Source organism: Amblyomma americanum, chromosome 4 (assembly GCF_052857255.1).
Source record: "Amblyomma americanum isolate KBUSLIRL-KWMA chromosome 4, ASM5285725v1, whole genome shotgun sequence".
In the NCBI taxonomy this organism is placed as follows: domain Eukaryota; kingdom Metazoa; phylum Arthropoda; class Arachnida; order Ixodida; family Ixodidae; genus Amblyomma; species Amblyomma americanum.
In genome coordinates, this window is record NC_135500.1 from 145,482,025 (window position 1) to 145,553,747 (window position 71,723).

At 48.1% G+C, this 71,723-nt stretch overlaps 2 protein-coding genes across 2 annotated transcripts; one reads left to right on the top strand and one right to left on the bottom strand.

Moving 5' to 3' along the window:
• Positions 1-25,385: 25,385 nt before the first annotated feature.
• LOC144129869 (uncharacterized) lies at positions 25,386-46,569 on the bottom strand. The gene is made up of 9 exons (XM_077663930.1): positions 45,742-46,569; positions 41,578-41,699; positions 33,516-33,625; positions 32,550-32,690; positions 31,412-31,476; positions 29,491-29,713; positions 27,009-27,269; positions 26,278-26,617; positions 25,386-25,618 (listed from the first exon to the last, which is right to left on the bottom strand). Exons 1-9 carry the CDS (start codon positions 46,071-46,073, stop codon positions 25,386-25,388), a joined length of 1,827 nt encoding a protein of 608 aa, XP_077520056.1. The 5' UTR covers positions 46,074-46,569.
• Positions 46,570-63,990: 17,421 nt separating this feature from the next.
• Positions 63,991-69,481, top strand: LOC144130394 (uncharacterized). The gene is made up of 3 exons (XM_077664319.1): positions 63,991-64,047; positions 65,371-65,644; positions 69,050-69,481. The coding sequence occupies exons 1-3, from the start codon at positions 64,040-64,042 to the stop codon at positions 69,137-69,139; spliced, it is 372 nt and encodes a 123-aa protein (XP_077520445.1). The 5' UTR covers positions 63,991-64,039; the 3' UTR covers positions 69,140-69,481.
• The last annotated feature ends 2,242 nt before the right edge of the window (positions 69,482-71,723 follow it).

The following is a 71,723-nucleotide window of genomic DNA, read 5'->3' on the forward strand; positions in this document are numbered from 1 at the left end:
TAGGACCTAGCTCGCGGCAGGGATTCAAACGGCTACTTCTGTACCCAATTCCACGTCTTTGAGTACCTTCATATGAACATTGCGGCTAAACCGTTGGTCGAAGTGTGTTGGGGATGGTAGCATATGATCTCGCGTTTCGTGCAGCATAAACTGATACATGACAGATACATCGGCATTTCCTTTCCCCAAAGACCAATTTTGAATTTTCAATTGAAAATTTGTTTTCGGGGAAAGGAAATGGCGCAGTATCAGTCTCACATCTCGGCGGACACCTGAACCGCGCCGTAAGGGAAGGAATAAAAGAGGGACTGAGCGAAGAAGGGAAGAAAGAGGTGCCGTAGTGCAGGGCTCCGCTATAATTTCGACCACCCGAGGATTTTTAAAGTGCACTGACATTGCACAGCACATGGACGCCTCTTGCGTTCCGCTTCCATCGAAACGCGGCCGCCGTGGTCTATCTTTTCGATAAAGCAACCTCCGTAGATTAGCTTGAGGAATGTATAGCACTTAACCCCAGCTGTTAGTTTTTTGTAGATATATGTGTATGTAATAGTACCGCGCTCAATATGTGGGTCCGGAGTGAACCAGCTGAGAGTGAGCTAGAGAAACGGGACGGAAAGGTAGAGAGGCTAACAGGTGATGCCCAGTGGGCTATCCTACACGTGGGGAGGGGAACAAAGAAGAAAAAAAGAAAAATTTGGAGGACGCTTAAGCTTCGTCTTTAAGAGTCAGACGCGACAGCGTGTTGCAGCGTTGCCAAGGAGTGCACGGAACGCCATCGCCCGTTCGGCGACGCGTGGCCCGTTGGAAAATTTAAGGAAAGGACGCCTGTTTCACATATCTCGGTGGACACTCGAACCGGGCTGTAAGGGAAGAAAATTAAATTAAAATTGGTTTTAAGGAAAGAAAATTACGCCTGTCACACTTCTTGCTGGACACCCGTACCCCGCCATAAGGGAAGGAAATCTCTTCCCTTACGGCGCGGTTCAGGTGTCCACCGAGATGCACCATTTTTCGCTCACAGCCAACCACGCCGACGACACCAGCTCCTTAACGCTGTCGCGTTGAAATGAAAATTGGTTTTGTGGAAAGGAAGCGACGCAGTAATATATCGATGGACACCCGAACCGCGCTGTTATGGTATAATGAAGGGAGTGAAGGAAGAGACCTCCGGAATAATTTTGACCACCTTGGGATCTTTAACGTGCACTGACATTGCATAGCACACGGGCGCCTTTCACGTTTCACCTGCATCGAAACGCTGCCACCGCGGCGGGTGTGCATCATTGACATTTTAAAGCGAAAGCTTTATTGGTCGCAAACGCGCGATTTCGCCGTGGCGGTACTCCATGGAGGCACGTGACGTCACAACGCGCGCCTCGCCGCGGAAGGTTACTGTGCTCGCCGCGCCATCTGGCATGACGTCGCACCGCGCCGCTCTCTGCCGCCGCCGTTTGGTAGGACGTGACACAGCGTTCCTCGTCGTTGAGCTCGCCTCCGCTCGCTTCGACAGCTGCGTCGTGTGCGTGATAAGATGTCACAGGATTGAAAAGGAGAGCTGGCGTGCGTCGCAAACATAGTTGAGGTGACAGTATGGGGGGCGACAACTCTGATAAGCTGGAGGAGGCCTGGAATCGACAGCGGAACAAGATGAAGAGGAAAAGAATCGCCTAGGAAGCAGACGAACAGTGCGCCGGACGACTGGCTAACCTCGCCGTGAATATGTCGCCGCGACACAGGCACGTTTAACGTCAGGTGTCTCGACCGCTAGCAGCAGCGACAGCAGCCGGAGGAGAGACCTGAGTCCTGCTTCACTGAAGACGGCCCGTGATGAACGATGGAATGCGACCAAGAGACTTCAGCGTCGGGCTCAAGAAACCGAAGAACAACGTGCCGTTAGCCTAGAGAATAGTCGTAAGAGTGACGCGACCCCTTCAATCCTTGGATAGCCTCGGTGCTGAAATCAAACATGGACCTACAGGTCATACTGGACGTTTATGCCTGTGCTTCATACGTTGTGGAATATGTGAACAAGGCCAACCGGGGAGTTTCACACTTGCTTTCGCTACATATATCCTGGCAAAGCCGAGCTAAGCCACTGTCATTTTTTTAAGGCGAAAGCTTTACCACGCCATGTTCAGCGAGTTTCCCCGACCGCGTCGCTTTGACCTTCAGCTACCTTCAGAGCGTGGCGTGTGAAGCTGTGCTGAAACCGATAAAGAGCGGGAGCTTGCAAAAGAAAGGTGCATAACTGGGCCCTTGGTATAGATGGATGGAAACAACTTTATTAGACAAAAAAATGGCAGTGGCTTAGCTCGGCTATGCCAGGACTTGTTTTTCGAAAATTCGAATGGCGTGATCAGTCACACGACGGGCCTTCATAACCTCTTCTGTTGGTTCCTGTTGACTGACGCCTTCTATAGGCTCCAACTCGGCGGCTATGCGTCGTCAATTACGCTCGGCAGTCTGGCACCTCTGGCAAGGGGTTCCTGTCTCTGTTCTGGTGTCTCCGCTGCTCTCTTCGCCAGGCGCCAGGCGACAACCTCAGGATCGCAAAAATTAATCTTCTCTTGCCTATACCGCCGTTTAGCAGCGGCTGGACTCTCCTTCTCTGCATTCATGTCAGGCGTTGTGATACAGCCGCCGCTGCTGGTGCTGTTGCTGTCAGGAAGAAAAGGAAAGTGCACGGGCATACCTACTGGCTCAAGCCGAACCACGCTCGCTGCCGCGTGCTGAAAGTAGCAGTGTTACAGGATAGGAGAGCAAAGGTAGAAAGGCGCGCGCTATTATGCCCCGGGCCGATCCCGGAGGCAGAGTGCAATACCGGGCCGACCCGTGCCAGAGTGCTTCAAGCACTCCGCCGTATTCTAAAATTAAGTTTTAATATCTTGGGCCCAAGGACACGCAGCAGATATTAAATCAGGTATCAGGTACTGCCGCCCATTACATCTCCGCCTTTTATACGCAATGCTGCGCATGCGACGCGTGGTTCGGGTGATAGAGCGTCGTGCGGCAAGGCGGCGACGAAGAACGCGGCGCAGCTGTGGGGTCTCTCTGGTTACCGTGGTATCGGCGCACGCGCACAACTGCTCATACGCGTGACGTCACGCTCGGCCCTGCCGGTGGAGTGGGCCTCGCGGCGACGGCGAAGCGAACGCTGCACCTTGCTCCTCTCCGGTCGCCATGGTAATGCCTGTTTCACATGCAAGCGAACCGCTCGCGAACTCCGCCGCGGCGGCGAGTACACCCTCTCTCAAGCGGCGGAGAAAGCCCCAGCGGCTGGAGCGGCGAGGTTCGGGCAAGTTGGAAATTTTCGCGGCGGCGACGCGGCAGCACCGCATCTCAACCAATGACCGCCCGGCAAGGGTGGCTAGACTGGCCCGGCGTTGCCACGCGAGTTTGTACGCCGCACGTACGAACTTTTGTTTAGGAAATAAATTGTATAAAGCGCTGTTTAATGCTTAAAACGCAATAATGATATTTATTTAAATAAACTATGAAAAGAAATGACACAATAATGCTTTTATATTACGCTTTTTTTGTGTTTGCAGGCCACCGAAACCGGTTGCAGGCGCATATCTTTTGCCCGCGACATTGGTTTTCGCAGCGGTGGGAAACGCGGAGCGGCGATGCATGTGAAACGAAAGCTCGCGAACCGCTTCGCAGCGCCGCGCCGCTGTTCGCTCTGTTCGCCAGTTCGCTTGCATGTGAACCGCCCTTAACGGCGCATGCGCGCAACTTGACTCTCGCATGCGCCGCGAAATGCTCGACTAGTAGCCAGCGTAGCTCTCGCTCAAAATCTTCAAGGGTGGTCCCCTACTGGTCCAGGAGTCCACGGGCTTGAGCTTCACATAAAGCCCGATCCACCAGCCATTTCTGGCTGGTGGGCTGAGCGGTCCGTAAAGCAGTCTCCCAGGAAGAATGAGTGAAGTGCACCTCTCAGTCACGCTTTAAGCTTCGTGGCGGTAGTGACTGATGTGCGCTGCATCCGCTGGCATTGACAACTTGTGGCAGAAAGGCGTCACTGAACCTATAGGCTGTCGGCATTCATTGTGTTCCTTGGCGTTGGCGTTGACAACGTTCTGTAATGATTTTGAGGAAAGGAAGAGCGCGTAACTGGCTCTCTGAGTCAGTGGATGCCTCAATCTCACTTTGAGGTACGTGGCCATGGTGAGAGAGAGAGGTGGGCTGCATGCATTAGCGCTGACAACGTTGTGGCAGACACGCGGCACTGCAGCAATAGGCCCACTGGGTGACCAACCTGTCGCGATCAACCATTAATTTAACTGCCAGGGCGGCAGGGTGAGCACGTTGCCTATCTAGTGTGCGGAACGCAGTCACCGTTACATACGCCAAGCCGCCTCTAGTTGCCCGATAAACGTCAGCTTTCGCTCTCTAACCAGGTTCAGCAGTAGTTATACCACAGCTAATTTTTGAAGTGAACAGCTTCACTACGCTACGTAATGCAGACGTCGCGTAGGCCGGAGAATGATGTTGACTGATCTTCAGCCCAACCAAACACGTTAGCCCTGTATGACCATATGTGGTACAGTTATGGTGTCGTACCCTTGACCCCTTACCTTGACTCATTACCGTTAGTTGACCATTGACTTCTGACCATTGACATTGGGTGAACTTTGGCTTGACCTTCGTCCTTGAGAACATCCGATGGGGTGATGTGAAGCCAAGTGACTTCCGATGGGTGTGTCGTAAGACCACGTGATACCACGTCATAGCCACGTGGTCGTGTGGGTATATATAGAACGGCTGTCGTGAGCGTGTAGCGGAGCTGCCATGGACGAGCCTCAGATGCTTAGCAAGCGTCCTTGCTTTTCGCTGAATTCCAGGGTAGCTAAGTTAGGCCAATACCACTTTTTTTCAGCATTATTTCTTGAAAAGTGGTTTTTGAGGAAATGAAATGATGCGGTAACTGTCTTTGATATCTCGGTGGACACTTAAACCGCGCCGTAAGGAAAGTGATAATGGAGAGAGCGAGAGAAGACAGGGAGAAAGAGGTGCCGTAGTGGAGGGCTCCGAAATAATTTCGACCACCTGGAGATCTTAACGCGCACTGACATCGCACATTACAGATCATCATGTAAAAAAAAAATTGGAGACACCTTCGTTCTCGTCACTCCAAGTACAGGCTGTTGCTAACAAGGCGCGCCATATCGATTAAAAGCTGTGGCACGCGGTTTTCATTTACTAAAAATTTTTCATACATCAGAGGCAACGCTGTGTGTGTATAGAAGTAGCGAGTACGTTAAGAACACGTAGACACTACTTGAAGCACTGCACGATATCTCTCATGATAGACAAGCTAGCCTTTCACGGTGCTCAACTTGGCCAGCTTTATTATTGGCAGTGTATCATTACTATTCGTATACGTCGTACTCTAAGCATTGACGTTTTTTCTGTATTAACGTTACATGCTATACGTCAAACTCGCCACCGCGGTGACTCGACTGCTGACCCTAAAGACGCGGGTACGATCCCGGTCGGGGCAGTCGATCTTCGATGGAGGTGAAATTCTAGAGGCCCGTGTACTGTGCGATGTCAGTGTACGTTAAATAACCCCAGTTGGTCGAAATTTTCGTTGTTCTTGACTAATACGTCCCTCATAGCCTGAGTCGCTTTGGGACGATAAACCCCCATAAAACTTTACAGCAGATGTGGTGTCACTTGTTTTTACGGGGATCACAAAAAAAAAACAGGTCATGACCGAAGTGACAGAGAGGCAGGAACGTAAATTTCCGGCGTCATCACGCATCTAACACTCCTCTGGTTCTCGCCTGCATGGCGGCGGTTCTGGTGCCCAGCTGGTGCCCTCTCCATTAGTTAATGTCCGGATGAAGGTGCCAGCCATGCGAGATTGTACAGGGAACACGTCGCTATAACACTTTAGTAAACAAAATTCTTTTACGCTGTTTGGTTTGAACTTCACTATTAGAGTATTCATGAGCACACTATGAACCCACTGACCGTTGCTGGCGCATGAGTGATGGCGACCTTCATTCCCTTTAGGAAGGTTGTCGTGAGCATGCCCCCTTCGTTGACCCGCATGATGTTGACGCAGGCGGAAGAAGGCGCTCAAGGCGACTCTTCAAGGAAGAACAGCGGTGCCCCATGGAAAGCCGTCGCGCTGTGCGCTGTTCTGGTCGGCCTGTCCCTCGCCTCCTTGGCGGCGCTTCTGGCGCCCAGGTGGTACGGGGGAGCACGGAAGCTCGAGCGGAGCTCGGTCTGCAACACCGCTGGCTGCCAGTATTTGGCCTCCGAAATCCTCGGCCGTCTGGACCGGAACGTCGATCCGTGCAAAGACATCGAAGCGCACGTGTGTGGCTCCATCAGATGGAAGAGCGAGCTGATCACGGATACTGCCACGGACATGATACGACTGTGGCAGATGAGGGGAGCCTCTTACCTCAATGTGAAGAGGAGACTCGAAGGTGCGCATCTTGTACTTAATACTTAACAATAAGAATACTTTATGGTACACATTCGTCCTTGTTTACATGCACTGCCCGCCGGATTGTAAGGGGGGGGGGAGGAGGTGTAGATATTAGCGAGGGGACGTGCATATTCAAAATAACGACGAAACTCAGCGCAACGTATGCATGCACAATAAAATGAGAAAAATATGCAGTATGCGTTATATAAGACAAAATTACTGTAGGCATACATTTTAGGGGCCATCTCTAGAACTTTTGTGGCATGGGAAGGTTTAAGCACCGTTAAGTAAGCTGCGGCAGACGGTAGTTGTGGTTTTGCATAGGTGCGCGGTATGGTGAACGGTGGTTAACTTGCACGTTACATCTGTTTCCTCGTTTAGTACTCTTCTTGCAAGGACGGCCGAAACCACGGCTGAACCCGTCGTTTCGTGGCTACGATTACCCGGAGTTGCCTTGACCATGCAACAATGTATTATAGGTAACCTAGGCCGTGAGCGCAGTTATTCGCAAAGATGTCCGTAATTGAGAACTTTAGCATAGCGCGATCCGCTCCCGCGTGCTTCCAGTGCGCACGCGCTGATTGGTACCGACGCAACAGACACGAGCGCAGCATGCCGGAATTTGGCGTCATATGGCACACTCAAAACGATCTGCGCATGTGGATTGACCTCCAGCAGAAGATCATGAAAGCATAAGATTGGACAGCCGTCGCCGTAGCTCAGTTGGTAGAGCACCGGACGCGAAATTCGAAGGTCGTGGGTTCCGATCCCGCCAGCGGTGTGTGGTTGGTTTTTCCTCTGCTTTTATTAATCTCCCATTGATGAAAAACTGCAAATTGAAAAGAAGATAACCCCCATGCTCCTTGCTTTCGGTGATTGTTGGCTTCCGCCATTTGTGTCATAACGAGCACCTCTTTCCATTTTATTGTTTCCCCCATACTGTAATTCCATGGAGCCATCGCACTCGGTGCCACTGTCCTGAAATTCATGTAGCCTGTTTTCAATGTTGCATGCGTTTCTTTCATTTTCTTCTCGCAGCCAGAGATTGATTAATTGCAGCAGTATACGTTTTGGAAAGCGTTTCGTGCGACGTTCTCCCTTAATGTGGCCACCTGAACACTGCGATGCGTACTATTGTTTCACAGACCGCCGCTACACCTCCCCCGAGACAAGATAAATCTGCCTCTAGAGAACGTACTGATGTGTTTGCTTTCTTGATCGTAGACTGCGTTGACTTATCAAGCACGGGCAGCTGTCAGGCTTTGTCTCCTCAGGGAATGGGGGGAGGGAGTTGAGGAGAGATCAATAGCTGTAATGGGTAATGGGTCCCCATCTCTCCTTCATGTATGTCCTTTCACAAGCACTGCTGGACCTGAACAGCAGCCTTTCTCAAAAGAGGCCGAGCGGATTTCTTGTCAGCCGTGTAGAGCGGCTCTTGTATCATCCGTATATGCCCTTGCTTTCAGAGGGGTTAGGGTTACGGTTCATCTCACCGTCAATGGATTAAGAGCGCTGGTGAAGCACAAGGAGCTACACAGCAAGACATGGAAGGAAACCTCTCAGGCAACGAACTTTAGACAAAGGCTGCTGCACCTCAATAGCCCAGGCCCAGCTAGACAACATTCACGAAGACCAGCAAGTAATACTCGTTCACCTCATGCATCATCATTCGTTTTGTCTTCTTTTCTTTTTTGCTTATGGTATTGAAGGGTTTTGTATCAATTTTACACGTATTGCTATCTGGTGGCGCACTTGGCGGAGGTATGCTGACATGAACAGTACGTGTCTTTGGCTGCTAATCTTTTGATTGCCCAGCGCTGGTATAAATGTATCTGCTTTCTACAAAAATAAACTAGTTGGAAGTCGCGCTCTGCAAATGTCGTGTGTGTTTTGTTGTGCCCCGTCTTCTTCGCGCAAGTACGTACCGTTCAAAGACCAGCAGGGGAGGGCGGAAGTTTACGGTTGCGGTGCACAACACCGGCACATCGCGGCGATGTCGTTCGCCGAGGTCCTTCATAATATGTCAAGCCTCGTAGGAATGGTATACGCTCACCCGTCTTCCGCAGGTGCGTTCGCCCTGTACCGGGCGTGCATGGACCCGGGCCGAGATAGCCTGCGTCAGCTGGTGTCCTTCATGCGAGAGCGGGGCCTGCGCTGGCCCGAATACGGCTCTATGGGCAGACATGCGCTCAACGTGCTGCTGGACCTGCTGCTCAACTGGGGCGTCCCCTTCTGGTTCGAGATGAGCTTGCGCAAGCTGCCCAACCACACGAGGTGCGTATACACAACTGGCAGTTGCCAGTGGCCTATTAGATTATCACGTTGGATATGATGATGATGGTGATGATGATTATGAACTTTTATGGTGCAAGGGCATATATGGCCAAAGAGCGCCATGACACAAGGTATTTTTGACTTATCAAGGTGGGATCAAATACCCATTTTACAAGCATTTCAACCCTTACTAGCCGAGCACCAGACCAGGGGAAGGCTTGTACCCATTGTATCACCGGTGGTTACCCGGCGGCACTGGGGATCGAACGACGCACCTCCCGCATGCGAGGCGGGTGCTCAACCACTTGGTCACCACTGCCAATTGGTTGAGCAAGAGTAGGAAATGTACGCACTCGGGATTGGCCGCTAGTCACATGGCTTGAAGAGCTTGGGAAACTTGCCGGGTTACCAAGGCTCCAGCTTGCGCGAACAGTAATACTTCGCGATCATTTGAAGGGGATTTCATGGTGTTGTGGATTCTACTCGGCTGATGATGGTGATGCGGATGATTAGTATCGTGGCTGCGGTTCCCTGCAGGTACAGCCTATACATCAACCGCGTCAAGATGAACAAGTGGCGTCGCCAGCAGCAGATCTCGGCCCACCAGAACCGCCTGACGCAGTACGCGCTTGTCTTCTACCACGTGTTCGGCGCCAGCACGGACGCCCGCGCTCGCATCCCTAGGCTGCTGGACCTCGAGAAGGAGATGCACGCCATCATCGAACCACCGGACCTCGAGTTTGTACATTTCGAACTGAGAGGGCTGGGCTCTATTATTCTTAATTCTTTTTTACTCGCCCACCCTAATTTTTGTTGTCGAGGTTCACTCGGGTTGTGGTGCGTTTAACCATACACCCACACTTAACAAGGAGCACGAGCGTCAGCTAATTTTGCACCGACGCTAAGCAAAATGATCACGGTGGCTTTCAACCGCCGTAGCGTCGTCAAATGGTATGAAGGAAACGACCAATGCTCTCCCGCCTTATTGTCTCCAGTCATTAACGGAGCTACTAGCAATAACAATGAAATGTACGAATGGCCCGAAAGATGTGTATAGTGGGGAGTGCTTACCAACCTGACGCAACAGTGGCGTCCTGCTGCTGCTTTTGCTACTACTACGGGTAATAGGTCTTATATGAAGAGCAATGTAGACACGAACTGAGGAAAATACTCTCAGGATTTCAATTAGAAAAGAATAGCGACAGCTATGCCCCACGCACCCTATTCTTGTTCTCATTCACGGTATATTGCAACAGGCCACACCGGCCACACCGTAATTAAACCACGGAGAAAGTTCTTAATGAAGGCATCGCTTTTGTGATGCACGCTGCGAGCTACGGTTTTGGAAAGGGAGGAAACTGCAATTTTGTTTTTGGTTCTGAGTTAGCAGATGAGGTCATGGAATAGCGTTCAGCGCACTAGCCTGCCGTCAGCGGTGCGAGGATTAATCTGATTCTTCGTGATTGTGATAAGCTTTTGGTACTTAACGCCGATGAAATACACGCGTACAGCAGCGGCTGAGGTAGAAGGCAGGCTATAGCATGAGAACCTTATTTCTGTTATGTCTGCGCAGAGACAGCCAGACCCGACGCGGCGTGACCGTCGTCCAGATTAGGTTGCGTCTGGCGAGCTTTGCCACGCCAAACATCAGTTCCGATATGTGGCTCAGCTACCTGAACGAGCACATGAGCCCGCACCGGTTCCAGCCCGATGATTACATACTGGCCGATGACCTCAGCTTGGCAACGTCGATGAACGGCCTCTTCGGGCGATACAGGCAGGTACCTCTTGTCCTCTGCGTGCAGAGGAGCGGTCGCACATTCAGTGGTCGGGTGGCATTTCGTGTGGATGAGTAAAAAGGGCGACCAACTTGGTTTGCTAACGGGTACACTTTGCGGCAGGGCTTTGGTGCCGGTGCTCAGACGACACAGACACTGACGAGACTTCCATAAATAAAAAGTACTTATACGCGATGACAGCCTTTCTTTGCTGGGTTCAACCAAAACACTCACATTAGAAATATTAGGGATATTTGTTCGCACCACCTTAAAGGTCTTCACCCAGGACAGCTGGTTGCTGCCGTTTTGCGGTGAACGACGTGAGAGCACAGACATTGGATTCGTGCCGAAAATTCAGTGTCGATGAACGCAGTTTATATGCGAAATAGGGGGAGACGCCTATACTTCGGTTTTTGGACTTTCCTACGTTACAAAATCTTCGTTTTCAGTGAGAGCAGTCGCTTTGTCGTCAGAATGCCGTATTCTATCGAGTGTTCCATTAAGACAGCATTGCATAATGGGCTGCACAATAGAAGCGAATCGCGATGACGTCATTGTGTATCAGCACCGGCTTCCATATAGAAGCTAAGTAACCTAGAGTTCGGTGCTTCGGATCCTTGTAAGACCATAACCGGTAACAGAGAGAGGAATGAAATATTGTTGGATAGAAGAATATTGTGTTTAAGTATATATTGTTCCACATGCATTACATCGGTCAATATGTTACTTGCACGTTTCAGTAAAGTAGGATAAAAAGAAAACGAAAAGAGAAGATACAGAGACAGGCGCCGTTAGTGTAACATGCAAAAAGGCCCTGTGCAATGAAAATGCACTGAAGTAGGATGGAGAAGGCTTGTTTTGTCTTCTTTTGTCATTCGTATTTTCTCGCTGTTGCATCCACAATGCACTGCACGTTTCAGAATAAAGCGGTACCAGCTCCGAAGCACTGACTGTTCTCGATTATGAATTTTAGCTGTATTGTACTGTTAGGAAATGTTTAAGCGTGGACATTATCAGTGTTCTTCCAATGTTTACGGGTATCCTTCAAAGTGGAGTTTTTTCGTAATTTTATTATTATTCACTTATTGATCAATTCGCTCTCGCCCTGCCAAATACTAGCCGTCCCGGTTAGCTCAGTAGGTGAGCAACTGCCTCGAATTCTAGCCGAATTCGCCGAGCAGCCGAACTATAGGCCCACCTTGCCCCCCGAAACGAAGCGAATTCCGTTTGGGACGTATCTCGAGGGGGTGTAACTCGACAACGGGTAGACGTGCATCGTAATTTCTCTGATAGATGGCGCTAGGCGTCGGTCGCTCCGCTAGGCGGCGTGCGTGCACGCGTAGCCGAGCATGGTGGAAATCCACCCCGTTTCAAAGGGTATTAAATTACGTTTCTCGGGACGAGTGGCGCGTTCTTCTTCGCTTTCTTCGTCTAGTAAACCAAACAGCTAACGCTCGTTACTTACCGTCTTCCAGACGGTGGCGGCCTTTTTTCTTTTATGGAAGTTTTTACGGAAGCTGTACAGCTTTCCTTTGTAGCCAGATGGCTGCCTTTGAATGGATACTAATGGGTAATTACTCCCTTAGCACGTTATCGGTACGTAGCGATGACGCGCACAATGTTTTTTCGCAGTGAAATGTTCTACAAGGTTATGTTTGGTTATGTTTACAAGGTTATGTTTACTTCGTGGAGTTCCCGGGTTCGAACCCGACCGCGGCGGCTGCGTTTTTATGGAGGACAAACGCTAAGGCGCCCGTGTGCTGTGCGATGTCAATGCACGTTAAAGATCCCCAGGTGGTCGAAATTATTCCGGAGCCCTCCACTACGGCACGTCTTCCTTTCTTCTTTCACTCCCTCCTTTATCCCTTCCCTTACGGCGCGGTTCAGGTGGCCAACGATATATGAGACAGATACTGCACCATTTCCTTTCCCCAAAAAACCAATTAAAAAAAAATAAGTGGATCATGAGCAGTTTTTTGCAAGACCCCTGCTCGTGTTTCCCTCGTTGATAAATGTAATAACCATTAATAAAGGCAGATTGGTTTCTACCGATATCAAATTTTATAAACTAAGGGGGTGATCCCCTGATTCCGTATCGGTCATGCTTTGTAACTAACACGCTATGACGATTTTGATCAGATGCTTCACAAGGTAGTCAAATGAACCAGTTGTACTAGTAAAAAATGTATTTTCATTAGTTTTTAGCGCATATACGTCTTTAGCACATATGCACGCATGCGTGTATTGTATTTGGACAGCCCAATTGCAACTGGGTGCCTGAGCACGTTTCGCGTCATAGGGGCAAATATATGACTGACTCTGCTCCATTTGCATTGGACCCGCAGCAACGAAGACATGCTCTACGCCCTGGGCTGGTGGTTCGCGCAGCAGTTCTCCGTGATCGCCTCGCTGGACGGCGGCGTCGCGTCGTACGGCAGCGCGGTGCTGGCGCAGGCCAACCGGCCCATCGACTGCTACACTCTCGCGGAGAGCCGCTTCCGGCGAGAGCTGTTCCTCGAGAGGGCGCACGCGTCTCTGGGCACGGCAGGAATGCAGCAGGTCGAGGAGATTCTCGAGAAAGTCCGCAACACTACGATCGGACTGCTCGAGTACGCATGCGCTACCTGTCGTTGCTCTTATTGCTCGCGTGTCCGAGCTTTTTAGACCATGCCTGTTTCTACATAGGGACAGTTTTCGAGGAGTGATAATCATTGGGTTTTATGTATATCGCGAAGACGGTCCATAATAATAATGACTGGTTTTTTGGGCAAAGGAAATGGCGCAGTATCTGTCTCGTATACCGTTGGACACCTGAAACACGCCGTAAGGGAAGGGATAAAGGAGGGAGTGAAAGAAGAGAGGAAGAAAGAGGTGCCTTAGTGGAGGGCTCCGGAATAATTTCGACCACCTGGGGATCTTTAACGTGCACTGACATCGTACAGCACACGGGCGCCTTTGCGTTTCGCCTCCATTGAAACAGGCTCTACAATAATAATAACTGGTTTTTGGAGAAAAGAAATGGCGCAGTATCTGTCTCGTATATCGTTGGACACCTGAACCGCGCCCTAAGAGAAGGGATAAAGGGGAGTGTAAGAAGAAAGGAAGAAAGGGGTGCCGTAGTGGAGGGCTCCGGAATAATTTCGACCACCTGGGGATCTTTAACGTGCACTGACATCGTACAGCACACGGGCGCCTTAGCGTTTTTCCGCCATAAAAACGCAGCCGCCGCGGTCGGGTTCGAACCCGGGATGAAGACGGTCCACTGTATAACTTTAGCAGTGCTTGTTGGGTAAACTTTCAGGCGGGCATGAGAGAACGGTTACAGAGAGTACGGTGCGTGCTTTAAGTAACACCTTAAGAACAGTGACCATGTGGTGCGCAGAATGGAAGGTGACGATTATCGTTAGCAAATTGGTTCGTTTATCTGTAATTAGGAAGAAACAGTTTGGTCTTTCGGTATACCCTAAACATCAAAAGGTACCCTGAACATCATACCCTAAACATCAAAGAGATTCAAAAAGTACCCAGTTGCATCTTTCACGGGTGAGGATTGAGCGGTAAAACATCGAAAAAAAATACAGACTAGACAAAAAAGACGGGACGAGCGCTGATTGTCAGCAGAACTTTAGTAATGTCTGCTCGTTATGGACGACCAACTCGCTCGACTTTCAATACTTCTGCCCTAATGTTTTCAGATTTAGGAAACAGCGCAAAAACACGGCGAGAGACGAAGAGAACTGAGAACCGGTTCCGCGCCGTGTTTTCGGGCTGTTTCTCCTGTCTGAAGCAGCTGACTTATAGCTTCGCATACTGTACGTTTTTTTACTGCGAAATCAGAACTAATGTCACAATGCGAAAATGCCGGCGTCTGCCCGTGGCCTTGGGCAGTGAAGTCCTAAGCTTTCAGGTGCGTTGCCAACCAGCCACCACCTTACCACGCAGTCCTGGCTAATAGGCTGCCGCCTACCCTTTCTGCCTCCAGGAGCTCCAACCCCCACCAGGGTGGATAGAGCGTTACCATTAAGAGAGAGGTTTAGACAGCTTACACTGCATTTACTGTTGCCGTTGCCCTAACGCACGTGTCTATTCATAGAATGCACCTAAACGAAAGGCTTTGAAGTCACACCTTACCATGCGCGACAAGTGACATCATAGCTGCTAATGTATCCACTGAGAATTTTTTAACACCTATTCCAGGGCTTCCGACTTTACGCGTCCATAGGACACGCCAGAGCACAACCCTTATTCGCCTTAATTAGCGTCTGTCGATTTCCTAGAGGTAACTGTTGTGGTAGTCGTGAGTCCTAGAGATACCGTCGTACTGCTTAGCTGCCTCTAACCAATCTTGTGCCGTCGTAGGTCAACGCCCTGGTTGGACGACGGGGCTCGCAAGGAGGGTGCCGCCATAGTGGCCGCCACAACATTCGAGGCGTGGAAGCCGGATCTCGGAAGCGCTGAAAATGATCAAGTCGGCTTCGGCGGCCTTGTTGAACTGTAAGTTTCCGATTTTTTTTGAGCATAAAGATATGCGCCGAATTCATGTTTGCTCACTTACAACTTTTAAAGGCTACCTTTGAAGTGATATTTGGAGGGAGCCAGGGCTAACACATAGAGTAGAGGACGTGCTCAGATCAGCTTGTGTATTTATTCATTGCTTAGCAGTGCCAGCAGTGGCTTAGCTCGGCTGTGCCAGGATATACGTAGCGAAAGCTAAAGCGTAGCTTGGTTAGCCTCGGTTAATCTTGATTGCAAGTCCAGGTAAGTCTGGTTGTCTGGCTAGTTGTTGTCACGTGGTTCGTCACGTGGTTGGTCACGTGGTGCGGTGCGACCACGTTGAGAATGCGAGCACGGTGGGAATGCGAACACGGCGAAACTGCGGGTTCGTGGCCAGTGTAGCTTTCGCTACAAAATAGAAAACTTATGCGGGGCTATCGATTACGACTTATCTAAAATTCGGCTTATTTTTTTCCTTTAACACTTGTGGCAGAAATAGTAATTTGTGATGTTGCAAATTTAATTATTTCATTATATTTCTTCCTACAAAGAATTATAGAGACGAAATGGTTTCGAGGCGTTTTTCTGCATCGCTTGGTGTTCCGAATCAATCACCTTGGAAGAACGTGAGTGCATGACTGCGTGGAAAAGGGCGCTTACTTGACTGGGTCGCCGTCTTGGATGTCGTAGTTCTTGGCAGTGTTGTGAGACTGCCGAACCTGCCTCGTAAGGGCGTTGTACAGCACCTCTACCAAAAATTACACCGATGAAGTGTTTCTGAAACGATTGGATATTGAAGGGACATTGTTGGCTTGTGCCGTGAACTCAAGAAAAAGAAGCGGATGGGTGGCAGCCATATTCAGGCCAGGTCGGCGTCTGCGAAAGCTCTCAAGACACACGAGGGAGCCAGGGAAGGGCACGAGAGGAAGCTGTGCGTCAGTGTCTACCATTGGTGGGGAATATTTGACCGTGTGTTGCGTGGAAAGAAATGGTATTAGGTGCGACAGCACGTTAATATCGCACTGAACTTCTCCTATATTTCGCATAATTTCTTTAAGTCATTTAAATCTTACAACAGCACCCTGAAACCAATTTGTCCGTCCACGGCGGAACAGGAAAGAGAAGTCGCAGGTGTCAAAAAGGTTTACCAGTACCACTAGCATCTAAAATGTGTTGATATGAGGAGGCTCAAAAGCTGAATACACTAAATGCGGTACTGTAGTTAACTTCAGAAACTCGGCATGTAAACAATAGTTACTGCCTGCCTGAACATTATTAGTTGCCTGTACTACGTGGCAAATAGGAAAAACGAGAACTAACTGTCGCTTTGTTTCGGGGCAAGAGAATTGGGTTCGCAGCGCCCCCTCCCCGCATGTTCTGAAAGTGTCCTGTACCAGAACCACGTGGGCCAGACTCGCTTGAAACGCATGACCACGGAGGGTGGATTATTAAGAATGGTCATTTGCTAGCGCACGTAGACATGACTCAGCCAAAAAAAATTGCGAAATTTTTCTATGGTGACAAGACCAGAAGCATTTTCCCGACTGTCGAGCCCGATTCATTGTTGACAGTAGCGGCAATTACGCGTTTTTTTTTCCGCGAAAGCTGCTATACGAAATTTTCCGTTGCGTAGACCATCAACACTCAGTCGCGTAACCAGTGCCATTCACGTGACCGTGTGCCTCTGTGGTCGTTGTGCTATGTTTCCACAAAGGCCGAAGTCATTAGCAAAATATAAGTGGAAGCATGGTGATTGGATTCGTTAAGTTCAGCCAACCATGCAGCAGTGCGTAAACATTTGACAATGTTTTTTTTTTGTCGCCCTCAGGCCAAGTGCAGCTCACCACGAGCGTCGCTTCACAGAACCACTGCAGGCCACCGAAGAGCACGAGACACGTGGCATTGGAAACCAGGCGGCTCGCGGATTTCCCTTTGCCGCCCGGACCACGTTACCCGTTGCCCTTCGGGATCGAAGAGGCCTGGTGTCCGACCAAAGCGGCGACGAGAACAGGCAGGCGCAGCGCTTGCGGCCGTCCTACTCGACGGCCGTGCAGGGCTGGATCGAGACTGCCAAGGCGCACAAGGCCGGGCTGCCCAACTGGCCGCGGGATGAATCGCTGCAGCACCGGCACTTGTCCTACTCGCAGCTGGCCCAGTACGACTACTGGTGGAATTCGATGTTCCTCCAGATGGCCGCCTTCGCCGAGCCCCTCTTCGTCCCGGACACTTCGCTGTCAGCAGCCAACTACGGTGGCCTGGGGTTCGTGGTCGCCAAGCACTTGGTCAAGGCGTTCGACTTCAAGGTGCGCCATGTAATGCATCTAAGATGCGTCTTTGTGATTATTTCTAGAGGACGTTAGCTTAGGTCGATTTCATTTAGAATCGTATTACTGATTCTCTGACAATGTTGTCTCCAGAATATTGACCTGGTTGGCGCAAAAAAAGAAATTAAAAGCGCACTAACAATTAACTAACAACGTGGGACTCCCTCCGCGCGCCAGATCCCACGCCTACCAATTTTTTTTCCCGCCGACCTGCTGGTTTTCAGGTGCGTAGACCGGTGGGTCCGAGAGATATTTTTCCTATGCCGCACCTGAGAATAGTCGATGGGAGACGACAGCGTTCGGGCCGGAAGGACGCGTACTGCACCATGAAGCGGCTGCTGCTGTTGCTTCGCGAATGTGGCATGAGGTCACCTGTGCTGTTACTTTACTATTATCATCATCAGCTTAACTGCGTCCACTGCAGGATAAAGCTATGCCTCTCCCATGTCCCTCCATCTGAACCTCTCGTGTGCCAGCTGCGGCAACATTATCCGCACAGACTTCCTAATCTCATCCGCCGATCTGACTCGCTGCTTGCCCCTGCTGCGCTTGTCTCCTTTTAGAATGTTCTGTTACCCTTAATGACCATGAGTTTCTCTTCGAAATATATGCCCTGCCGTTGCCAGTATCATCTTGACTTCCTCTGGAATATCATTTAACCTATACGTGCCCAGCGTCCTACATGTAGGACCCCGCTTTCTTGCGCAGTAACTCTGAAAGCTCTAAAGGTTGTGGTGTGTGCGTTCATTTTTTTCGAGTTTTGTGCGTTCAGAATGATCGGCCAATCTTCTCTAGACGCCATTTTCAGATTCGACCCCACCAACCGTATTGCAGTTTTGCAGGAAAAAAAATTTGCGCATCATCAGAGTTCTGTGGGCAATTTTTTTTCTTGCGAACCTGTGCTAAGTTTGCAGTCTGGCCAAGTGTCTAAATTCAGAAACAGTAAGTGCATGAGTCAAAGTGAAAAAAAGAAAAAATCGCTGGAGGCACTCAGAAGGTACTACAGGAAGGCGAAAGCCGTTTGCGACTCATTGCACTGATTTGAATTTACCTCGCTTAAATTCATTTAACGACAGAGGAGAAGAGCAGCGTGCGCGAGCGTGGCGCCAAGTGACCTGGGTCACGTGCCTAGGTAGTTCACGTGACTTAGGTGGCGATGTAGCGGGCGGGCGGTCACCGCGAGGTCACGTGACGGGACGGACGGCCACCGCGAGTCTGAGCCATTGAAGGCTTTCACCTTAAAAGAGTGAAATAGATATGTGACCCTCCCTCCGCCCACTAGGCGTCAATAACAAAACATCATATAACCATATACACATGCCGTAACAAGGCCCGCAAGCAGCTGCTCTGTCAACTGCTGGCGCCGCAAAACCCACGCAGTGACCCCTGGCGATTCTTCTATCTTGTTTGCGTGCAAACGTCAATGCAACAGTGCTCTTAAGATACATCTTTGCAGAAAAACTCTGACAACGTACTCTGGATATTCCGGCGGAATACTGTGGTAGGGGAACAAACTACGTTGTTCCTCACATGCCGATTCTTCGCGGTCTAGTTCGCGGCGCCGACGCAGCAAGCCGCCGATTTCGTGAAAATTACCAACAGATCTGTGCAGAATTGTTCGGTTACGTTAACTATGTTGTCTACACTGGTGATGACATTCCCCTCCTTGTCTATTAGTCCACAGATCTAACTTTTGCTTTTAACTATGGTAGTTTCCTCTTAAATAAACTGCACATCTCCAACCAAAAATGTTAACTTTAACCCAATGTTTCGAAGTCGACTCGGCTCCATCAGGGGTGACTGAGGGCAGTAGCTAGCGTCTTTTAAGTATGGAGGGGAGAGGGGGGGGGGTGAAAAGAACGACAGCTGTGTCGCGTAAGGCGCGGGGGAGGGGTTTTAGGCTGTTAGTCACGCTGGCGCACTGCAGGGAGGTATTGAATGGCGGCTTTTTTTCGTTGAGTTGAAGAGCGAAGTCCCTGGGCATATACTGGGGCAGGTTTCCTTTTGTGTGGGGTTGATATTGTTCGGGGTGGTTTGGATATGCCAGGATTCCAGAAGGAGCCTCTTGTGGTAATTTGATTCCGTTCCGAGGATGCGGGTCTCTTCAAAGTTGATTCTATGGTCGGAGTCCTCGTAATGTTCGGCTACTGGATTGCGCTCTCTTACGTCACCCCTGATGAAGGAGCCGAGTCGGCTTCGAAACGTTGGGTTAAAGTTAACATTTTTGGTTGGAGATGTGCAGTTTATTATAAGTCTTCAAACCCAACCAGACAGGTAAATCTGTCAAAATGTTTAGTTTAGTTCCCTCTTGACCGCTTTTAGGATACCTCTATTCTTTAGAGCATGTTTGATTTTCTCCGTGTCAGATTTCTCTCCTTTAACTGGCGCTTGCTAATTAGCTGTGACAGTTCTGCCATCTATATTCTATTTACAGGGTTAGATGCTTTCATACTTGGCGTTTTTAAATCCGATCTTTCGTCTCCTGAAAGTTCGTGCCAGTATCCTAACTACCCCACCTAATTCTATTGAGCGCGTCTTAAGGATATGGGTAAAATATAATTAATCGCATGAACACTAAGGTTGTCGTCCTCAGTCAAAGCGGAATATCTGCTCTGCAGCAAGAACCTAAATTTTTCTGCTTTGTCTTACCGCTAACTCGTTGGTGCTTCTTCCGCCTCGCATGCGGGAGGTGCGGGGTTCGATCCCCAGTGCCGCCGGGTACCCACCGTTGATACAATGGGTACAAGCTTTCCCCTGGTCTGGTGCTCGGCTTATTTAGGGTGAAATGCTTGGGAAATGGGTCTTTGACCCCACCTTGATAAATCGAAAATGCCTTCTGCCACGGCGCTCTTTGGCTATAGGTGCCCTTGCGCCATAAAAATCCACCACCACCATCGTCATCATCATCATCATCGCTTCTTTACTAGTTTCGTCCGTGGCTTTCCATCCTATGGTCACTACATCCCAACAAGCAAAGCATCTCCACATCTTGCATGATTCAAGGATGCGCGCATGTTTTGGAGTCAATTTCATTTTAGTCTCGCCATTCCAGCTCTTCCACGTCCACTTGCTGTTCTCCCTTTCGCCGAAGAAGGTATTCATAATCCATAAATTTTTTCGTTCTGCGATCTGTACTAATAACTTCCCCTCCTATTCTTAAACTATATGTCACTGCCTATTGGCCTGCCTGATCCTTGTCTACCTTGGCATTGAAGTTATCCAACAGTACACTGAGGTACATGTACGTTTTTTTAAAGCGAAAGCATTACTACGGCAAGAAATCGCGCAGTATCTGTCTCACATCTCGGCGGACACCTGAACCGCGCCGTAAGGGAAGGGATAAAGGAAGGACTGAGAGAATAAGGAAAGAAAGAGGTGCCGTAGTGGAGGGCTCCCGACCACCTGGGGATCTTTAACGTGCACTGACATCGCACAGCACACGGGCGCCTTTTCGCGTTTCGCCTCCATAGAAATGCGGCCACCGCGGTCAGGTTCGAACCCGGGTACTCTGGATCAGTAGCCGAGCGCCCTAACCATTGAGCAACCGCAGTGGTAGTCGTAAGCGTTGGAAAGTTCAGCTTCCAGTGGCGGCCTTCCGGATCCAGGGATTCTAGTCAGTTGCTATGCAGCTGCTGGGACTAAGAGCCGGGGGTAATTGTTGCATTCATATAGGATGATGTTGCCGAGTACTACGCCGAACTGGCCAAATGCTGTTCTGGTGAAACGGTGCGTTGTCGGCTCTGCTCACAGCGTTCATGCCGCACCCAAGCTCAGGGGTGGGGTTATTAAGGCGATAGCCTTTAATGGCTCATACTCGCGGTGACCGTCCGTCCGTTACGTCGCCACCTAGGTCGCCTGACCTAGGTCACGTGGCGCCACGCTCGCACCAGCTGCTCTTCTCTTCTGTCGTGGAATGAATTCAAGCACGGCAAATTCAAATCGGTGCAATGAGTCGCAAACGGCTTTCGCCTTCTCGCAGTTAAAATATATCTAAGTGCCTCCAAAGAATTTTTAAATTCCATCGGCACTCAGATTTTTTTAATCCTTTGGAAAATAGCGGCGGCACCGTGATTCGAACTACGGTCCTTTCGCATGCGAGGCTGGTGTTCTGTCTTCACGCCATCGCTGTATACACCGCACGCCAAAGAGAACAGTACCGGAGCAAATGTGACGGCGCTAGTTGTATGACATCCATTTCTCCAAGTCCACCTTACAGGAGGGCATTTTGTTATTATAGCGGCCAGGTGTACCTTACAGGATGGCATTTTGTTATTGGTTTGTTCACAGCTCACATGGCACTTATGCTGACATGTTTGTGAATCACCGGACAGGCACACCGGGTAATATAGCGGCCAGGTGTACCTTACAGGATAACATTTTGTTATTGGCTTCTTCACAGCTCACATGAAACTTATGCTGACATGTTTGTGAATCACCGGACAGGCACACCGGGTAATATTAGCGGCCAGGTGTACAGCACCAGTGTTTTATGTATCGACGGCAAGTAAACTTATCCGAGATAAAGTTTCAGACAAAGCTGCAGCTGTAACGCAGCTCCACGATAAGTCCTTTCAGCGGCTGCGCATAGACACGCTATACAGAACTCGACATAAACTACATATATGCGCGGTGCTCTCTTAAACTGCTGACATTTTCTCGTGTTTTCTCTTCACATTTTTTCACCAGCGGGGCACCCGGTTGGACGCCAAGCGCACTATCCGCAGCTGGATCAGTGGCCCCAGCCTCTCGGCCTACGAAGGTAAGATTGCCTGCACCGGCGACAACAGATTGCTGGACCACATCGCCGCCCTGGAAGTGGCCTTCGCCGCCGCCTTCGGCCCTTCGGAAGAGGAGCGCAAGAACGGCTCCATGTCCGCGGACGACTCTCTCATCCGGCTGCCGCGTTCGAGCGAAGTCTACTCCCCGGAGATGGTCTTCTTCCTGGTCTACTGCCGGGCCACGTGCGGGCTGAAGGCGCCCACTTGCGGCGACGTCCTAAGGCGCGTAGCTCGCTTCGGCAGAGCATTCGGGTGTCCGGCGAACTCGCCGATGACGTCAGCGCCCACCTGCTCCTTCTTTGGGAAATGAAGGAGTTTGATATCGGCACCGCACGTTAGTGCCCAGTGGGTGACGTTTTACAGAAGGCAAGGAGATTGAATTGTAAATTGGCATCTCCTCAAATCAATTCTTAATATCTTGTATTCAATTCAGAGCATGGTAGATGACATGCATCTCTACAGCACCGCACCTCCTGGACTTATGGAAGCTAATTTTCTCAATGATTTGCTCCTCGAATGTATGTATATATTTGAAGTTGTGAAGTCTTGCGTGTATATTCTTCCACTGCGCTTGCGCTCTAACCCCTGGCTCATGGACACCCCTACAGTGAAGGGTTCGAAAGAGGGCAGCGCTCCACCGCCGAAGTCAGCCGGCGGAAGCTACCTCCTGCGACGGATTCGTGTACTTCGCATGCAACTCTGCGAACATTCTCGATTCGTAACCCTCACGAGTGGTCAAGACACTCCTTTTCGTGCAACGAACCTGCAGCATCTGGATGAAAACTTCCCTCCACTGCTGTGTAAACAATGTCCTTTTTCGAAATTTTGTTGCCCTGTTGGTTGTAGTCCTCTGGTTAGAAGTGCGCGCACACGTAATGCACATAGGATACTAATGGACAAGATATGAACCCTGCCTCATCATGGTCTGTCTAATTAGTCCACGCATCTACTTTGTATGCGTCGTTGGTGCAGAATTCTACGCTCTTATCGCTTGGCTGATTTTAAGATAGTAGGATTTTGCATGAATGTGCGTTGTAAACGACCTGGTCACTTGTGGCGATGCCACACTGAGGCCCCCGATTAAACAAAGTACAAGAGAACTAGAAAACCATGGCCATGCGCTGGATGGAAACATTGCCCATACCTTTCGAAAAAAATTCCCAGGTGACAGGGCTTGCTCATAGGCCGTCAGTGCATGCTTGAGCGATTAAACTTTCTGAAGAACAGGCATTCATTTTCTTGTTACTAAACCAGTTGAATACCCGGCTAGATGCAAACCTGGTAGCTTTGAAACTTTCGGAAATGATGAAACTTTCTTGCGTGTACCGAGTTTGAACCCGAAGTGTAAGTAAAAGTTTTTTTGATTTTGAGCAAATTTGTGACCATGAGTGTGAACTGGCAGCCCATGCTGTCAAATCCCTGTCAAATTTAGCGCGTCAACAGAATATGTACGCATTACACGTCTGGCCACGTAGAAACACGACCTTCCCTGAATGTCATGAGAGATCTGAAACATGAAGACTGCCCTTTCAGCACAGTTCACGATGTTCTCGCCAAACATGAAATGTCTTCTGTAAATGATGCCGCTTTTAGCCAGCAGCTGCAAATAGCTCCTGTGTTACTTACGTATGCTGCTTTCTGTCACATAATAAAGGTGGTTATATAAATATTTGGCCTGAATACACCACGACTGCGCTTCAATTCATGTCTAGAATTTGTTATTGGCTCAGCTGCCACTGCAAGAGACTTCAGTTGACATCGGAGTAAGAGAAGCTTCACAGGCAATGAAAGGGGGAATAACTGGCAGATGAGAATCATTTCTGTGGACTAGTGCTCGAAAAGGTCGAAACACTCTGCTCTATGCCTCATGACCTCAAATGTAGGGAACACTGAAAAAAGTTAGCGTGTACTAATCAATTAGCGTCCACATACGCGCTTCCAAATGGCTACAGAGGCTCAGAAGCTCCACAGTACCTGCACTTAAACAACTGAATAACTCCGATTGAAAATAGTTTTTGGCTTTGCAGAAGAAATTTGCAAGGACTGCGAATAAAATCGTGGCAGAGTAACGGCGGAAGCAACAGGCGTGCTTTCTGAAGGGATACTCGATCTAATCCCATTCAGGTCATTAAGTTTAAGATGTCCTCCGAGTATAACGCTCGCTATTTGCATGTACTCCATCGTTTACGAACATATATTCACTGAGAAACAGCAGTGGTGCAAGCGTCGTGTAATCAAGGCGCCAAAGAACTACCCGTGATGCTGTCTACCAGTAGGGACTGCACAGAGGCGTTGGTTTTCCATGGGAAGAACGTGAGAATGGTGATCTGTAAGAGTATCTGGAGAGGGAGACTCAGTCCTTCCACTGTTATTTACGAGATGTATTTGGACGTTAAAGCGTGAAAATGTGCAAGGATCAACGAGGAAGAGCTCAGCAGCCACAGATTCACTGATGTGATGGTAACCAACTAAGAGGATAAATTTCAACGAAGCGACTGTGGCCCTAGGTTGGCTAAGTGCAGCGGTTGGCCTTAATTTTTAATACACGTAGCACTTACCAGTAATTGACTACCCCGTATAGAGAGTCGTAGACCCATTCCACAATGCTGGGAATTTATAGATGAATTCATATTATGATTTCTCTTCCTCCATTTCCAATCTAAGACCCCCTTCCCTACGGCAGAGTGTGATTATTATGCGCCAAATAGCCTCTGTACTTTGCACAAAGACGCGGTTCTTCCCATTCAGCCATATGTACAGGTAATTTAACTACCTCCAAATCCCTCGCACGCAGTAAAAGGCGCACTACTGTTGCAGCGCAGAGATGGGCGGATGACCGCCGGTGCCACGCGCGAAGATGTTTTAGCACCATGCGGGCCAGCTTTTTTTTTTCTCTCCACACAAACCGAGACTCGTGTGCATAAGACATTTTATAAAATCCCAGAAAGGGGCATTGTACCGTGCTTTAAGAAAACTTATTGCGAACGCGCATTATTTAAAAACCGCACATCCTCGTGGCTCTGTCAAACAATAAAAAGGCACCCTCGTGCAAAAACTCGCTGGTAATATGCACGAAGTGCGAACAGTAATTTAATGAAAATCCATGTTTGGGTTAAAAGGGAGATATAACTTGTAAGGAATAAAAAAACAATGAAAAGTAAAGAAAGAGAACTCGCTTTTTCTTGGAGATTCTTTAAGCATAACAAACAGATTGGTTAGCAGAGCAAATGTATAACGCTCGCGGTTACTTTGTAGAAATTATGCACAAAATTTAAGCATAGTCCTATAACTAGCAGCTAGGGGGCTGAGCACCGCTAGCTGTAGAGGGCGCAAAACAGACGCCCGAATTTGATGCGTTGAACGAAAGAGCAGTGGTGATCGGGTTGACGGCATCTCCAGCGCCCTGTTCGGCCTCCTCGCTTGACGCTGCTGTGGATGGATAGGCAGTCTGCACACCCATGTCTTGCATGGGCTGCTGCTGCTGATGATGATCGTGGTGCAGCTGCTGGGCATGGTCGAGGCCTGCGGTTAGAGAGGCAAAAGGTGCTATTGTACACACGCAACTCCAAAAAAAAAAAGCTGCTGCCTGTTTCAGCTAGGCAAACTAACAATGCTTGTCACGCCGCGGGTTCGCCTTGCACCAACGCTCTACAGCTGACATGTCATGGACCATTTAGCAATTCATTAAGCACAGTTTGGGAGGAACTATTTAATGGCCACCAGCTTTCACTCTACATCTGGCATCATAAAGGCCAGGGACTCCAGCAAGAGACAGACGAATAATGACTAATGGTTTATCTCTGAAATATATGGACTACCCCGCTAAAGCGTATATCCACCACGCGGAGTCTATGCAGAAATATTTAGCTACCCAAAAGTACAATAACAGGAGACAATCGAATAGGGCAGACATAGCGCTGTTTTTCTATCTTGCTGTCTTTGCAGTTTTTTTGCGCAGCTTTCTAAAAATTAAAAGATGCGCTAACAAGTTCGCCAGAAAGTATTTATGTAGAAAGGTCTGTTCAACTGTGCTGTCGTTTTAGACGCTTGATAGTGGCTTCGCAAGTGTTTGCGAGCTCGGCAGCAGTGCCCTGCATCTTCGCTGAAATGTATACTCTGCACCTTGTATTATTAGCAACGTTGTTGTCCATACCACGTAGAGAAAAGGCTTGTACACCCACCGGAAAAGGACATGTTCTGCGGCGGCCTACTCAGGCTGCTCCTGGCCAGCGCCAGCCAGTGCACGTATCCGGAGGGCAGCACGTCGTAGTTGAAGCGCAGCAGGGGCGGCGGTGTGCTCGAGTTTGGAGGGGCGCTGCGCGACCAGCACTCTCGGAGCGCGTGCGTCGCGGCAGTTGTCGAGGCCCCTGGGCCGAACGGAGGCATCGACGTCCGGTGCTCTGCAGGCGGCAGCGAGCCGCTCCCCAGGCCGCCGAAGCCGAACAGCAACGACCTCTGCTGCTGCTGCTGGTGCTGCTGCTGAGGCAGGCCACTCTGCTGCTCGATCAGTGACGACAGCGCCTGAGCAATCCGCGGAAGGGTGCCCATAAAGGAGCAAGCAGAGCAAGGGTGTCCTAAATTTGAACAAACTAAAGCTCAGTTTTTTCATGCGACAGAGAGGAGGGCTTGTTGCATCAAGGGCATCATCGAAATATGCCTTCAGTGTCCAGCGTCGCTGTCCACTAGGAAAAGACGTGGATTTGAGCTCACCATTCTGCTCAGTTTCGGCTGTTACAAGGCAGCGCACGCTATACTTTGCGTAAATTAACTCTGGCGAGACTAATTATACTGTAATAATCTGTAATAAATCTATTGTGACATGGCCAGGAGGCCCTACAAGCGGCCAAAATTATGGCTATTATGCAGGGAGAGCGCGGCATATCTGACGCAGTGACGGTACCGCTGCACGAACCTCCCTGTTCAGTTGCATCCCCTGGAGCAGGGCGCCCAGTTCCAGATGCGCCCCCGGAGCCAAGCAGCTGTGCTGCCTGGTCGAGGAAGAGTGCCACGCCCCGGAGCCAACCGGCTGCTGGGGAAGCTGCTGCGCCGGTTGAGGAGGCAGGGACTTCCACACGCCGCCCGAGAAGTGGTCGTGCACCGCAGGCTTGGGGTAGACGGTGCGGACGGAGGCCACTCCGCTCGAAGACAGTGGGTCCGGGGTCGCCGGCAGCGCCTGCGCGGTGGGCAGGACGGCGTTTGAACGACGCCTTAGCGTAAAGAGGGAAGGATAGGCAGGGAGATCAACCAGACAGAGCCCGGATGGCTGGCTGGTTAGAGTGGGAGGGATTGAAGTAATATACCACTTTTGAAATTCGTCCGTCTGTGCGCTTCCGTACTGCAAATGGGCTATGGCAGAAGCGCGCAAAATAGGCAGACTTATCAGAGGAAGATTACTCTGCATGAACGGCACAGTTTAGAAGGTACGTGCAATCAATCAAGTTGTGAACAGTAAAAAGCGCTACAGGCGGGAAATACAGGTACCGAAGATGAATTGGAACAGTGGCACGGTGCCTGTGCGAAACGGAAGGCCCGATGAGCTTACAGCACATGAAAATAAAACGTAGGACAACGCTACCCTGCGTGTTTTCATGCGTTTCGAGTTCATTTCAAAACGGCGCTTCGAACGGCAGGTGCTGAAAATTGCAGTGGAAGGAAGTAGAAGCCAGAAGACCACTTTCAGGCGGACCACAGTGCGACGAAAGGATGACGTCGAAAGTCATAACAAAATAAAAAGAAAGTATCGGGCTGTGAAGGCAGGCAAATCTTAGAGTGAAATGATTATCTCTAAGGTTAAAAAACCGGTATTGTAGCACATGCAGGGTATGCGCGCATGAGCACTAAATCCGTCAGTAATGGTGGCCTATCCAATGGGAACTCATTAGGTGAGTCAGAACTGAAGTAATGAACTGCATGAAAAAACCGAAATGTTTTGAAAAACCTCACGCAGCCACAACCGAGATATGTCTGGGGTAGAGGACAAGGATGGTGAATTTGTCCGTGGGAAATGTGTCGGGGATAGTTGCCGTGAGTTAATCGCTTACCTCGCTGGGTGTCCGGCACAGTTGTGCTTGGAGCAATGTTCTACTGCTGGTAAACAGTCGCGACGCAAAGAAAAAACGTAAAGTCGCTGCCATAACCCGGAGCACGGTTTGGTTTATGGTTTATGCGGGTTTAACGTCTCAAAGCGAATCAGGCTATGAGAGACGCCGTAGTGAAGGGCTCCGGAAATTTCTACCCCCTAGGGTTCTTTCATGTGCACTGACATCGCACGGTACAGGGGCCTCTAGAATTTCGCCCCCATCGAAATTCAACCGCCGCGGCCGGGATCGAACCTGTGTCTTTCGGGCCAGCAGCCGAGCGCCATTATGTGCTTAACGTGCAATTATGTGCTTAACGTGAAAAAACAGCACACCGATGCGTGCGGAAAAGGTCTGACGAGGTTGCTAAACTATCAACTGGTTTATTCGGAAGCTTCTCTTTTATATGAGGTAATACGGAGGGTTTAACGTCCTGAAGCACAGTGGCCTACGAGGGACGCCGTAGTGGAGGGCTCTACGTGAATTTAGACCACGGAGTTTATAACGTACAATAGCATCATACGAAAGAACGCAAGGGGTTGTATAGAAAAATCCCTGCTCAGTCTGCTCGGCCTCGTACGTGGGGGAAACGAAGAACTTCGCCGAAAGAATGAGGCAACACAAAGCGGACGTCCGACAATTGAACCGCCAGCGCAGCGCGGTTGCCGAACACTGCGAGGAATGTGACCACCGAATTGACTTTGACGGCACAATTGTCCTGGAGGCCGAAGCTAACCAGCGCAAGATGCTTCTGCTGGAGTCGTGGCACATACAGCAGACACGAAGGAGTGTTAATCGCTCCCTGGGGACACTTCCTTCGTCTCATACATCCATGGTTTGCGGCCATTGACCCAGAGGTATTCAACACGAGGGCTTAAAAAGCCAAGCTGCGCCTCGCCCGTAGTCACACCGTGAAGAAGGGACCGAGCCGGTTCCGAAACGTTGTGTTTTTCAAAAATTAACCTGGTTGGCGTCAGTCATCTTTCTACTAAACTAGCATCGCAGTCCATCGGCACTTTTCGCATTTTGTCTACATCGAGATGCGGCCGCCGGGGCCGAGATTCGATCCCTGGACCTTGGGTTGAGCAGCAACGCCACAGCCACCAAGCTGCCATGGCGGGTCTCATATTTATGTCGAACAGTCAGATTAAAACACGAGAAAAGTGGCTCTTTCGTATAAATGAAGTTGCTCGAGTAAACGAATTGACAGTTCAGCATCGTGTCTCGCCCACCCTTTTTTTCTCTCATTCCTTGTCCCTGTTTCAGCTGATTTTCGACGTGTATTAACTCGCTCAGTTTCAAGCAGTGCTTCCTCACCTGCAGGCCGTGGTGCTTGGGCGTCGCTCCGGCCATGCGCAGGAGTCTGCTGGCGGTTGCGGCCCTGCCTGCGCGCAGCTCGAGCAGCCTGCGCCAGTCGGGCTGCTGCGTCGCGGGTGCAGACGTGGAAGCAGACTCCGGGAACATGCCGCGAGATGACGGGCTGCTGTGGAAGCAGTCCTGCTGCGCAGGTTGCTGCTGTTGCTGCGATGGAAAGCGGCTCCTGGGGGCGCCAAAAAAGTATGCAGGCAGATAAGGAGCAAATCCTGAGTCAGTGTGAGAGATAAAGAGGCAAGCGAGATAAAATCGCTCAAGTAATCGATGTCCCTGCATTGCAGAAGCTTCCACACAGCACACCTTGAGGTCAAATTGCGTTGCAAAAGCCTGAGTATACCTCAGCTACAGGTAAAATTATTTAAGGTTATGAATACCTGTTTTATACAGATTCAGAAAGAACATACACCGAAACCAAGAAAAGCATTGGGGAATGTTTTAAAATCTGCTGTGTTTATCAATGAAAATTAGTGGTGTAGTCATTTTATGGCCGGAAAAAAATTAAGACAAACAACTACATTCCGGCAGGTGGATCCGAACCCACGACCTCCGAATTTCGTGTCCGGTGCTCTACCAACTCAGCTATGGCGGCGGTTGTCTAAGCTTTACTTCCGGGGCTATTTGTTTGGTTTTGGTTTTATGGGTGTTTAACGTCCCAAAGCGACTCAGGCTATGAGGGACGCCGTAGTGAAGGGCTCCGGAAATTTCGACCACCTGAGGTTCTTTAACGTGTCGCAGGGCTATTTGTGTTGCGTGTGAACGAACCATGAGAATGTTCACCTGCGCCACCCTCGTCCATTGCGGTGGACATAGGACGTCCTGTATTGTCGCGAGTGTCGCGTGATCAGACGGTGAGGGTGGCAGCTGTCTGTGCGAGAACCCTCTTATGTTGCTTCTGACGCTGCTCTAAAGCTCTGTATAATTTCTCGACCGAGATAACGAAGTCTTGCGTCCCTTGAGTTCATAAAGTCTCGCTTTAAAATTGAAAATACATGTGGAAACGAAGGAAATATTTAGAGAGTTCAGACGTAATATCTATGAAGTTCTGTAACCGCCTGAGTATCTAATAGAGTAACCAAGACTGGCTCGTATGTACGCATTCGGTTCCAGCGGCGACAACTGCTTATGACATTTTTTGTGCTCCCTTCCTTGGCGTTAAGAAACTTGTGGTTATGCCATGTAATATTCTACAGTGCGAAAAAGATGTAAACACAAATACTGAAGCAACAGACCGCTTCTGACTCGTATCGCTCATGCACACATGAAAACACGCATCGGCAGTCCTGCGCATGACTTGTTCAGATACTGAATCTTTTTTTGAATGTTTGCATGACGTGGACACCTTTGAGTATTTTTTAAAGACTTATCAAGTCGGGTACTCAAAGTCCCGGTTTTTTTAATGAAGCCTTTAACCACGAGGCTGCCGCTAGGAATTTTTACAGGCAGTTGAACGCTAGCATCAGACACTGGTCGCTGAAAGCGTAGGAGGAGAGAATCCAATCATAACGAGCCCTTGTAAGAAGTCATGTAAAGGCAGGGAGTACTACAATATTAGTGATTAGCGAAGTAAAGCACTTTCAATGAAAAAAAAAATGCCTGGCGCCGGCGGCCCTTTTATTTGTTTCATGCATCACTGTGGAATTCGAAAATATTGTTAGAAGTTCTCGTCAGCAGGCTGCAAAGCTGGGTCTATTGGTACATGATCATGCAAGATTCTAAACCAGCTGAGAATGCACAGAAAAAGCGATACCTGCGAGACTACGCAAGGACGTCGGAGCTGTCCCTGAGTTGTAACGTCTGTGCACCTTCCATTGTTTTTGCCAAGCGGTTATCTGCATCTGCATTGAAATGAGGAATACGAACTCACCTGGACATTTCGGACCTACGGACCAGTAGGAACTCGCTGGCCAGCGCCGTTCTACTCGTGCGAACCTGCAGAAAATAACGAAGAGGGTAAATAGACCGCTGACCCCTGTGGTAGCCACACATCCCACGTGGCACGCATGAGCAGCAGAAAACACCAGCGGTTTACGAAAGTTTTAGAGCGAGATGTCTACTCCTCGGGGTACAACTCCCAATTTCGATGTGACTGAGACAATGACCCTCAATGCCTCACAAGGCCAAACTGAACTTAATTGCATGGTGGTATGGCCCAAGCTATTTACGTGATTAAAGAATTAAGTTGGGCTAGTTGGCGCTTTTGATCCACGGACTGTGGCATATTACTAGCGTTAAAATACAAAGGATAAAGAGCGTCTGTCCTGTGTGTTTCCGCTCTTTGTCCTTTGTATTTTAACGCTAGTAATAGGTCGCAGTCTGTGGTGAAGCTATGGTAGTACGACCACGTGATCATATGAGTTATGACCATTGAGTACCTGACGTTGACCTTCGACCTTGATCATTGACCTTGATATTTGATTTGAGACAGTTTATGCTTAAAAGAGCTTCGATCGTGTAACTAGCTTCAGGACACGTTGAGCCCCAGCCATTTTTTGAATAATCTTAGCAGACCTATAAATCGAGTCAATGTCGCACCTGAAAGCATTAAGTGGTGCTCACTGCACGTGATGCTACGAAAGGCTATGGGTAGTGGCTACGTGGACGCGAGGCTGAACAAAGCGAAAAATGGCTCGAAGTCATGCCTAATCATGTTTAGATGGAGGCACCTATTTTACGAGTATCCACCACTCAAACGTAAGGCAACCTTTCAAGCATTCACTCTTATTTGAGCCGGACCTCCACGCTGTTGCACCCGACACTTTCTGCTCTTCTGTCGTCGTTTCAAAACTTCCATCCATTGCGAAGACATGACACAGCATGAACATGCTATGTACTCGGTACCGAACATAAACAAAGTGGCCCTTCTCTCAACGTACCGCAAACGTGCCAAGGGAACTTGAATCCAGAAACCTAAGTGTTCAATACACACCCTGTGTAGTGTGGTTGACCAGCCCCGACCACTCACAGCGAGAATGGAGTATGCATGTATGATGAGAGTACGGTACCTCGCTGCTGAGGGAGACGACGAGGAAAGCCGTGCCGCGCAGCGGGAACCGTATGGCCGAGCTGCCCGATGGCCACTGGTCGTCGCGGAGCTCCAGCAGGCGCAGAGTGGGCTCGTACTCGCCGCCAACCTTGAGAGTGGTCTGCCGGAGGAAAAGGGAAAACTAGGAAGAGGGTGAGGGAGAAGCCATGGCAAAGACGGCCACCTGGCTGTAACTAAGGCTTGCACCGTTTGCCTGTTCATATACGATAGGCCTATAGGCGCGACAGATCGGCCAGTGACCGTGAACAGCTGCCCCGTTTTCCGAAGTAAATACGAAATAATTATACTAAAATAATATAAATATTATAAAAATACTAAATAAATAAATAAATAAATCCGCTTGCTTCCAGTTCAGCAAGGCGATTGTTCAATGCTGACTGCTCTCAAGCGGCAGTTTTAAATAGTGAGCATTAGTAGCCCCACCGTGAAGAAAGAGCGGCGTCCGACGTTGCATGTATTGTGAACACCGTCTGCAAGTTGTCACTGGCCAACCACCAAAGTGGAGAGAGAAAAATCCTCTCCACTTATAAGGGAGGAAGGCGAGGCCGGAAAGTGGCAGCCGTGGGCGGAGGAGGTTCTGCCGTGGGCGAAGGAGGTTCTGACGTGGGCGAAGGAGGTTCTGACGTGGGCGGAGGAATGCGCAACCCGAGGGAGGTTGCCAAGGGAACAACCTGGCTGGTCGCTACCGTGGAAGGTAGAGGTCCAGCCAGCTAACGCCGATGCAATTTTGCTTATTAATGAACCATGCCGGCAAACCTCGCTTTCCGATCAAAGAGAGGACCTAATTCTAAAGCATCGCCATCGCATAGCCATTAATGAACCTCCCCGCAATGTTTTTTTACTCTTCATTTCGAAATGCGGCGAAAGAATCTCGGACACATTCGGGTGTGTTGCATGCGAGAAGGCAGTATAGTTCATTAATTACCCCGCTCTCCTGCAGGCCGCCGTTGGCGATGGAGTTGAGGCTGAAGTAGAGAATTCCATCCATCCACTGCATCCCGGCCAGGTTGTTCGGACGCGGTGCATAGTACGGCTCTGCAAGAAGAAGGTAGAACTCATCGCGAGTGACAGCTGTAACGAGGGACGGCACAGAAAATAAATGGGGTCCAATCTTTGCCTTGTGGGTTGGTGGTAGCCTTCGGATGCAGAACTGCAGACAGGGAGTAGTAAAAAAATTAAGCAATTGAAAATTTGGTAAAAAAAAAACCGCATAGGAAAGTAGGTAATATTATCGGGCTACAATTAGTGCAAACGATAAGCTAGTGCTTGAAACGAACCAGTCAGCTCAAAGCTGCCCCTCATGGAATTGCCGCTGCTGTTCGACTTGGCGAGCACTTTAATCAGTCAGCACACGTTTAGCAGGAGGCGGCCCCACCGATGGTCCAAACACGGAGAAGGGGGCAGCTTGTCTGAAATCTTCCCTCTCACGCTTGCAATAGACCCGAAAATATGTCGCGTTCATCTGGCGACGATGTTTAGTTTTACTGCCAAGAGGGTATGCGTTTCGACTCACAAACTTCATCGTCATCAGCCTGACTACGCCTACTGCAGGACAAAGGCCTCTACCACGTCTCTCCAATTAACCCTGTCCTTTGACAGCCTGCGCCCACCCTATGCGCGCAAACTTCTTAATCTCATCCGCCCACCTAACTTTCTGCCACCCCCTGCTACCATTCCCTTCCCTTACCTTGGAATCCAGTCTTACCCTTGGATCATCGGTTGTCCTGTCTTCGCATTACATGCCCGGCCTAAGCCAATTTCTTCCTTTTGGTTTCAACTAGTATGTCGTTAACCCGTGTTTGATCCCTGACCCACTCTGCCTGCTTCCGGTCTCTTAACGTTACACCTACATTTTTCTTTCCATAGCTCGTTGCACTATCCTTAACTTTAGTTGAACGCTTAAGCCTTTACGTTTCTGCCTCATTGCTTAGTACCGGTAAGATGCAGCTGTTTTATACTTATCCGTTGAGGGATATCGGTAAACTAACATTCACGATTTGAGAGACCTGACAAATGCGCTCCATCCCATTTTTATTCCAGTTATTTAACTCTCGTGATCCGGTTCTGCGGTCACTGCCTGACACAAGTAAACGTATTCCGTTATCACTTGCAGCAACTCGCTACCAATTGAAAGCTGCTGTTTCCTTTCCGAGACTGTTGAACAGTGCTTTGGTTTTATGCATATTAAATTTTAGACCCATAGTACTGCTGTGCCTGTAACTCATTGATCATGTTTTGCAGTTCACCTCCTGAGTGACTTAGCAGCGAATCGCAGATTACTAAGGTATTCTCCATTAACTCTTATCCCCAACTGTTCTCTATCCAGGCCTTTAAATACCTACCGTAAACAGGCGGTGAATAGAATTAGGGAGACCACGTCTCCCTATCTGACACCCTTCCTTACTGAAATTTTATTGCCGACATTATGAAGGTTTGATTTTGATTTATGGGGGTCTATCGTCCCAAGTGAGAGGATTTATTGACGGGAAAGGAAGAGAGGTTGGTCTGAAAAATAAATATCTGGCCTGCTACTCTGCATTGGGGAACGGGAAGAGGAGAAAAAAAGAGGGTCACGATGGGGGATGATGATGATGGGAGGAGGCAGATAAAAATACATAAAAATAAAAAAACAAGGCACACTTTCTAACATCACAAACGCGAGGCAAGGTCCGTGCCGCTTAAAAAGCTTGAGAGCGCTCGCGTTTCCTGTACAGTTTTCAATCTGGCCAAGCGCCGAGGATCAAATCCTCCGAGAAGGGCCTTGTGTCTATAGACACAACGTCCCAAAGCGAGTAAGGCTATGAGGGATGTGGTAGTGAAGGACTGAGAAAATTTCGACCACATGGGTTTCTTTACCATGCACTGACAACGCACAGTAAACGGGCTTCCAGAATTACGCCTCCATCGAAATTCAACCGCCGCGGCCGGGGTCGAACCCGCGTCTTTCGGGTCAGCAGCCGAGCGCCATAACCACTGAGCAACCGCGGCGGCCCGACTTTATGGAGGACTATGGCAGCTGTGCACCCGCTATAGATATCTTCCAATATTTTTACATAAGGCTTATCTACACCGTGATTCCGCAATGCCAGCTTGACTGCAGACGTTTCGACTGAGTCGAATGCTTTCTCGTAATCAATGAAGGCTATATATAGGGGTTGGTTATATTCAGCACATTTTTCTATCACCTGATTGATAGTGTGAATATGATCTATTGTTCAATATCCTTTATGAAAGCCTGCCTGATAATTTTGCTGAATGAAGTCTAATGTCCTGACTATTAGCGATTACCTTAGTAAGTAAGTACCTTGTAGGCAACGGACAGCAAACTGATAGGTCTAATTTTCAAGTCGTTGACGTCTCCTTTCTTATGTATTAAGATGATGTTAGCGTTCTTTCAAGCTTCTGGTACGCTCGAAGTCATAAGGCATTGCGTATACAGGGCGGCTAGTTTTTCTGTACACGTAATGCCTCCTATATGAAAACCAATCTGTGCACAAAATATACGAATTTTCGGCTATTTCTCCACTAAATTTGAAACTAACTTTTGGATATGGCGTGGTGAAGGAGCGGCACGTCTTTTAGTTCTTGTGCGGGTGCCAGTTAAGAACAGTGACATCTTTCGCTGTTCCTCTTGTCAAAATAAGTACTAATTTTCTTACTTTCGTACCAAACCGCTGCACATTCTGCAATCATTGTTCGCTTATTTCAATCATGTAAATTACAGATTTGAATTTGTATTTTGGCCGTGCATTGTTTGTATTGTTTCATGCTTTTTGTTGTTTTCTTTTATTGAAAAATGGATTGTTACATGTAACTACAACATAAAGCCCACTCCTGCCCAAGGCCTCGCACTCAAGCCGCAGTGCTTGATAAATAATAATGTGCAAACGACTTGAAAAATTAGACCGATCAACCTGCTTTCCGTTGCCTACAAGGTATTTACTAAGGTAATCGCTATAGTTAGGACAACGGTAGAGCTCAATCAACCAAATGATCAGGCAGGCTTTCGTAAAGGGTACTCGACAATAGATCGTATTCACATTTTCAAGCCCATCGCGGGTGGCCTCCCTAAGCAGCTTTTCGCTGTAATAACATAGCTGCTGGAAGCTTTGCACTCTCCAAGGGCCCTTCCTGGGCGTACGCGCCCAGCGTCGGCGCTATTGGCGTACGCCGGAAGGGGCGTCAAAAAGGGGAATGTTCCTGGTGCTGGCTCGCTTCCCCTCTGGAGCCGACTGAGATAATTTCAAGCGTGGAGAGCAGGGGGGGGGGGGGGGGGCGATGAAAGGACCACTTAAACCGCGAAGAAAAGTTTGGGGAACCTGAAAGAGCTTCAAGACATGAAGAAAAGAGTCACCGAGAGCTCCGCGATCCTCCCATTGTTATAAACCGGAACCCTCTCCCGACGCGTACACGAGCGCCCGTGCGCCGACGCCGACATCTAGCACGGACAGATATCGGCGCCTCACCGAGGCTCGCTGGAGTCTCCTGCAGTGCGCATGCGCAGACCGGTTTTGGCGTACGCCAAGAGCGCCGACGCTGAGCGCGTACGCCCAGGAAGGGCCCTTGGAGTTGGCGCTCACATTCTCACAGTGGGTTTTTCGCTTGCTCCGTCACCGCCGGAGCCGACGGAGGGAGATCCGCCTAAAGATACATATAACTTGGGCGACATAGGTGCCAAGCTTCTTGATAGTGGTTGTGTTACGTCCGTTCGTCTGGAGAAAGTATCCTAGGACTCTTATAGTGCCAACCCTAGGTACTAACCTACCCCCAACGACAATCTCTATCGGGCCGTATAGGTGAGGGAAGCGAGTCTCTTTCTTCATCTGTTCTTTGGTATTAAGCGAGATCTGATTTTTGAGGGGAGCAGGAAAGCCCTCTCTCCAGAGCATAGTTTTCAACTACCTCTGCCGCTGCCTGTAGTCGGTATGAGATGTCAGCGTTCGTTCCCCCTGCTGTCCAAATGGTTATATCATCGGCATATATGCAGTGCTTTAGCACCCCCATTTTATTTAGCTGTGGGACAGTCCTCTCATGGAAAAATTGAAGAGCACTGGAGAGAGGATTGAACCTTGAGGGGTCCCCTTATTGCCGAGCCCAATCTGCTTTGAGGAGAGCCCTACAAAGCTTATAGTGGTCTTTCGATTGCTTAACAATCTTTTGACATAGGTAAAGCACTTTATGCCTACTCTGGCCTCACTGAGGCCTTCAAGGACCGCTCTATGCTCCACATTATCGAAGGCTTTTGTAAGATCCAGCGCCAAAATTGCCCTGCCCTCTTTAGTTCTGTCGGAATCATCAAGTATATCACGTTTAAGGCTTCACATAACTGCTGTGCGCTAAGACGCGGTCTATAACCTACCATTTCCACAGGCCAGAGTCCCTCGCTCTCCATGAAGCGCGAGACTTGTCTGCACCACCTTTTACATGAGCTTGCCCAAGCAAGACGTCAGAGAGATGGGTCGCATGCTGCCCAGATCAAGAACTTTTCCTGGCTTAGGGAGAAGTACTAATTTAGAGACTATTTCTCCCCGTCCCAAATCTTGTTCATTAGCTCAGTTAGAAAAGAGATAGAATTATCATCCAAGTTCTTCAAAGTGATGTTGGTGACCCCGTGAGGACCTGGAGCAGATTTATTTTTCAGGTCCTGTAACGCGGCCCACACCTCTACAACCTCGAACGAGGAATCAATGCTTCTATTTTCCCCGCCTTCATATTCCGGTAGTGGAGAGCCTGGGTCTTGACAAACATAGGTTTTGCGAATCTTATCTAGCAGGTCCTCCTTACTCCCTTTAAAGTTATGCTTGATATTGGTTTGATTTAGCCTGGTCTCCCTCTTGGATTTGGTTGGATTAATCATAACTGAGAATGGCCCAGGTTCTGGATAGACTAATTAGATCCAAGTTCATCACACATATCCATCCAGTTTCTTTCACACAGATCAGCGGCATGCTTTTCTGTGCCTTTGGTTAGTCTCGCAATTTCTCTCCTAATATTGCGATTCCATCTTTGGCTTTTCAGTTCCCTTTCCAGATCCGCTGTCTTTCTCAGGAGATTGCCTAGTTGACTGTCCAGTCGGGGCACCTCTAGGGTGTCTCGAATAGTATCTGTTGCTTCCTTTAGGTCTTTATTAAGTGCCCTCTGCCCTGCCTTGAGAGTAGGCCAAGCTTTAACTTCCAGGGATTGCCTAATTTCTCAGAATTTATCACAGCCAGTGATTTTTCTGCTGATTTTGGGAGCCCTTCGGTTGAAGACAATGGTGATCTCCAGCACACAATGATCGCTCCAGAAGTTCTATCCAGTGTTCCTCCATTCGACATTGCCACATCTGTGTGCTAGAGTAACATCTGTTGACGTGTCATTATTGATGCTGTTCCCAGATCTAGTGGGAGCTGTCGGGTCCGTTAAGATAGACATCCCATTGATTAGGATGGCCTCTAGGAGTCTTTCTTTGGGGCAGTGAGTGTTATAGTCCCATTCCGGATGCCTTGCATTAAAATCCCCGCATATGAGGAGCTTGCTATTTCCCGCAATTTCAAGCGCCTTTTTGAAGAGAGGGGTGAAGGATGCCTCCCTCTGCCTAGGGGGCTATAGATGTTAAGTACAAAAAGGTTCTCCCTTTCCTGGTTACCGGAGTAGATTTCAGTTAGAACCGGCTCTATCTCCCCGTCCATAGGATGTTGCGTGACAGCAGTATTATGCTCGACCAGAGTGGCAACTCTGGCTTTCGCCCCTTTGGAACTCGGGAAAACGTCTGTAGCCCCTGAGACCGGCATTTTGCGTGTTGGTCTCCTGGAGAGCAATCACTAATGAGGGAGCTGCATGTGAAGTAAAGATTTATTGCCCGGGTATCCCCGACAGTTCCACTGCCAGACGACGCAGCCGGCAACTTTCCAGCTCTTATTTCTGTTCGCCATTGTGTCTACCCCTAGCTGCTCCAATGACACCCTCCTCGTGAAGCGTGCGCATGAGCCAGCCTAGGTTTCCCTCAATACTTAACATTTTAGTTTGCAAGTTTTCTTGCCTTTCTTGATTTTTATCTACCAATTCCTTCAGGGTCCTAATGTCCGCCCCGAGCCTGTCCGAGCCTGCTGAGCCTATCATTTTGCCTCGCTCTCTGCTCTCCTCTTCCTCACTTGCAGACGAGAGGGGTCCCCTTAAATTTAGCTTTCCTAAATGCTTAACCCCCAGCCTTAGCTCTGCATTCTCCTTTTCAATATTTTCCAGTTTAATGAGTGCCTTATGATTTTCCCTGGTCAACTGATCTAGTTTATCCTCTATGCTTTGCCCTGCCACCTGGGAGAGCTTACAGTCATGCTTGGTTGTCTGTGCTGCATTCTTCAGTCCCCAGGGGTCGTCCGGGTCTCTTCTCGCTGCGCCTTGCCCAACGTTCGCCCTCGAAGAGATTTTTTGTAGCCTAGGCTTGGGCTTCGGCTTGTCTTCGGAGTCTGTATCAGTCTTCTCCGGGATAGCAATCTTTACGACCGTGTTTCCTCTAGCGGCCGATTGCGATCTGCTTCTCGAGCGTGACTGGGATTCTCCCCCATTTGCTCTCAGGCCTTCAAACCTATTACGTAGGGGGATATGTTCTGCTTTGGGTAGGCTAGTTTGTTCTCGTAGCTTCTCCCATTACTTGCGTCACACAAAGTACGGAGTCCTGAAGATTTTTGTACAATTCTTGTCCCCCAGTTGATGTTGTCCGAGGCACAGCGCGCACCTAGGAGTGTATTTGTGATCACTCAGAGGATTAACAATGCCACATCCCCTGCATTTTGTGCTTCCGGGTTCGGGCACACATCCGCCCTATGCCCGAAACGTCCGCAGGTTGTGCATACTTCATATTGTTTCTTAAAGAGGCGGTACTTCAGCGGAGTTGGCTTGAAGTTTACAGTCCACGGCATTTTCTCCTCCACAAAATTCAGATGAATTGTTCCAGATTCTTCTTCAAGACTCCTGGCTGATGCAATAGTCGGGTTACCTGAGCAATTTAGTATTCTGAGCACTTCAGAATCCGATATGCCGACGGGGATATCATGAATTACGCCTCGGCCGAAGGTCTCCGGAGTGGCCAGGTACGATAGCGCCTTAGCCTCTCCTCCCGTATACTTGAGAACCTGTATGGCCTGATATCTTCTCGTTCTCTCCACTTTCAGTGGCTGCCATAATGGTATGATTCTTGGAATTGACTTACTTCGTCCCCGCGCATTACTTCGTCTGTCAGGCCACCGGCGGCTGCTATAACATCTGTGAACTCGGCGAGCCCAAATCCCTGAGTGATTTTATCGATGCCGCCCTAAAGACGGATTGCTTCTTTGGCCCATCCCTTCGGTGTAGGTTGAGCCATATGGACCGAGGTGCGAGCTTCTTTGAGTGTCTTCTTAACCAGCAGTTCCGCTGCTCGCTCTTCGCTAGCTTTCTTTTGTCTCTCGGCTTCTTGCTCAGAAACGTACTTGCGTCGAAGTTTTATCTTCCATTCTTCTCCCTCCGGAGCGTGCAAGCCTTCCTCGTTATCCGTATTCTCTTCACTTACTTGCATTTCGGTGCTGAGATACACTATTCTCCGGAGCAGACGTCATGTCTGCGCCCGAACGCCGATTCCCCGGAGCGGACGCCCTGCCAGCGCCCGAACGCTGAACGCAACCACTAACACTGTGGAGGAATTCACAGAGCTCAGTGCGTAAGGCGTAAACTGTTCCTAGAAAACAAAATTGTGGTCGTATCAGTGATTACTGGACGAGACTACTGCAGGAATTTCTTGTGCGCCGCGGTTAACGTGTGCCTGGGCCCGCTTTCTCGGGAGCCATCCTTCTACAGCCCATATTCTCACCTCTTCCCAAACATGTTCTCCCCAAACTGGGCTTCTTCCGTCCACGTTATGCACCGTAGATGACGCATTGTCACCCACAGTTTCACAGAACCGACCACGGGCGGTTTGTACCGTCGCCTGACTCTTGATGTCGTTCTTTAGGAATGTTCACGCGTGCGCATACCTGTGTAGTCGTACGGAGTGAATGGTTCGGCCCCACCGCCACTGATTTCCACGAAGTCCAGGGCCAGGAAGTACCTCCGGTTGAGCCGGAGACCGGTCAGGCCTATGTGCAGGCAGGGGAACCTGCGATGGAACGGCAGTAGCACTGATGTTGAGCGCCACCGAGTATGGGAATGCTTGAACACTACCCGATAAAAACATTGCATCTTATGCCCAAAAGTGAATGCACGGAAGATGCCGGGGGCTACAGTGAAAGTCGTTCGCGGACAACTGGAAAAACCTAGTCAATGTAAGCCCCTCAGCCGCGCACTCTGCGTAAGGGTCCGCGTCGCACGTGACGAACACTAAAGCTCTTGACGTTCATAAATGCTAGCGAAAATTGTGAAACAAAAAGAAGGTAAACTGCCAGAGAGCACCTCTTGCGACATATACCCTCGAATGCCACACTTCGTTAACTAAAAGAATGCCACCTGCCTCTTCCAACTTTTCTGCGCTCTAAGGCATGAACGCACGTTTTCTTCACAAGATCTTGCTCCATGCGTGTAGTTCAACCTTCACTCCGGAAACTGGTGGTGTTTTTTCCAGAGTCAACTTTTCTTTCGTGATCGCGATGGATACGATCGAAACAAACTGCCTCGTGTGGCAGCTTGTGTTCTTTTCTGGGTGCGCATATTTACGAGAAGCTAATTTCTGAGCGAACCGCTTTCCACCGTCTCGCTTGACATTTTCTTATCACCTACATGCACAAACTTAAACATAATTAACTTAGGGGTGTATAAACAGTTCGGCTTGTGCCCTCCCGCATTTGACCAGGCCAGCTTCACGAAAGGCGGTATTTTTTTCACAGTGGTTCAGAGAACTTTTTAACGGCATGAGCCTTACCGTCGTATGACGCCATCAAGGCGCTGAGGACGAGCCAGTCGCGCTTCGGACGTGCGGAGAAATGTTAGAATACTGCAGAGAAAGCAAGCGGAAGTACCCGCCACTGCATAAAAAAACTAGACAGGGAGCTGTCAGCATCTTGGCGGCAGTCGCAGACAAATTTGTACCCGTGCCTGTTTAACTACAACAAAATACATCTGATAGCATACAGGGACACCCGTCCTTGGTGCGGTGCTAGACCGACTATCATATTACATGGGTATGCCAGTGTACCACGGCAGTCCCGGTGATTCCGAACACTACTCCAGAGCAGGGGTAGGCTGCGCTGTCCAGATACGACAAGGAAGACCAGCTACGGCTGATTGATCGCGCGTGTCGGGCAGCAATGAACTCTAAACAAAAATACACCTATATAGGAGTAAAAAGAGTAAGTTGCAGTTTAGCGCACTGCTTTTTAATAAAAGGGAGTGCGCTAGTGGACCGTTTACTCCCATTTTACTCCTTTCTGTTTAGGGTGTGGCCACCGGAGTCTTAGACTAGGGACTCGACCGCTGATGACGCCGACAACGACATTTGATTTGAGTGAAAAAAGTTTCTCTCTCGCGCGCGCAAAAAATATGAAGATAAGGACGTATGTTCGGTTTACGATTGCTTGCGCTACCTGGTACTCCACGGGCCCGTTACTCTCGTCGCCAGCGTGCTAAACATGCGGTGAGGAGCGGCAAAGCATCAGAGGCAGCGCCGCGAACGAAGAGCTTCGGTGAACCTTCTTCAGGCTGCTCGTTTGGAATCCAACACCAACTATACTGTGTTTGGAACGACATACGCACACACCCTTGGTGGCTTTTGAGGAACACGTCCTCCACGTAATGATATATACTGTAGCATGGCAAGGGAAGTCGTAAGTTTTAGTTTTGGTACAGTGTGCCCAATAGAAGGACAAAAAAGGGGTGCAACTACGCCTTCGAGTAACGCTTGTCAGTTTCATTGATTCGTGCGGAATTGCCGAGGTAAACATCACGGGTACAAGAAGCGGATTTCTGAGGCCAATAAATCAGACGCGCCTACTTTCTTTGTTCAGGTACCTCCAATGTTAAAGTAAGAAAAAGTCTGCATAGAGTTTTTTTTCTGGTTATTTCTCTACTAAAGACCCTAGTGACTTCCGGATATTATACGCCGAGAGAAAAACTAGTTATAAAACACGTAAAAGTGTGCTTGTCACGCATAGCTATGAAGTAATAATTTCCTGAACACTCAGACTGCTTCCTTTCATAAGGAGGAGGGACCTGTACTCGAAGGCGTAGCCATAGTGGTCCTTCACAGTCACGCTTCCTAAGTGTGTTCCCGTTGAAGTTAAAGGCATGAAACAAAATATCATGGATATAACTCATTAGCATCCACAAGTGACTGTTCATCAATTCGGTCTCACCCTGCTATCTTCCAGACGTTCCAGTTAGCTTATTTCGCTGAGCGACTGTCCCACACAGGTAGGTGTCCCAGGTTCGAGCCCCGGACAGGGACGAGTTTTTACTTACTTAAATTTGAGATGAGAAAACTATAGCTTTCCTCTGGTAGCCACAACGTTGCGCTCAGGTGCATGATAATTAGTAATTACATTCTTGATAAGAAACTGTCTCCAGCTTGAAGGATTACCCTACACCCATGGTGCTAATAGAACGTAATATTAGAGATATTAGACAAACGCAGCAGCTTACATAAGAAAAAATTCAATGTTCTCTGCCCGCAATCATGACGCCTAAAGCTACTCCGGAATAAAAAAAAATTGGCTGTGGTTTAGCTCTGGTTAACCCTAGTTGAATTGCGAAAGCTTCGTTTCTTCGGCACGTCGTCTACGCAGCGTCTCATCCCGACGCTCTCGAGAACTCAAAGCGGTCTCTTCCGCAGTTCAAGAGTCACTCCGGGACGTCGCACTTCTTTTAGCCGCATCTTCGTTACGACGCTCTTCTGGCGTATCTTGAGCGCGTTGTCTCTTCCTCGCTTCGTTGCGTCTCTTTTGCGCTCTCCATAACGACTACAATACACTGAGGCGAAGCGCATATATGTATATATATACCCCCCGCGAGGCAACACCTCCTCTCCCTCTAACCCACCGGAGCCCATCTGGCGGAGCGAGCGGCGACGGCAGGATGGATGGATACGGCTGAACCCTTCAAATCGGGCGGTGGGTCAAGCCACCTAGCCATGACATGAAATTTTACTCTTCTCTTGATTTTAGCCACCAATCAGATAACCTTCGCTTGGTTATTTCTACCCGCTTAAAATCTACTTTCCCTTCACTGTCATTAAACCGCAATGCTTTGGATAAATCAGCCCCGCTGCTTTCCACTGTAGGGTGAAGCCCTTTACAGAAAACTATCAAGTTTTCAGCCGTTTCCTCCTCCTCTCCGCACGCAACGCACAACGTGTATTGCTCGTGGTACCTGACTCTATATGTCTTAGTCCGCAAAACTCCCGTCCTGGCCTCAAACAACAGAGTTTCCCCTACAATTATCATAGGTATTTTCTTTGGCAATTTCCTGCTTAAAAATCTTATATGTTCCCAGCGCTTGATTTCGTCAGCATCCCCGTTTTCCTCAGAGCTCTGTTTCTTTAACCTTTTTCTTAACCGATAATTGCTGATTTGCCCCCTACTGCTGTCCAGATATTTGCTTGTCAATTTTCTAGTTCTCTTTCTCCATTTCGTATCAACATTGTTTATATACAGGTATCTGAAAACTTTCCTGGCCCACTGCTTTTCCCCCATTTTTCTCAATCGCTCCTCAAATTCTATCTTACTGCTAGCTTTTCTGCTCACGAAGGACGCCCATCCCATATCACCCTGTACCCCCTGATTTGGTGTATTGCCATGTGCTCCCAAAGCTCTCTACAGGCTCTGATACATTTCCTGATGAAGTGGCGTCGACGGCGGCGCCATCTGTTGGAGCGGGACTGCGGCGTTGCTAGGCAACGGTGGCTCAAGGTCGTTCGTGGGCCCGCGCATACGGCCGAAGTGCGCAACGAGCCGAAATGGCTCGCTGGCCTGAGTAGTAAAGCTTTCGCTTTAAAAAAGCCCCAGAACGTTGCTCAGCTACCAGCTTTACGAAATATTACGCTCTACGAGTGTCACAGCACTGCCGTGTAAGTTAAAGAAATTATTCAGTGCTTGACGCGTGCTGACCTTTCGATATAGAGCCCATGCCTTGCAATACTTCAAGTGGGAATTGGAAAGACTCGTCCAAAAAATTCCGTTCCAAGTCGCAAGTTGTCCAGAAGTTCGCCTCACCTTCCACCGCTGGCCACCACCACGCCGGTCATATCGTCCCTTTGGGTGTCCCGGACATTGAACCCGCGGTTGTCGCCGCAGCAACAGCTTACCGGCGACCCGCGGCGCGTCACCTCGACGTCGCCGACTTCTGATGCCTCGTCCGTGGAACCATCTTGACAGTCGTCACTGATGCTGACAGCCTTCCCGCCATCGTGTCCCTGCAGCTGCGCATCGATGCCACTGAGTGCGCTCGAAGAGATGGGTACGCCGGCCCCGCCTGAGCAACAAGGCTTGACGCTCAGTTTTTTGAGGTCCTTGGCGTCGATACTCTGCACCACGTCTTCGAACATTCCGTGTAACGTGAAGTCCAAGTCGCCGTGCGGTGTGGTGAACTGTCGTCGGCGAGTCGTCTTCAGTAACGGGCACCGAAGTCTTCTCAAGTGGGCAGCAAACGAAATGCGGTCACTCACAGTCGGCCACGAGAAACACGAATGTTCATTGCGGGCGTTGTGAAGACGTTTCGGTAAACGTCCGTCTGCGAAGTGGCTTTATAGCTTGGGCGCACACGACAAAACCGCATTCACACGGTGGTGACGACGGCTTTAGTTCGAGCAATATGTGGTAGCGTAAATGCCCATCGTCCTTTTAGATGCGACGCAACTGGCACAGGCGATCAAAATGGCGTTCTTGGAAATGAATCGTGGCATCCGCCCACTGCTAGCCGTCTGACCGGAGCTGCGTGCGTTCTTGAAATGTGCGCTGGTATGCCGCGAGTAGATCGACTGCGTGGGCTCCAGCATCGAGCAGTCAGTAGGCGCGTAACAGAGGGCACTGCGATTGCTTCACAATGCTGCTAAAGTCTGCTACTGCTGATCACTTGGGAACGAGACTGAGATAAGAATGTGGTCTCAGCGGCGTGAGCTTAGCGCTGGCCTAATCGCCGCCAGTGCTTGATGCGCCTAGGTATACTGCCCAGTCACCCAGCGCTATCATCTCGTTTAGGAGGGTACGCGCATTTGTTGGCAGTGCAGAAGACTGACATTCGTTTTCGAGGTATGCAACGCTGTCGACAAGCCGTGTCGTGAACAAAGAAAGTTCTGTAACTGGAAGTAGGGGCAGCGAAAAAGCCACGCGCTTCGGTGCATAGACGGAGAAAGCTGGAAATGACTGCCGATAGGTGCGTTGGCTTACAGTTAATGGCGCTGGTGTGCTACTCCCGAGCAACGACGATACGCCGCCGCCACCGCTACGTAGATCTGCTTCGGAGGTCGCGAATCTTCGGGGTCGTTTGCTCGTCTGCGGCTTGGAAACTGTCAGGTAGGTCGTGGACAGGCACAATACATTCCCAGTGCGTGAAGGTCGACAGCGGAGTTAGGTTTTTTTATGAAGGCGCAATTGTATTTATTGAACTTTATCAGAAAGAAGAATATGCAGTCATTTAAAAATTGGATATGGCACTTCACGCTGCTCGGGAAAAGCGCAGCGCCTCTGGCGGCAGCATAGAGTTTCTTACTATTAAGGAACGCTATGGGCGGTAGGCGACACTCCCGGCTTCACGCCGCAGCTCCCATTATTTTTTCGCTACCCCTACCTCTAATTAAAGGGTGCTCTCTTTTCTTTATTGAAAGTGATTTATGGTGGTGACGAAGAACAACATTATTTTGAGAAAAAAACAAAAGGTCCTCAAAGGCGGGCTCCTCATTACCATGTTTTAGTCGTGTTTTTATTATAGCCCCTTGATCAAGGGACTTTAGTTTTTGTATATATTTTGCGCTACCTCGTGGGGGTTCAAAGAAAAAAAAACTTTATTGCTTTCGTTTTGAGGATATTCACCCGGTGGCAGCACATACCCGTACCTCTCGAACGAAACCGTTTCTAAGAAGAGCTTCAAATGGGCCTAGTTGGTTTTGTAATCTTCGACATTGTTATTGCGCTACTCAAGTTTACACAGACAAGAACAATACACAAAGAAAGGGTGCAAACTATCAACTGATTTTATTGCGTGGGAAATTCGTTTTATATGAACTGTTAAGATGAAAAAAGAAAGAGTTCTATGAAAGAAACAGTTCATATAAAACGAATTTCCCACGCAAAAGTCTGCTACTATAGTTTGTGCCTTGTCTGTATGTATCGTTCTTGTCTGTGTAAACTTGAGTAACGCAATAACAATTTCGAAGAAACCGTTCCGTTCGCGCTTGCTGCACGCGTTCAGTAAAGGGTGAGGCCCTTGCCATACACCACCCTGGAAGAAAATTGTGGAGGAAATCAGGTGATTTTTCGCGATCGGGAGGCCATCTTGTCCGGGCAGCTTAGCAACGGCCTCGTAGTTGTTCTTTACAAACCGGGCGGCAGCAGCGAGCCGCGGTGTACCATTTGAGGTGCGGCGTAGGCATACTTTCCTTAACTGCTCGAGTTTCTGTTTTTGGTGGTGCTCACAGGCTGACGTTGACGACGTTCACCGATGTCTCAAGGTGTAATTCAGCGCAAAAATCGTTTTGCGTGCCCGGATTTGAACGCGCTCGGCGACAACGATAGCACGAGCATTTCGTCTACTACGACACTGCTCGGAGCCGACGGGAGACCTTCGCTGTTCACCGAGGAGCATTCGCGCTGTTTGTTCACCATTGGTTGCATACGGCGCGCGCTGCAGAGTGTTCATCGGCGTGTAGTGGGTACGTTTCGTGTCTTGTGTGTGCAGCGTGCGTGTGCTCCACCGATTGCAACTGGTGTTGATTATAATGTAACTGCCATTTTTGTTTTTCGGAAATTGCGCTTGTATGGGCGGAGAGGGATGTTGTAAAGGAAGCAGCTGCGCTCGCTTTGATCTTAGTGTACAGAGACTTTATTGCATGCTCGTTTGAAGCATATAACATCTGAAGCGTCTATCGAGCTATTTGTCTCTGTGGCGTGCCGTGCTCAAGTGTATTCGTTCATACCCAGGTGAAAATGTCCAAATGCGATTATTTATAATCCAAGTTCAAATGGTTTATTGGCCCATTCCCTGTAGCTGCTGGGACCATTAGGTACTGGGACTAGTAGCTGCGCTGGACCAGTAACCGCTGGAACCAGTAACTGCATGCTGACAGCAGGAACATTTATTTGCATAAAGCATCCATGTAATATGTCCTTAGATTTCTAACCTTTCTGACAAGTTACAAAATGTTTTAAAGAGTTGCTTAATGATAATAAGCACACTTCAAAAATTCAGGAAAATAGAAGCAACCTACATTAAAATATGTCACCCTGCAGAACCAAGCAGATATGCCTACAGTGAGAACACACAGCTTTAATCGTAGCAAGTGCCAACAAGACCAACCACAAAGCCTTGCAATACGCATAACTTATATGAGAAACATACTCACATTAATATAAACTTTTTACTATGAGCTCATGCTTATATACTCCCTCATTAAGGGCATCTCACAGGTGTTAGTGAGGAACAGTTAATAAACATAGTTTTCTCATGAAATTTCAGCAATATTTTTGCAATTTATAGCAGAAAAACTTGAAGAGATTTAGGCGAAACATTTTGTTAATTGACAAATACCATTACAACTTAAACAGAAAAAAAGTCAATCGGACAACAAAAAGCTCTCTGTAGGAGCCAGTACATCCCACTTCAGAACCAGAAGTTCCCAGCAGGGACCAGAAGAGGCTCCTTACAGGGACCAGTTCAACGAGCAGCTAACCAGAAGGCTTCCTTCTGGGACCAGATGAAACCATTAAAAACCAGCAGAATCTCATTAACAAACTTTCAGCTGGGTATCGAGGTCAAGTTTGTATTTTTGGTCGCGTGCTATTTTTAAACTATTTTCCTGTAGCAGGTATTGCAAGTGCTTTCCTGGCTGTGGTCATGGTCAAGACGTGCGAAAACGGCGAATATCTAACTGAATTTGGAGGCCTTTTTTCACACGCGTTTAATGTGCCCATGTTCTGTGATAGCATCATTTGTGATAAAAAGCACTTAGTGAAATGAGGATCCACGTGCGCATTGAATTTCAATGGTGCCGGTGGTTATGTTGAAGAAAAATAATTGCATGAGTTCATTGACTTTCATTGTCTGCATTGTCGATCACAAGTAGAGTGTGCTATGCAGTCACGTTACAAAGCTAGTATTTCATCAAGCAGAGAAAATTGTAGTCAAGAGTTCGACGGAAATCCGTCTGGTCAGGCATGGTGATGCAATGAAGTGAAGTAGCAGTCACTGACCATAGTCGAAAAAAGAAAGACGTTTCGAAACCCGTACGGGTTTCTTGTTCACAGTGAGTGAAAGACCGCATCACAAGCAACATTAAACAAGAACGCTGGCCCCATGCCAGGCATCTACGCCCGATCTTTACGTCACATTCTCCGGATATAAATTCGCCACCGCTCTTGTCCTGCTCACTGTGAACAAGAAACCCGTACGGGTTTCGAAACGTCTTTCTTTTTTCGACTATGGTCAGTGACTGCTACTTCACTTCATTGCAGAGAAAATTGGTGTGTACAGCTGCAGCTCTGCAGGTTAAACATGAAACACAGCATTGAAATAATGCACAACACTGTGAAACCTATACTGCAGCCACTGTGTGCTTCTAAGCTTCTAGAAGCAGTCTGAAAAGTTGCGGTCATATATATTATGCACCAAACTAGATGTGTGGATGTGAAACAAGATAAGTTGCAGTGCTACAAAGGGGGGATTTATGAATCATTCTTAAAGAGGTGCAGGTCCTATTTGAAACATGTATATCTTTGACTGTTTTCATTGAGAGAAAGAGTTTAGCGTGGTTTTTCTAAGTAAAATTTCTGGCTTTGGGAGGGGGGTGACAGCCCCACCGCCATACATCCTCCCCTGCCGTGCTACTAAAGGCACTTTGGCCCTCTCTGTTTCTGTCACCTGTATGGGTGCCTCTTGGAGTTGTGAATCAAAAGTCATTGTTGGCATGGCCACCTTTGTGAACATGTTTTGATAATACATTTTCCATTCAGGCCTCAAGAACTCAAACTTTTTAGTATATATGCCCATCCTCACTGCTTTATGAGAAAGCATTCCTTGCATGGGCAGTTGCACGAGATCATGTTATGAAGATAAATACAGTATTCAGTATCAAAAACAAAATACTGCAGGATTTTTTTTGTCTTTACTGCTGCAGTAAAAGCCCCATTTGACACAGCCAGCTGCCTAAACATACGCAATAGAGACAGGTTGCAACATTCAACAACAAGAGCAGCATTAAAAGGCAGGCTGTACCCTAAGATGGTGTTGGACCATGCTTGGCAGCATTGTTCATGACTCAGCCAAAAGCAGGCATGTGCACTCATTCAGCATAAACCTAAGAGGGTTGTGCTATACACCATAGAGCGTGATTGAAGTGTGGCCAGTATATAGACCACTTTTATGCGAGCATAGCATGCCAACAACCCGACATCAAAAACCTTGCTCAGGGATGTCTTGAATGAAGCTCTAAATTCATTCTAGCAAAGAAAGATTTTTTTTACAACCTCATGAGTCCATTTGACAGCTGTTCACTCAAAAATAATTATGTTCTCAAATACAAAGTGTTGCAGAGGGCCATTTAAATATAAGCCAGCAAGCTGGACACGGTAAGCTTCCAGGGTAGCCAGGTACTAAAACTTTTCAGGAAGCCTAAATTTAAAGGCAGTACTTAACACAGCATCAAGGTGGGATAGTTGGTTGAGAAGCATCATGAAATACACAGCGCGATCTAAGGCACACACCATAAAAACATGAAAGATGATACATGGCACACAGTAACAAGTTGTATTTCAGTGGCACCATGTGCAACATTTTATATCAGAAAAAAAAGAGAACACAAGCATGCTCTTCAAAGCTTCAAAGTGTATATATGAAGGTTTGGTTTTGTCTTCTGCTATATTTTGGCCGCAGCTATGTATTTATACGAAATTTCACTGATCTAAAATTTTGCGCCCTTCACCTCATCTGGTAAAATTAACCTTCTAGTCCTGTGAGTAACACGAGACTACGATGAACCGGATGTAAGTAAACCAGTATATTTCGCCAAGTGCAGACTGGAAGGAACCCATGGACACACGACGCAGGCAAAAGCGGCGAAAGACACTGCGTATCATAGTGGGCCACTGCAATAAGTGAAAGTTCTTTCCCGCGCTTACCGCAGTTGCGATAAGTGCCTTCGCCGAATGCTACTTGATTATGACCATGCAAGGCCGGACTGTTTCGTTCTAAGAAGAGAGCGGAATGACGCGGAAACGACGCGGCAAAGAGCAATAACTGGAAGTAGGCGAATGTTTCGCGCCAATATTTCCGAGGTCTCCCGTACACGAACAACGTCCAGAAACTAAGCGCCACTCGCACTAGAGTTTCTTTAGGCCGTCTTCTTTGCTTGGTTTTAAACGCGCGCGCGCAGAGACGTAAACAATAGCGCGAAGAAAAATAAACTAGAGGGCGCCCAGAAAACATGGCACCGAGCTTGTTTCGGGCTTCAAAAAATGTCACGTCATGGCCTCTTCTCTAAATTTGCCTTCCTCCATGCGGTCTACAAAGGATTTTGGCACGCTCTCCAGGCGGTAAATGAAAAATGTAATTGTCAAAAATTTATTCCTCACCCACAAGTGCCTAAATGTCGCGTTTACGTAGATTTGTTTTTGTCCTGCGCGTGCTGGCTCCTAAAAATTTGTCCAACGTGTATTTAACACTTTTTTAGCTCTATATTGCTGCATGGTTTCGATAATTTTTGTTTTTATAATCGCGTGGTGCTCGACGGAAACAAAAGTGAGAACATGATCGACATGAAAAGTCTGTGGAGTGCCTCGTTGTGCTTTATGGTTCCCGCCTTTTCGAAACGGAAAGTAACCTGCTGCAGGCGTGCCCCTGCTACCTGAATGTCGACAGCGAGTGGATTTAGCATGAGGATTTCTTTACTATTTTCTCATAGAAAGTAGGCTTTTCAATGTTATCTCATTTCATTTGTTGTTTCGGTGTCTACAGAAAGTTCAAATCAGGCGATGAAAATATATTGTTTTGAAGCGGCTGTCTTTTATTGGTAAAGGTGTCCCACTTTTTTCTCGAGAACCTTTCTCACTAGGGAGCTCAATGTTTGCATTTATTTATTATTTGATACTGACAATACACAAACAAGTATGACAATTATTATGACGTAATGTGTCACATTATTACATTGCATAGTTATACATCATCATTAAAGAAGTTAAGAACTAGAATGAGTAGCATGTGACAAAAAATTGGCAGGACATATGAGTGTAGCACAACATGCACAACCAAGGTAGCAACAAATTCACAATGCGAATTATATAACAGATAATTACTGAGATGTAAGTAGTTCGTTTACAACAAGCAATAAAGGCATTTGTAGGTGTACTCTTAAAATTCAACATGTTCAAATGTTTGATTCGAGTATAGACCGAGGAAATAATGAATACTTGAAAGTTTAAGTACGGAATGGAATCTGTTTTAGTGTGTATGTGTGCGAGGTTATAACGTGTTTGCCTCGTTTGGTATTTTGCTATGTATCTTGAGGTATCCAGCTTTTATTTATTATGCATGAATTGGTACTACATGGATTTAAGGCGTGCTATAGTTTTGCTCCGTTTTGAAGGGTTTGCAGTCCTTCGTGTTAGAGCAATCGTGTTAGCGAGTCGGTTAACCGGTATTTGTTAAATATACATCTGAACGCCTTTCTTTGTCCTCCTTGAAGCTTTTTGATCAGTTTGTTAGAGAAAGGAAACCAAACGATATTTGCGTTGTCTAGGGCTGGTCTGACGAATGTTTTATATGCGCGCACTATTGTTTTAGATGGTGCTATAGACTGAGGCGTCTGTTAATGAAGAATAACTAAGTGCGGTTGATATGACATTGTTAACATGAGAACCCCATCTGAGCTCACAAGTTAGCACTGTACCTAAGTATTTCTATTCGCTGAGAGATGTGAGAGGAATGTTTAAAGTGTATTGAAAATGCGATCGATGTTTCTTCTTGGTTTCAGATAGCTAGAACAGATTTCTTAACGTTAATATTCATCTGCCATTCTACGCACCACTTGGTAACTGCTCTTAAGGCGTTCTTTAAAGCTGTATCACCACTGGAAGAGTTAAATTCCTGATAAAGTACGCAGTAATCAGCCTAAAGTCTAATATTGTGGGAAATGCTAGCAGGCAGGTTCGTTTATAAGAATTAAGAATAATACTGGGGATAAAACACTTCGTTGCGGTACACCTGATTTGACATTTGCTATCGCGCACTTCGCGTTGTTCATTTCGACAAACTCAGCGTGATCAGTGAGGTAGTTACTAATCCAATCTAAAATGAGGCGAGTTCCTAAAGTTAGTTCAGGTTTCATAATCAGTTTGGTGTGGGATACACGACCGAAAGTCTGAGATAACGAGGTCCACTTGTTTCTGGCGACCAAAAGCGATAGATTTATATTATGCGTTCGTTCATTTAGTTGAGTAATGGTAGAGAGTATATTTCATAAGAAACTAATCGGGCATAACTCTGCCACCCTTAATGGGCGGCGTGCATTGCTCGCAGCATTTTGTCCCTCGAACGGTACTATGGGTGCGCCAATGCTAGCTCCTTTCGGCCGGCGGTGTGTTACGGCGATGCGATCGACATGGCAAACTTCAGAGCGGGTCGCCTATTTAGGTTTTGAAGTCCCTGATCTGAGCGCTATGAGAAAGGACGTAGTGTGTAATTCCATGTTAATTCTGGCCACCAGGGTTTGTGTAACGTGCACCGACATCGCACAAAACATGTAGATCTCAGACACAAAGCACTATCAGCTAAATAATATCCAGGAATTGTGAAGTTTACGCTGCAGCTAATTCCGAAAAAGGCACGAATTTTCCAGAAATGTGTTCTTGTGCGATAAAAAGAAAAGATTCAAGCTCTGCGTGCTGAATTAAACTCCACACTGTTGCGAAGCCACTAACACGATCGCCTGACGCCTTAGACGACCCAAACATTGCCATTTTACTTTTCTTTATAGTAAATTGACTTCATAAATATAACACGAGCCAAACTAAATTGCAGCTCCAATAGGAATGAGAAGAGATAGCAAAAAACTTTAGTGACACTTAAGGCACCCTAAATGTTGAATGCGGTAGCATTAGATATCCCCACTGTTGCTACTTTTATGTTTCTATATCATTTTTTCCTGATTTTTAAAAACTGCTGTGAACAAGAAGATGGGCATTCTTCTCTAGCCGAAGCCAAGCCAAGAACTGTTGTTGGCCTTACAAAAGATGGCATGTACCCTTCAACCAGATTTTCTCGCAATTTTTGCTTTCCTTTCTTCCGTGGACAGGTTATGATGGCATCACCAGGTCACGTGACCTTTCTGCTTCCTCTACTAACCAATAATTTAATTACCACCTGCCCAGTGGGCAGGTTGTTCTCATTCCGGTGGGCTGGTTGTCACTTGCCACTGTGGGCAGGTTGTGATGACGTCACAAGTTCGTGTGACCTCTGTCGACAAATCAGCGAATTTCGTGACTAACGCCGCCAATTTAGCGGAATGTGGACTCTACAGCTCTCTCATTATTAATCGGGCTAATAATAAAATTGTCGCCGCCGGGCTTCACATGACCTTTCTAACGTGTATTTGCATCTGCTAACAGCTGTCGCTGCCGACTAGCTGTTCACATCGATAACACTTGACGCTACATATACAAGAGCAGTTGCTGGAGTCTTGGTTCGCTCGCTGATAACTGATGACGATGCGTACTTAGTTTTAGGGGGCAGGTAGCGGCTGCATGAAAGCACAGAGAACGGCGATAATTATCGCCATTATCGTCATTGGTTATACCTTCTCGTTTCTTACGATCTTTCTGCGTGTCCAGGTGCTTGGCTGCAGTAGTGCTGCAAGTTGTTGATGTGGGTGATTGATGAGAAAGATTGGAAGAATCGCCAAAACCTGTGACACTACTCTGGCTTCGTGCCAGCGCTGAGGAGCGCTCGACTAAATCGGAACGTCAGGACTATGCCTCTGGATGCATCTCGATAGCCCAAGTTTCGCTCACTCTCCTGAATTTGAACAATAGTTCAAATGCCTAGAAGTTCTCAGATGATTGCGAGGTGACTTTCTCTTATGGTCTCACTGTAGGTTACTGGTAGGACACAGGGCCTAGCACGTTAGTGCAATCACGACGCAGGTCACTTTGCTGATCTACGAGAGTTTCGCGAACCGCGCTGTACAAAAAGGGGCAGGTGCAAGCCTTTCTCATGCGGTACCTTTGAGTGCGTTGCCATGCAGCGAACCACAGCGCACAGTTCCTTGTCACTCTGTTGCAAACTTTTCGTCCCGCAAACCGAGCATTGCACACTGCGTTGAGGGTCCACGCTTAACGAGGTGTAATGCCGGAAAACACCTCGCTTGGCAGTGACAACGCTTTTACAAGCTTCATAGTCAGTCTTGATTTGACGGCACTTACGATTTGCACTTCAACAAGTGCATTATTAAGTGATGATCAAAACAATAATAACAAGAACGATGTAATTACTGCTTGGCAAACAAAAATTTTATGAAGTTATTATAGAGGAGCCTATATGATCCAGCAGTTTTAACGTATGCAGGTAATTAACTTCAGAGTGACATTCTCGAGAAGAAAAGCATTTGCTTGTTATAATTAGCGTTTAGCGTAGGAAGCAGCATATTAACATTGTTAAAAAATCTAACGGGCGTATCAGTATGGAGGAAACTACGAAGAAGAGTACTAATTGTGCAACGTAATTGTCTAAGGTACCAATTTTAAGGTAACCATTACGAGCAGCACTAATAACTAAACGCCTAATTATTCCAAATAAACTTAATGCAGTAAATATGTCAAAACTGCGGCACATGGGCACAGTTGAGAATGCATATGAGCCAAAGGGTAATTACTTCAAATTCACGATCTTGAAGGTGGCGGATACTTTATCAATGAGTAGGCGCATATTAGCCTAGGAAGATGTGCAGAAAAGTTTGCTGGCATGTTTTAGTTGTTGTCAACAGTGCTGCAGTTTTCTCAGAATTTTCTATCGGTGTGACTCTTACTTAAAGGCGCGAGATAGCCTGCATGGTAAGGTCAAGTACTGAGGCCAGCGCTTGAGGCAAAACAGAAGGTACAGGACAAGGGGTGTAGCTGTTGTCGCAACATGCCGCTTTCACATCGGAGGCATTACGTGGCTCACATAGGCATACCTGTGAACTACAGTACTGGGCAACTACTTAATCGATGGGCAAGCCTTGAGGCCATCTCTTCTTAAGCTGCAGGTAATTCAAGAACGAAGGTGAGTTGGATAGTGTAAGCTTTCAGTATAAGAAAAGAAGATCAAACACTCGTATTTTAGAAACACTTGCTACCCAAGAGCTTGAAGCTATTTTATCTAGCGTCTTTCGATCTCTTACACATATAGACAAAAAGTGGTGATGAGAAGGAATAGTAGTAGCTATTAATACAAAATAAATATTGGCACTCTACGAACCCCTCTAGTGGCGCAGTACCGCGGCGTTACTGTTGTTGTTGTTGTTGACCTCTGTATTACCTAGCACTTCGTAAGCCTTGGGTAATCAAGGGGCCAGATGGTTTTTTCGTCTTCCTCTCTCGAGCTCTCTGCTGTCTTGCGCGTCGCAGCACGCCTAGGTAAACCTGCCCTGCGTATGTCAACCGTTTGTCGGTGACAATATAAAGTTAAAATAAAAAAATACAAAGATAAGATGGGTGCCGGCCGCGGCAGCTGCTGTACACGGGCTTTTGAGTTAGAAGAGCGCTTTTTCCGCAAAGCATTGTCAGCGGTGCTATACATCAGAATAAAGCTAAGACGTGCTAGCTAGAAGGCTGGCTAACTAGTATATAATACTTAACTTTTAAACAATTAGTGTTAGACACCTTAGTCATTCAGAGGCGTGCAGCCCACCGTAAGTAATATCCATATCTGTTTTTAGAATTTAGAAAATGCTCTTACCCTCGGCGGTATGGCCCAACAGATTTTGGCTATTTCTACAAGTAATGTGCACTGCAGAGGTTACTTAGCCTGCAAGCTTCTCGAAAGCGGACGCATTTTGGCACGATGTAGCCGAAATTTCTTGTGCCGCCGCGGTAGGGTAACTGCGTTTTCAAAATTATAAAAACTGGCATGGATATTAATTACTGTGGGCAACGCGCCTTTTTAATTAAGGACCCTAACAATAATAGTTAAAAGTTAACTATTCATTATTAGTAAACCAACCTGCTAGCTAGCACGTCTAACTCTATTGTGATGTATTATATCTCTGATAATCTTATGTCTTAAAAAACGCCCTAATATCTAAAAAAGATATGTTTAAAAATTGTCTAAAGTCCTAGGTGAAACGCCCTCTATGATATCTTGAGTACCTGATCTGCGTCCGACAGAAGGTAAAAGACACATGAGATTCATGAGCTGTACCGCTATGGAATATCGCGTGAGCAAAATAAGAAGAAAGCCTGCACCAAAAGAGGAAGAGGCGGGCATAAATGACTAAATAAAAAGCAATAGAGAGGTTGGTTCGCAGAATCTGTTTTATTCATTAAGTATTTGCTGATGCAATGTTTTCGCTTTCGGTCCTCTTGCCCTTTTCTTATAGCTGCCACATGAGGTAACTGCGACGCCTGTGGCTTGTCACGAAGGCGACGTAGTCAAACTGCGAAAGGGAAACGAAACCATGCCCTACACTTGAGGTACTATACACCGGTGCTGCTCTTCCGCGTGCTTTTCTTTTGCCTTTATTATGTAGAGGTGTGTAGCAACCTATGCCTCTCAATTCTTGGGCGATCCCCCAGTGTGGGATTGGGCTATCTTTTGTAAGGCTAACAACAATGACCGAATCCATGAGTCACTATCCTGCGACCTGTCTTATAGTGGTGCGCATTCGAAAAAAAAAATGCAAGTTAGGACGTCGCCTCGGTAGCACTACGCAGAGTTGCGAACATTGTGATTTCGGATATGACTTCTAGTGTGGAGCTGACGGTTAACTGGCGCCCGCCTTCAGTTCAACGGTCCCGTACACTACCCATGAGCCAGGCATTGATGATCTGGGCGACTACCGACGGCGCATATCGATTTGTCTTCGCACAACTACCCATAGCGCTTCTACGCCAGTTTCTAGCCAGTAAGCATGGGGGCTTCTTTAACATGTGTCTATAATGATGAATTTTTCAAGGCTTTGCGATTAACAAAGGGTACGCTTGACAGCAATGAAGCGTCGATGGAGAGCTGTGGAATTACACTGCGACCGAAAAAGGAATTCGTATGCACACACACTGCGTGCAATAAACCATTACTTGAGAAACGCCCGAGAAGAATACATCGGCTGTGCAAATTATGGATACTGTGCGAATAATTTCCTATACGGAGCCAACATTTCTGAACGAAATGATTTTTGAACGGGAAAGGTTTAATGAACGCAGTTTTTCCTATATTGTAACATTTCAATGTAACAAACAACCAATACATTCGCAGATCCCGTCAGCAGGCTTGCATTTTTTTGCTATGGTCAAAAGCGTTCTCCATTAGTTTTCTACGGCAGTCTTTAAATGAAACATTTTGCTACACATCAGAAGAATGGAACATTACCTCCAATAGTTCGATAATAGTACCTTACAAATTACAATTTTCCAATATTTAACGTTTTTGTGTTGGACATGAGCAACCAAAGCCAGCACTACAGCCACTGCCAGCCAGCCTATTCTGCTGGTCCCCTCGTGGCACGAGACAGTGAACACCGCGCCCCAAGGCACGAGACAGCGAGCCTCGTGGCACGTAGGACAAAGAAAAAAAGAACCCAGCTCGACGCCAGGCCGTTCTGAACGCGGCTCCTCCGTCCGTGGTCGGGTCTGAGTTCTCTCCGACCCCTTTCGCTCCGACAGGCCACGCCGAGGGCGGGGACCGAGTGCTTGCCTGCGCTGCGCCCCCAGGAAAACCGTGCGGGTGCTGCCTGGTGCTGGGCACCACCTTCCATGACGTGTCCATCAGCAGCGAGGTGAGCGATCGACATTCTCGTAGTCTTCCTATACCTGGGCTGGCTTCAGACGAATGCCGAGTTTTAGGGACACTGCGCGACTGGCTCAAGGCTTGTCGGTGGCCAGAGCAAGCTAGGCCTTTGGGTGGGGCAGGTTGAATAACTGGCTAGAGCAGGGCTGGCTGCTGCACCGACCAAGCGCTTCTCCTTTAAATTGTCTGGTCCCTGTCTTTCGTGATTCCGCGCCATGTTTTCCGTGTGACGACCGAGGTGGTTGGTTTGGTTTGGTTAATAGGGTTTAATTTCCCAAAGCGACTCAAGCTATGAAGGACGCCGTAGTACATGAAGGACTCCGGAAATTTCGACCACCTGGGGTTCGTTAACATGCACTGATATCGCACAGTGCACGGCCCTCTAGAATTTCGCCTCCATCGAAATTCGACCGCCGCGGCCGGTTTCGAACCCGCGTATTTGGGGTCAGCAGCTGAGCGCCATAACCAATGTGCCACAGCGGCGGCTCCGACAAAAGGTGGTTACTAGGCGATGCTGGTTGGTTTCTGGGCGGAGTAGGGCACCACCACATGGGCCCATGCTACACGGCGGACCAAACCGCGTTTACGCCGCTAACCATAGTTGTCGCCAACTGGGCTTTGCGATCTTGTTTTGGGTCGTTTACCGAGAGAATGGCAGTCTCTTGGGCGTCGGCACGGCGCGTTTCACCAACGTCCACTATTCGCACGAAACCGCGTTTCAAGAGCAACGCATAAGCATTATCTAGATTGCTCTCAGCCTTCGGCTTTATAAAGCCTTCGAGTGCTGTCATCGAGTACCCTTAGTCAGCGCTTCAGCAAATGGTCTGCTCATGGCGCTGACTTACTGTCAGCCCCATTGTCTCACAACAAAAAACGATATGATTGATTTCAGCAGTGCCTTAGCTGTGGAGCTAGCGTACAAGTAGAACGGGTGAGCCGCGCCGCACCAGTGGCTACGTGGTGTTGAGCAGAAACTTTCTTATGTCGCAGTGATCACTCATTCTAGCAACTCGATACGGGTCATCGGTCCGCAAGAGGGATAGATTTTTACATTCATTTACCCCAGCGCTCATTGTTTTAGCACGCTTTTCTGACACTGGCTCCAGGGATCTACCGTAGAGGTTGTGTTGACTTGACGCGGATGGCTTGCGGGAGGCGCGGCTGTGGAGGCTGTGCTGCCATCGAACGGCGCTTGAGCGCACTCGCTGTTGCCGCACCGTCGGTCGGCACTCTCGACAGCAGCCTACCTACGCCCGCTGCAGGACAAAAGCCTCTCCCATATAATTTCAGTTAACCCTCTTGTGTGCCAGCCGCAGCCACCTTATCCTCACAAACTTTTTAATCTCGTCCGCCCACCGAACATTTAGCGCCCCCTTCCTATGCTTGCCTTCTCTTGGAATCCACTCCGTTACCCTTAACGACGATCGGCCATCTTGCCTTCGCATCACATGTCTTGCCCAAGCCCATTTCGTTCCCTTGATTTCGACTAAGATGTCATTAACCCGCGTTCGTTCCTTCACCCATTCTGCCCGCTTCTTGTCTCTCAATGTTACACCAATCATTTTCCTTCTCACTGCGTTGTACTCAATTTTAAGTTCAACGCCCACGTTTCCACCCAGTGTATGAGCACGGGAAAGATACAGCTGTTATATACTTTTCTCTAGAGAATATTGATATAGTATATACCAGCTCTATCATGCCCTTAGACACTGCATTACACAGAAAGAAAAAAGGCTCTCATGGTCGGGAGTAGACGTAAACATGCACTACCTTGCAGTACAGGCGTCGCCCATTTTACAGACTGAACTTGGTTGCAAAGGCAAGTCTCGTCACGCCCGGAGCGTCACTTGTGGGGCAGAGTGCGAACTCTCGCTGTTTATAACGGGTTTCGCGCCGTGCTGAAGAATGGCGCCATGGTTCCGCACGAGACCGCGGGCGCGGGAATTGTGCAACGCGAGCGGCACTCTCAGTTCACTCACACGTCGCGAGGATGGCGCTTGCGCAATTCGGACTGCAGGACAGAGCGTAGGCCTCCTCGCGCCGCGCTCTTGCTTCGCCCACCATAGGACTAGGTAGAGTCGCGTTTGACGTGTGCGCCACTCAATGCGGCATCACTGCACGATAGCACTGGAGGGGGCAGACAGAAAGGTTCGCCAAAGTTTGTTTAGGTTCGTCTTTGGGTTCTCCCTCCGTTCTGGCGCCAATGTCACCCGCGGCACGCCGACAACGGGAGGTTAAAGCATCTCACGCCCCAATAAGATATTTGCAAATGCAGCCTCGCTGTACCGATCACCGCGCCAAGAACCATGGCGAGCTGTGTAACAACGGCAGACCCTGATTCGCTGTAAACGCTGTTAAGTTCGGTAACCGCGATTAAGCTTATTCCGTGATTAAGCCGGCTGTGCCTATAGGGTATGGGACAGGGCAGAACTTCAGGTGCAGGCGCTGTTGAGTTAGGTTGATTACTGAGCAGTACATGATTGACTACTCGACCCTGACGCCTGATCTCCCTTCGAAGACAACACCCGGCACTGTTTTGTGCGATTTCAGTAGGTACATGAAGATCCTAATCCGTCATTAACGACGTCACTGTTAGGGAAAGCATGCCTCTTGGAAGTAACCGGAAACTTTTGTGTTCTCGTACTGGCCAGAAAACAGCCTTGTTCATACGGGCCCAGACTACAAGGGACACATCGACGCCCGTGTCGCAGATAGGCTTCGGAATGAGTGCATGTGGGAGCGAAGTGCGGTCCTGTTATCGCGGTCAGTTATTTGTTTTCGTGAAGGACAAAAACATGCACTTTGCTTTCTCCGCGCGGAGTAGGTGCTGTTATTCACCAACCTGCATGACATATACCCGTGTCACACGGGCACTTTCGATCCTCATTGAGCTCGATCTGCATCGAGATTTTCGAGCACGCTCGAAACATCCGGTGCTACACGGGCATTTTAAATGCTCATTGAGAAGTTTCCCTCATGTGTGTTAGGTGGCGCCAAATGTTCCGCCGACAGCAATAACATGGCGATGTCCCGCAACACTGTGCAGTCGGGGGCAGCGGCAGCCAAATCCGTAGCCAAATCGGTACATTGCGTATCTGCACCAGGTTTTTGTGGCGCACTTCTGCTGCTGTGCGATGCAACCCGAGGGCCCGCAACGCCTCCGCGATTTCTGCAAAGACTAGGGCGTTTCTCTTCTGGCGCCGCAAATTATTTAGGCGGTCCTGCCAGCAGTCGATGAGAGCGGCTGTCTCGCGCTCGCTCCATAGTTTCCGCGCCGACGAGCAGGGGGACTCCATCTTTGTTTACACTGACGGCGAAGCTTGGAGCGTGGTGTAGAGATTATTTTCAAATGTTTGCATATAAGCAAGCATAGTACCTGAAAAATGTTCTGTACTACATTTTAATCAATCACAACAACAACAATTGTGGTTTGGTTTTGTTAACTTGTGTTTATTTTTATAGCTTCATGAGAGCGAGAGTGTTCTCGATTGTGCTTGGAACTTCAAGCACTCTTGAGGAATCGGCATCGAGTCAAGCAGGATCGAGCTCGATTGCGCTTGAAAGTGGCCGTGTGACATTGAGTTCGATGAGCATTGACTCAATGAGGATCGAAAGTGCCCGTGTGACAGGGGCATTACTCGCCAAAGATGGCAGATGGTTCTTGATCTGATTCTACGCTTTTGGTCTATCTGCCGGTCGCTCAGAAGACGACTAAATTTGTTTAATGCTGCAGAAATTACGGGAAAAGCTCGTATCAGGTTAAATTTCTCATGAACTGCGGTCTGATTAAGCTTGGATTCAGTATATACATATACCGCTAAAGACAGATAAGGCCACCAGAATCGCGGTCGAAGTTTAGTATAGTCGAAAACATCTCAAGAACGTAGCGGCAAATGACCCTCAGAGGAAGAGGTCTTCCATCCACTGGCGTCGAGATATTGTAATGATGTCGCCGTCAATAACCTTGCACCTGCTAGCCACCTGCGATGGCGTGCTAGAGGTGCAAGGCGGTGTACTTCACTTTAGTATAATGACGGGCTTGCAAAACGCGTGTTTGCGTATGACTGTTATGTTGCTCTAAATAATTTATCGGCCTTGGAGTCGGATAACCATTTGTTGCCAGTAAACGCTGTTTTCTTGCCTGAATACATACATGTAGGGGGGATACATACATACAGGAGTCGAACATGCAGCATGGCAAGCTAAAGATGCGTGAATGGTAGAGATCTGTTTGATTTGCTCAGCGCCTTGCAACTCTTCTCTTATTCCGCAGGCCGCATGGACAGCACAGCACGGACTAGTGAGGATGGGCTCGTCCGCAAATCGGAAATGCCTCGGTGAGTGCCACTGTAATTTCGCGGTAGGGAACGAAAACTTTCCAGAACAAGTCCGACGCTGCTACAGCCTCCACTGGCGGCTGTATACGTGCACTTAAAACCTTTTCTGTCGCCAAACGGAGTTCTTGTCGCCATACTAAAAGTATAGCCCACCGAAAATTATTTAACTCAATGCAAATTGCAAATTCCATGCTTTAATGTTCCGGAGCAACACACGGGATTCTAGATTTTCAATGACTCGCGAGGCTCTTTAAAGTGCGCTGAAAACTCAGCACAAGGCGGTTGTTTTTTGTATTTCAACTCTGTCGAAATGCGACCGCCGTGTTAGGGTTTCGATCCAGTGACCTAGGAATGAGCAGCCGAACGCTAAATGCACCGAGCCACCACGGCGGGTGTCACCTAAAACTCCTCTGTTCACCTTCTTATCAGTGGAAAGGCTAAGGACTGTTGGCACTCTCGAGCGCCAGCGTTGTGGGTCACGTGGCCAGATGGGCGTGGCTCATGTAAGATTTAGAATGACCACTCCCAAGTGATTGGTCGGAGGTTCAATACAGCTATCACTATCGCTCTTTAATTGAGGAGGAAGGAAAAAAACCTGGAAGTAGTGTTTTACTTGTTTGGTGAGTGCTTCAATTACTTTCCGCGATTGTTTGTTTGAATTCAGGGGTCCATAAGGGCTACAGTTCAATTTAGCGTGCTATCGCGACTCTTGCGGCATTCCCGTTTAGGGTTGACTGCAAAATACGCTGAAGTTGGTTACACTGCTAGCATATTAGTATTCCCGCATCACGCGTTCGTGGGCAATGTTTTTTTTGCAGTCGTAACAAGGACAACCGAAAACCTCGCTTTAAATGTAACTCCACAGAACAGTGAACTTTGGTCCCGTTCCGCAACATCACAGGACTTGTTGAAAAGAAAGCAAATGACTTCAAGACTGCCTGAATGTATTGAAAATCTGTATCACCAGCCCTTCTTATTTCGGCATCCTCTGGTTCCTTTTATCTTTGTAATAACGTATCTTACACCGGATTTTGATGGGAACCCTGAAATGAGGGCAGCCTTGAGCGCTTTTGTTAAAAACCGCAACTGCGTGCTTCTTAGGTAAGGGTCGACCTTTGCTTGTAAAAAAGAAAAACAAAACAAGGAGTTTCCAAGGGTCGGAGTATGACTATTTGACTTTGGTTGTCGTACTTTCACGCTTATGATTTTTTTTTCTTGTATCGCCCGCCGCCGCTGACGTGCTCTTTTGACGCCTCTCGACTTTGACCGCTCGGTGCACTCTTCGCGCATTCTTCTTACACCCTTGTTCACGTCGTCCACTAGGCTCTGCTGCAGTGGGCAGCAGCCTCAGCCGCAGAGACAGCCTCATCCACAGCCTCACCCTCAACATCAGCGCTACCAACAGCTGTCGGGTTGTTCCCGTGGCGGTGCCCCGTACCGCAGCAGCTGCTTCAAGGCTTCTGGCATGCCACTCGAGCTGCACTGCAACCGACGCTGGTTGCTCGAGCAGTGCGTGGGGAGTCAGCGCGGCGCAGGCCGAGAGACCATCCAGCTGCTGAGTGTGTTCGGTGGAACACGCACGCATTGCGTAAAACACGTAAGTGCTGAGAGGGACGAGGGATAAACCGCCGTACGATGTGTTTAATGTTGCTAGTGTGTGATGACAACGATAGTTTCAAGGCGCAAGGGCTGCTGCGGCCGAGCAGCGCCACGGACAACGTTAGTGGTCTACAATATCATAAGTTACGTTACGTGGTTGCGTTATACACGCAGTAAAAGCAGATGAGGAGTACAGGGATTACAAATAGTTTACTGTGAATAATTAAACCTTTTGGAGGAAGAGGAGTGGACAGGACAACCTATTTAAATCCGGAATGGTAAATGAAAAATATTGCTAAACGGCAGTGGTTTACACCCTGGGAGAATTAATTTTACCTTGGCAACACAATCAAAATTAAGAAGCGGAGATGGTCAAAAGTAGCGCTACTCTCGGCATGCGCACCATTTGAGCGCGCACAGACAGGAAGAGCCAGAAGGGGAAACAAATTAGTGTTAGTCCTTTCCAATAATCCTACGCATCCTGTCTTTGTTTCTTAGTTTCATATAAAGTGCCTCTTGAGAATACATAACGCAAGCAGCCACCGAAACCAAGGAGGTTACTGAATCTATCTTTTTTCAATCTGTGGTGTTATTTGGAGGTTAATGATGTAAATATTCAACCAATTAAAGATAATTGATGAGTAAGCAGAATAAAAACCACATGCCGCGGGAGGGATCCGAACTCACCACCTCCGAATTTCGCGTCCGGTGGTATACCAACTGAGCTTGTCCAATCTTCTGGTTTTGGGGGTACTTATGTGTAATGTAACTGAACAATCTCAAGGTTGGTTACATGTGGCATTTGGTTGTTTTTTTCTGCTTCCTCATACATTATATTTAAATGATTGAATATTTGCACTATTAATCTCCAATTAATTACCACCACAAATTGAAAAAAAGCTGTGGTTTGACTACTTTTGAACCTGACTGGGCAGCGAAAGCTGTGGAGTATCCGGTAACTAGACGCGGCTGAGCGTTTGTAACGTCGAGTGCGTTCCGGAACTGCCAGCTCCCGAGCTCGTCGAAGCGCCTGCGTCTTCATTCCCATCCATATCACCCGTTATTGAACGTCTCGGTACATAAGTCGAACATACGTTTCTAAGACACCTGTGAATTCACTAGACGTGCAGCATCTGCTGGGCCATCGCCGTACATTGCGTGTTGGTGTTTCTGTGGGCGCCGCGTGATGGCGCTACGACTGCATGCCATGCACGAAGGAAATTCACCGAAAACGTACTTATCTACTCGCGTAATTGGCATATATAATCTTCAAGCGCATAGTTAAATTACTCCTGCACGCCTGAGTACATATCTCGAAGGTACGTGTCTAAGACATCTGTGCATTCACTAGACGTGCCTTCATCCACTTCGTAGAGTCGGAACAGTCGTGGCGGATAAAACCTGAATGGAGGAGAAGAGATTGCTTTTACCATTGGGTGCTGACTACTTGTTGTCACAAACCAGAGTCAATATAACACGTCTTTATTGATTGCTAGGATACGCTGCTCTTTTGGGGCGTGCTCCAGCGGACAATAAGGAAAGACGTAACATTGACGCCGTATAGGATACGATTCCTGGACGTTGAGCCGTATCATTATAAATACGATGGGTCCTTCCTTCTTGGCTTCCACAGTATTTGACGAAGCAGGATGGCTGTACGACACTGCGATGAAGATGCGCGATCTGTCTGAGATTACTTCATAGAAAAGGTATTTAAGCTGCGTGAAGTGTACAAGGAGCTATGTTTTGGAGATGAAGTTATCGAGTTGATCGGACAGGTGTGTTCCTTGATGCAGTGCTGATTTTCTCACGTGAGTGAAACGCCTGTGCGCTTTTTTCTTTACTTGTATGCTCTTGAGAATACGAAGAAACAGAGGACAGCGGACTGCACAACGTAGCTTCCTTCGCTTCCCTGCAAATTAGCGTGTATACACCGCTTTTTTTTCTCGTTTTATCGAGCGCGAAGGATTCCATAGCTAAGGGCTTGCCAAGGGCTCCAGTATTGAGTTTGTGTCATGGATGTAAATTTTACTGCAGGCTACATGCTGTATAGCGTGATGTACACGCCTAAAAGGACAAATATTGCGTACCGGGAGGATCACAACTTGATACGGCTGAGCACGGGGGGGGGGGGGGGGGGGGGGTAACAACAGAAGTGTGCACATACAACCAGTCCGAAATGAAACGCGAACACGATGACTGCATTGAGGGCAGCAAAAGGGGCCGATCTGAAATCAGGAAGACTGAAGAGTGCTCTAGTGAGTTTGCACTTCTATGGCGCTAGTACCACTGAGTAGAATTTATTAATGGACCCTGCTGGTATTTCCTTTGCTGCCGCTAATGTGGTTGGTTCCTTAGTTTCTTTTTCAATTATCCTGTTCGCTTTTCATTCTGGCCTGACAGTATGCTGACAGCGATCCTTCTGTTCGTAAATAAAAGCAGTCTGGCCGTTGAAAGGAGCAGTACAGTGCCCGAAGATAGCTTTTAAATGAGATAAATTGGTTCGTATTTTGTAACGATGCATTTCTCGGTGCATACTTTGTGCCTTTATTACAGACAGTTGCTGTTTGTGGTGTCAAACTTGGTAGCCTGAAAGTAATGCCATTCATCGACTATGCTGACAATGGAAGGGATGACTAACTGCTAATAGGCAGAAATGATTGAATTGCTAACGATATCACCCCCAGTTGCATGCAAATAATTAATAGTAGTAAGCATAGCGGCATACCGCAAAATATTGCAGTGTTTTAAGGAACTTTGAGCCAAGCTACGTGAAAGAGAAATTGGCGACATTGCTGATTTGCATGTCGTGTACCGTTGTCATTACTCGAGTGTAAAGCTTTATTTACAGGTTGCACTTTGGCAGGGCGATGTCCTGCAACAGCGTACTGTTTAATGGAGTTCTGATTGCATAAAAAAGTAAACGAAACAAAGATTCCGCGGTTCAATTTTTCACCCGCCCAGGTGCTTGAAATTCTTAGGCATGGTATGGGTATGCTGAAGCTGAAATATGGAACGGGTGCGCTTGATTCCGCTAACTTGTGGGCACAGGTTGCTTGCCGAGTACTACTATGTAGCATGACATAGCAGCCACGCATCAGTGCGCTTTGGCATCAGGAACTTTAAGTGTTTAATTTTAAGCCATACCACAGTTCTACAACAGCTCTACAACAGAAGTGCCTGCCAGCACCTGAACTGTGTATCCGACCTCCAGATTTTGAGATATATTGCTGGGTGCCGAATACAGTTCTTTGCGTTCCTATATTCAGGGTTAGCAATAGCCGGTGTGCTTGCTTAACGCATCTAATCGCTGTTGTTAGTTGCATTCGCCCATTACCTACTGTTCCTGTCAGCACTAATTCTTTTGCGGAAAGCGAATCACGTGCCGTCTATGCCTGTGCAGCACCACCAACAGCGGGCGCCTTGCAGCAACCGCAGAGGCTCGTGCTGTTCGACTTCCCCAGCATCTGCACGAGCTCTGGCTCGTTGCTAGGGGCCTAGTTTCGCGCTGCGCTTCCACCGTCCTGCCTGGTGTTTGCGCACGCGCACGCGCTACGGAAATGCGGGGGACCAGGGCGCACACCGTGCGTCGAGGTCCCCTGTTCTAGTGCGCGTCGACAGCCCTTGTTGGTTGCCGTCACGATGCCTGTACCTGCTGGCCCTCGCCAGGCACATTGCGGCCGGGCCTCAGGACAGCGCAGCTCCACAGCGGGTTTCCGGTCGTCACTTGAAGCTGGAAGAAAATTTGAGGACCAGGAAACCGGCGGACGTTTTTCATAGAGCTAGCCGACCGGTGGGTTTTTGGACTCCGCAAACGTGACGCATCGAGCATAATTCGCAGAAATAAAACAGAAAAAAGAAACTTCCAAGCCTCTCGCAGCTTCCTCGGCCGGAATAATTAGTGAACCTCTGCTGTCGTCCTGTATACAAACAAAGAAAGAAAGAAACAAACACACGCACGCAACCACAGCCACGAAAGACCACTCTCGTACCAGGGGACCTGTGTGGAGATGAGCACCGTTAAACTATAGTTGAGTAGTTATAAATTAACTACGTCATACAGCAAAAGTGACAACACGGGGTTTTATTTTATGCCATAGTACCGCTGTGACGCCACCGTGAACCCTTAATGAAGATGATGCTGCTTTAGAAAGCTTAAATGATTTCCGATGTAGTGCGATAGAGCCATGGCGCCGAATGCTGTCTCTGGCAGCGCTGAAGGGCTGACTTGTAGAGTGGAGCCGTTATCTTTGCGTTTCTGCATAACAGCGCACTGTAGGCGTCGGTATTCTTTCCGTGCACACGGCCACATGAGTAATGGTGGCACGGTGGAAAAGGAGATGCAACACTTTAGGGTCGAGAGCGTAATGTTCTTATTTTTGAGGAGAAAGTGCGCTAATCGGTCCCAGTCACAATTTGCTCCGTTTCTACTCGGGCGAAATTTAGATCAAATTTGTTCGCTATACTTGCTTTGCCCTGCGAAAATCTGCAAGTCGAATGAAGCAATCACCATGCGCAGGCTCCTGAACTAGGAAATTTAAGCGCCGGATTTGCGGATGCAGATTTTCCGCAGTTTTCTTAACTACGAAGCACACCTAAATGTGGGAATATGTGGTAACAATAAAAAGTGCAGGCTGAGAAAAATTTCGTACAAATGATGCACTTATGCGATTAGCTAGGGCGATTTCGTAAATATTTATAAAACAGGTAAGATTCGTCTCGCCTGCAAGCGAGTGCGGGCTGCCTGGACAGTAGGAATGTAGGAATGTAGGTGTAGCAACATTTGCTCTAAATTTTGGACGGCGCTGCTCGGGCGGCACACACATCTGAGGACGTGGAATCGTCGTCGCTCTAGCGGGGAGCAAGTCTCGCCAGAAACTAGTGCTGTCGCTTAAACCAGGTCACATTGCATCTCACTTTGAAGTCTTGGCGCCACTGTACAAGTTAAATTCAGGTGTTGTAGAAACACTGTTTTAATATACAAGGAAAATCAAGGGCTCAATGTGCTTCGCCTGCAACATCATGCGGATTTGTTGTTGTTGTTGCCTCAATAGCAATGGCACACACCCATGGTGGGGCATTGGCCAGGGCTTGGAGCAGGTCCGAACAGGAGAAAACAATCCAAGCTTAGCTTAAATGGCTCATAAATAGAAATCGAGAAATCTGTAGCTGGCTGTAGCAGCGAGACTCGAAACGCAGCAACTGAATGGTAGAAGGCATGACAATACGTATAGACTTCTCAAATAGCCGTTTAATGACAGTAAGAAGACAATGAAGATAATTTGAATGATACTCCCTATCATCAGATTTGAGGCTGAAGGATATGCAGTCCCCGTAGTGCCCATCAAGTCGACACCGCAGGGTGCAGAAAAATTTCTACGATGCTTAATATCTGAGCATTGCTGCCCGCTGTTATACAAGCGGCCAGTATGACATAAAGCTTCAAAGACACGCTGGTTCAGTAATGCGTCCCGTTTACGACATATCTACCGTTCTTTTTTTCAACGCCGTGGACGACGCATTTTAGCTTTCAGTATACATGAATCCCAGGGCCTTTTGTGTGAATATTACGGGTGTTTTACACTACAAATAAATTTCTCGCTAATTGATTCAATCCCCAATTTGTAAACAAAAAGCTCCCTTTCTGGCTTGCTCTTCACCAGCATTGCAACGTGTGTAGTCTCTTTGCACGAAAACTATCAGGCAGAGGGAAATGTGGAAGGCGATGCTAAAACACAACTTGGCTTGTTGCTGTTGTGCCCTTGGTAAACGGCGCATACCCTTAAGAGGGACTGGCCGCACAGGAAGGAAGGATGGCCATCTGATCTCTCTCTTTTTTCCTTCATGCATACGTCACCGTGGCTTGAATTGAAGATTTCCTAGCGGCAGAAGTTGCAACTAAGAGTATAGAAGGCAACGCACAATCAGGCAAACCACAACAACTACGACTGGGGTGTAAGCGTGTTCCTGTGCCAAATTAAATGCCCTTGTAATTTTTAATCTTTTCATTGCAGTTTTAATTTGTTCGTTTCAACTTTTTTACTTTATAATTTTGGGCGCTCTCTCCTGTCTTTCTG

What these genes read in the sequence shown, in the direction of transcription:
- LOC144129869 (XM_077663930.1), bottom strand. Translation starts at nt 46,073, where the DNA reads ATGTTCGAAGACGTGGTGCAGAGTATCGACGCCAAGGACCTCAAAAAA. An exon ending in CACTCCGTACGACTACACAG is followed by an intron (nt 33,626 to 41,577) that starts GTATGCGCACGC and finishes TTCTTCTTGCAG; the next exon opens with AGCCGTACTATGCACCGCGT. An exon ending in CCAAGCACCACGGCCTGCAG is followed by an intron (nt 27,270 to 29,490) that starts GTGAGGAAGCAC and finishes CCCACCGCGCAG; the next exon opens with GCGCTGCCGGCGACCCCGGA.
- LOC144130394 (XM_077664319.1), top strand. An exon ending in GCACGCATTGCGTAAAACAC is followed by an intron (nt 65,645 to 69,049) that starts GTAAGTGCTGAG and finishes ATGCCTGTGCAG; the next exon opens with CACCACCAACAGCGGGCGCC.